Source organism: Hibiscus syriacus, unplaced genomic scaffold (assembly GCF_006381635.1).
Source record: "Hibiscus syriacus cultivar Baekdansim isolate YM2019G1 unplaced genomic scaffold, ASM638163v2 tig00110683_pilon, whole genome shotgun sequence".
NCBI lineage: Eukaryota > Viridiplantae > Streptophyta > Magnoliopsida > Malvales > Malvaceae > Hibiscus > Hibiscus syriacus.
In genome coordinates this window covers 1,165,769-1,237,857 of record NW_024062823.1, presented here as the reverse complement: position 1 = coordinate 1,237,857, position 72,089 = coordinate 1,165,769, and the positions used below count along the sequence as shown (strand labels likewise).

At 33.8% G+C, this 72,089-nt stretch overlaps 1 pseudogene; it reads left to right on the top strand.

Annotated features, from left to right (window-relative positions):
- The first annotated feature begins 24,770 nt into the window (after positions 1-24,770).
- On the top strand, positions 24,771-41,794 carry LOC120138265 (annotated as a pseudogene).
- The last annotated feature ends 30,295 nt before the right edge of the window (positions 41,795-72,089 follow it).

Here is a 72,089-nt window from a genome sequence, read left to right as displayed (position 1 = left end):
AAAAACTTCAGTCCTTTCTTTTTGTTTTTAAATCAACCTTGCCTTCGATGATAAACTGTTGACATAGTTCATCTTTTCATCAACTCCAACGCCGTTTGTCTTTTCGCCAACCACGATGTTGTTCTTCTTCTCGCCAACCCCAATGGCATTCGTCTTCTCTCCAACCCCAACGTCGTTTGCCTTTACCCAAACTAAACATCAAACATCTAGCCACTTGTTTCCATCTATTAGTAAAAAAAAAAACTGCTTTTATTAGTTAAGGAGATATTATGGCTGGTAGCTAAAAGTTTGTTAGGCTGTTAGCAAATTTGTTATGGTATTTGTTGAGGTGAAACCTTCTAGGTTATGACTCTTCTCTTCTATATATTGTCTACTATTTTCAAATGATTATGGCCTTTGAAATGAAAAGAAAAGTTAAGAAAAATTTTAAATTCAACATGGTATTGTGTTTGGGGATTCTGTGGTTTTTCTTCTGGGCGATTAGATTTCTCTTCTTCTTCTTTTGTAACTGCGGTGCCTTTTTCATGGGGACAAAATATTCACAAACAAAAAGATCAGTGTGGTATTAGATAAGTGTAATTTTCTACTTTGGAAGCAGCACATTCTTCTTGTGGTTCGGAGTCACCAATTAGAAAAGTTACTTGTCGGAGCTGTTTCACCACCCATTAAGATTATGGCTCTCGAGGATAGTAAGGAGGTTTCAAATGAGAGTATGAGACGATTTTTGCTCAAGATAGCGTTGTGGCTTTGTGGCTCTTTTCCGCCGTTAGTACTTCACTACTGTCGCAGCTTGTTGGTGCTGAAACGATGGCTGCTATATGGAAGACCATTGATAGATCTTTGATATATGCGGTTTCTCATTTGTTTGTACCACAACATATAATCATATGAAATACTGTGGTCAAAGATGGGTTCAGAAACAGGCGGCCTATCAAATCTTGTCTCCCACTAGAACACCCACATCGAATGATGATGCCCTTAATTAGCATTCTTCTTCCCCTATCGCATTAAGCAATTCAATTCGTCCAAGTCTAGTGGTGGTGGAAGAATAGCTTGGGCACATTTAAATTGTCACAACACGCGATCGATAGGCTGTCACTAGACTATCTTATAAAGTATCAATAGGATGGTTAATATCCAAATGCTTGAAGTGAGATATATTTCATCCGGAGAATACGATGTAATAACATGATCATTATACGACGTCCACAGAAACTACAAAAATTATTTAAATTACGTTAGATAAACCCGAATTAGAAATGATTTTTAAATTAAAAAACGAAATTGATTACAATTATTACCTCATATGTTATCTTATCGATCAACAATCTAAAATCATGCAGAGTTTTAGGTAGATGGGTGTGAGATATTATACTAATCCATTTATCATCCATACAATAAATTAAATTTGTCTTTTGATTGTCTTCCATTTCTCTCTCCATTGCTTCCGCTGAGTAAAACAGACAATAGAAAAGACAAAATAAGGCGCAAGAAGAGACAGAAGAACGAACCTTGTAGTATAGAATATGTTATAGGTTTTGATTCTTTCTTTTTCTTTTGGACTTTAACTCATATTTATCTCAGACTTAGTCATCAACCCCGCTTTTTTAAAACCATAAAATAATTACTAGTAGGTATTTACTGTGTTTTAGGCTGTCTCTCCTTGAAGTCCCCATATTTAAAACCATCTAAATATAAGCTAACTTCTGCCTATGTATTTGCATTGTCGAGGAGGAAGAAGAAAATACATATTTTGAAAAGGGAATTTGCGGTGTTCATGTGCGTAGTTTAAATAAGTGTTCCCAATATGAAGCTATTGTCAGTTTTTTTCTCAATGATATTAATTTTTTTTTAGAATTTTGGAGTTAATATAAAATAATATTTGTTCAAAAATCTTCAATCATTTAATAATGAATGTTCATACACAAAGTATATGCAATACTTGAATTTGAGGCTTTAAAATATGATGATAGTTTTCTTAATCATTAGGTTGTTTGATTCGTGAAATGATATTGATATTTTAGATAAAATAATTATATTAAATATTATTAAAAAATTAATATATCAAACCAAAAAAATGAATAATTTGACCACTAATATTTTATGATAATAAATGTGCGAATTGGAGGCAATCCTAATTTAAACTTAAGTAAGGGATATGGGTTTAGAAATTAGAATAAAATGTTGTTGGGTACTTGGAGGAAGGGTGTGTTCGGTAGGATGTGGGTAGTGATGGGCATGGGACACCAACCTGATTGGGTCGAGTGTTTTTTTTAAAAAAAATTAGATTCGGGTTGAGTTGAGTTTGGTTTTTAAATGTTTGTATTCGGGTCGAGTCTGGTCATGTTCGGTTTTAGGATGAAAAATAGCCGACTCGATCCATCCTAAACTTGAACTCGACCCAACCCAAAAAATATTATTTTACCTTACATATTTATGGATAATTACAATAGCATCCCTCTATATATTATTTTTTTTAATTATATTATTTTCGGGTTGGATAGCATCAAGTTTGAATTTTATTTTAAAATGTCAGATCGGGTTCGAGTCAGATGAAGGATGTAAAATTTTTAAATTAGATCAGATCAGATAGAGGAAGTAAAATTTTTCGGATCGATTCGGATCGACTCTAACCGCACCTGTGCCCATCCCTAGATGTGTGGCTAAGTTGCTGACAACTTGTTTGCCCTTGCTTTTTGGATTTCCATACTATTGGTGGGACCTGTATTCCCTTATGATCCATGTCTTAATGCAAACAAATATCGATTGCCCTGTGCATATGAATAAAGGTAGGGTTGTATTCGATTCGGTTCAGTTTTTTATTAAAAGTTAAATTGAACCGAAATAAATGGTTTTTCAATATTTAAATCAAAACCGAAATCGAATAGTTAAAAAATTGAAAAAATCGAAACCGATTTTTTCGGTTTAGTTCGGTTTTTTTAACGGTTCGAGTTTTTCGGTTCGGTTTGGTTTATCGGTTTTTCAATGAAAAAATCACTTGAAACTATAATTTTTTTTACAAAAATTGCCTATTCGGTTCAATATAGAACAAATGGGTTCCATATGGAAAACTCGAACCGAACCGAATCAAAAAAATGAAGCCTTTAAACCGAACTGAAAATCGAACCGTTTAAAATTAAACCGAATCGAACCGAACCGTTTTACTCGATTCGTATCGATTTTTCGATTTTCTCGATTTCGTTGCTCACCCCTAAAGAGAGGGAAGGAAATAAAACTTTTTTGTCTTCTAGTTTAACCATCATTTTCATCATCTCAACTCTTTCTTCAATACGTTCATTGTCCATAAACTGGTTTAACAAAACAGGAATCACGAGAATGGCAATATGCAAAGAGACTGTCCCGTGTCAGCCGCTGCAAATTGTACTGGTCTGCGGTTTCACCCTGTGAGTGAAAAAACAAACAACTGGGGGGAAGAATTAAGAAACTCTGAAGAGAAAGAGAGGAGTTGCACGTTTTAGAAGGTGCTTTGCTCATACTTGGAGGAACCCTGTCTTGTCTCTAAGCATCGGGACTTGAAAGCTGTCTTTACATGTTCTAATTACCCTAATAATGTAATATATTAAAAAGTAAATATTATTAATTATTAATCAAAGAGACTATTAGTTTATTTAAATATTTTAAATTTAAACAATTATCTTGATATGGTGTATATATTATTAATTGGTTAACAAAAATTTAAATAAATATGGTCATAATCATTTTAGATTATTAAAAATTAAAATTTATTCTAGGTTTATTTTGTTTTGAAGTAAAAATATAAAACTATAAAATAAAATTTAAAAAGGTTGATTTTCATATTTTAAAATAACTTTAGTTATTTTTCATGATTAAAATTAAAGTGATTACAAAGTAGTGCCATGTTAGTTGGTGCTTGAACCTATGATTTCTAGAAACAACAATGATTTCTTTAACCATTAACGTAAGTTGGTTAATGTAATATAACTTTAGATTTGTTATATCACTTTGTTAGTAAAAAAATATTTTAAAAAAAGTTATATGATAATAATTATGGAAGAGTCTACAATGTTATCGTGTACCGCAACGTACCACTAAAGCGATGTATCTAAATGTACTACAAGTAAAGTTTCCTTATGTAAATATTAAAAAATATAGGAATTATTTTATATTAACCATTAATTAAAATTAAATTTATTTTAATAGAATTGTAATTTAATTGTAATTTTTTTTACTAAAGTGTAAACTATAGAGTTGGTCACTCTTGTTGAATGGTCACTCGATACAAAAAGTAATTCGTAGTCACTTTTGTTTTATTTAATTAAGATGTGGTGACTTTTATTCATTTTAATTAAGATATAGTCACTATGATGTTAACTTACGTATTTTGATAATGTAGCACATTAGTGAAAGGAAGAAAAAGGGAGAAAATATGACAAATTTAAAAGTAAAAAAATAAAATTTTAAAAAGGGAGAAAATATGACAACTTTCATGTTATCTTTTAAATCATATTAATTAATTTAGTTCTAATTAAACATTAAAATATCAATAATTACCTAATGAGGCTTCTTTCCTTTGTGTATTACCATATTAAGCTTTTGTGGGCTGTAGCTTATCTTTCTGCAGATTTCATGGCCAAGAACAGCTAATATAAACACCAAAAACACCGGGAACAAAAATGGATTCAATGCCTCCATTAGAGCCAGCTTCAAGAATTCAATAGTTTTTTCAAGCTCTTCATTGCCAACTGCATTCATTTTGAGTTCCATTGAGAAAAAGCCAGATCAATACGATGGATCCATGCCTAGATATTTTATCACTTTCGTTTGGGGAAGATGAAACGGTCGAAACGACGTAAAAGATAGGTTTGGGGGAAGAAAACATCTTGGAAAAAAGAGATAAATTGATATTTTATCCCTGAATTATTCGGGCTTATGAAAAGAACCATGATTAATAATTTATCTAACTTTAAGTGTTCAAATAAAAATTAAACATTTTATTAATTTGCCACATTATCAAAATAATGAAAGTTAATGTCATATTGATCACATCTTAATTAAAACGAAATAAAAATGATTACAAATTAAGTTTTTGAATCGGTGACCATACATTTATAAAAAAGAGTGGCCAACTCTGTAGTTTACCCTTTAATAAAAAAATATAATTAAATTATAATTCTATTAAAAATAAAATTTAATTTTAATTAATGATTAATATAAAATAAATGCTTATACATTTAATATTTACATAATAAAGACAAATTTTATTTTAATAATTTATTAACACACTTAAAAATAATTAAATTTTTAATAATTTATTTTAATTATTTAAAAATAAATAAATTTATGATTTATAAAAATCAATAGTGAGTTATATAAAATATTTTTATTATAATTATTTTTTTTATTTTTTATTTTTATTATAGTTACATTGATATGATTCATATATAATATTTTAAAATTAATATAATGTATATAAAATGTAAATATAATTTAAATATTATATTTTTAATTTAAATATATTTATAACAGATATTTTAATATTTCAAACTCATTCTTAACTGTCATCCAAAAAAATTAAATTTAAATGCATTTTCTAACAATACTTTAAAATTCACTTTTAAAAGCAATATCATACCGACCTTATTTTTAATTAATTATGATAAATACAAGATAATATTTGTTTAAAGATAGCTTTTAACAATTTGATAATGAACGCTCACACCCCTGATATTCTTAATATTTGAACCGAGAATTTAGAAAATAACAATAATTTTTTACCATTGAAATCGCTCAAACTACCCTTTTAATGTAAGCTTATTTTTTTATAATTCGTGCGATTTAAAAAGAATAGATGCATGGAGGAATTGTGCTTTGGGTCGTTGTTTGGCCAAAATGTGAAAATACGTTAGCAGGGTCACATGCTAAAACTTTGTATTTACCTGCAGTCACTATTGTTTTAATTTGGTTAATTTTGAAATTGCATTGGGAAGTACGTTGAAACTCATAAATTATATGACGATAATAAATAGCTAACAGTCAAAAGATACTACGAGGGAGTAATAACTTTTGTCCTTTGCCATCCCCTAAGAATTTAATTTGCACCTAATAATTGTGGTCTTTTAATTTACCAAGGTGAATATTTGTGCAGTATATTCTTCGTTCTAATTATGCCCTGAAATTACCAACCTTTATTTAATAGTAAGAATTATTAAATTTTGAATCTTGGAAAATAATTTCTAGATGATATAATCATTAATCAGTTGAGTGCCTTCTAGAAATAATTAGTCATCGTTTTCTTTTCCTTTTTGCTTTAGAGTTTACACCTTCTCTCTGTATTATTACCTTATCACAAAATAATCCATTTCTCACACTTTTTATAACATTACTCTAATTGGGGATAGCCATGAATCAAGTTAGATTTTAATTCATTTAAATTTGATAAAAATTAATTCATTTTTTTGAATTTAAGAGAGTTTAATATAATCTAAAACTCAACTTATTTTTTAGGTTAAAATCTATTTGACTTAAATATATATAATTTATTTTTATCAAATAAAATAATAATCTAATTGAAAGTAATATAAAAAGAAATATTATTGTTGTTATTTTTAAATATATAAGAGATAAACATAATGTTATATCGGGTCAATCAGATTTTATTCTAATTCCAAAACCGAAACTAGATCCGATCTCAGCCTGTAAAAATATTTAATTTGCACCAATTTAAATCCGATTTTTTAAATAAAAATCAAATCGATCGGATCATATTGAACTAGAGTCGATAAAATTTAGGTAAAATGTGAATCATTATCTCTCAAAATACGATCCTTGTTATGTGGTTGTTACCAAGGATGAATACATAATTTATATTAAGGGACAAATTTATAAAATTTAAAATAAAATAATTTATAACATTTTCAAAAATAAAACATTTTATGAATAAAATTATAAAAAGGTCTAAAATTTTATAAGGACTACTGTACTCACCTACCTTTTATGCATCCAATATTTTCATGCAATCTTTAATAATTTTACACAATTGTAGCATATCATATACTTATTCTCTCTCTCTCACTACAAATCCCCAGTAGGTATATGTCATAACCATTTTTTGTAAAACAATTAAATATTATTTTAAAAACGATTACGACTTTTATTTTGGAAAAATTGGTGATTTTGGATTAATTTGGATTAAATTGAATAGAGTCGCCATCGACCTTTGGGTTAGGTAGGTCAAATACCTAAAACGTCTTTTAAAAACAATTTTTAAGAAAATAATTTTATAAGACAAAAATTTGATCTACGTTACCAAAGATTCATTTAAAATAGGTTCGGGAGTCGGTTACGTGTGGGGAAGGGTAAACACCCCACAACGCCCAAAATTGGTACTGTGTAGCTTACACATCGTCATAAATGGTGGAAATTACAATTGAATATGAAGTAAAAAATATGATCTATTTATTGAATATTTGTTAAAATTAAAATAATAGAAATACTGCACTTGGTAAGAAATCTCAAGATTGCAATCCTCCAACGGGAAAGCTATCTCATCTATTTCTTATCTATAAGTAATCCTATCTTTGAATTACCACTAAATAATATCGCCATGAGTAGAAAATACGATATGCTTAATTTATGCATCGTTAATATTAACATAACAACCATTGATACAATGAAAATTATGAAATAGAATAATAAATAAATTGTGATTTATTATTGAATATTAGTTAAAATAAAAAATCCTTTCTCGATAAGAAATCTCGAGATTTGCAATCCTCCGCCGGGAAAGCTACCTCGTCTATTCTTACTTGTAAAGAATATTTTCTCTTTAAATTAAAGATAACGACGAAAATTGACATAAAAACATCATATTATACTTTTCCAAAACATACATCACTCTTAAGATTCAATGAAGAAATAAATAAAGATTAAATTTAAATATTAAACAATATGACCATCAAATAAATTAATCAAAAATAAAAACAATAAAAATAATTTCTATAAGCTTGTAAAAGGAAACATTTGCTTTTTTTATTTATTCCGTTTGAACGTCGTATCGGATTGTACCACCTCGATCAGTGATACTTTCCACGCGTTCTTAAATATGTGTTCTTGAAATTATTCGAATAATATACAATAGAGAAATACAATGGAAATAAATATAAATAAAATATGCAAAGTAGAATCTTTACATTAAATGAAACAAACAACATTATTACATATACAAAATAACCATAAAATATGTAAATACATTCATACATAAATAACTAAAATAAAACTAAGTTAACACTACAAACCAAAATACAAACCAAATAGCACATATGATAATTTCAGGGACCAAAATGACGTTTAACCAAGCTTAAGGGGCTAGATAACGACAAAAAAAAAAAGAAATTTAAGGACCAAAATAAATACAGAAATTTAAAGGCTAAAATCGAAGAAACATAAGTTAAAGAACTAAACTGAAATTACCCAAAAACATGAAGGATCAACGAAATATTTAAACCAAATGCCAAAACAGTGACTAAAACAGAAGATGCATAAATCTGAGGGCCAAATTCGAACATCAACTAAAAGTACACTACACATGCAAATAAGGACTAAAACGATCATTATACGAACAACCAAAATCTAAACACTTAGAAACTATAATACTAATCATATAGGATTAAAACGGAACAAGAAATAAATAAAGAGCTCAAAATAGAAAGATGAAATTTCATTTAGGATCATATTACAACCATTACAAAGCTAAGGATTTAAAATGTAGTTATCCTAAGAAAATAACAAAACACGGAAGAAGTTATGAGGACCCATACTGTCATATCCCCTTTTAACCCAGCATCCGACCCTCCCCTGTCTCAGAACGACGTCGTTTGACGTCTGAGATATACCCTTTAAGGGTTATTATGAAACCCTAAAATCATTCCTCCCTCTCATCCCCTCAGCCGCAGACCCAAACCCGTGGGAGAGAACTCTCCCCGGCTCACCGCCATGGGAGGCGACCAAGCTCTGCCACGCTAATCAGTGGCCACTAAACCGATCAACCATCCCCCCACGAACGACCTCTCCTTTGAAACCCGACCTTAGAACCCAAACCCAAACTTTATCAACCGAAACCAACCCCCCAAAACCAGAAAAACAAAGACTTTACCTTCAGATATGGGGCTAGCTGGGATCGGGGAAGGTCACAGCGAGATTCACGGTGGTGGTTAGAGAAGGTAAAACTTTTCTTTTTCTCTCTTTTTTTTTTCTGTTTCGATTTTTCTCTCCGTACTCTCTTCTCTTTTTTTTCTGTTCTTTTCTTTGCTTCCCCGGATTTCTGGTGAGATGATGATGATATCTAGGTAGAGCCTGGCTTTTTCTGATTTGGTAGGATAGAAATCCCGAATATTAGGGATTTATTGGTATTTAAATTTGGAAATTAGATTTTGTGAGATTTGAACTGTATATGATGCATTTTCTTGATTGGCTTTGCTGTAGATGACAATAGTGGAACAGTTGGGGTCAGGCCGGAACAGTGATGGGGCGGCGTCCGGGAAGCTGAGGAGTCACACGGCGGCTGGAACTCCAACAGAAGTGGCGGCTGAGTAGGGGATTAGGGTTTGAAACCCTAATTGGGTTTAGGGTTTGAAACCCTAATCTGATTTAGGGTTTGAAACCCTAATCTGATTTAGGGTTTGAAACCCTAATTGATTAGGGTTTGAAACCCTAATCTGATGGGTTGTTGGGGGCTCCGGGATTGGGCCAATTGGGCTTTTGTAATCTGAATTGGGCTTAGGGATTAGGCCTGCAAAAATTGTAATAATAAATAATAATAAAATAATAAGATAACGATAATACTAATAATAATAAAATAACGGAAAAAAAAACCGGACAAAAACGGGTGTTTCAGCTGCCCTCTTTGCACATTCTTGTGTTAACAAGAATAGGGCAAAAGACGACAAGAAAACACGTTTTTTTTTCTGGTTCTCTCTTTTGGTTAAAAAATGGATAGTTTTGTTGTGGGGACGACACTGCTTATACGCAATGAAGAGGTCTGGTCGTCTAAGGGTGACATGGCTCCTACGTGATGAGGAGATCTGGTCATCTTTAGGGATGATAACTCGGTTCCTACGTAATGAGGACGACTGGTTATCAGGTTGACACGGCTCTTACGTGATGAAGAGATCTGGCCATCTAAAGGTGATAGCACGGTTCCTACGTGATGAGGACGGCTGGTTATCTATGGTTGACACGGCTCATACGTGATGAAGAGATCTGGTCTGGGGATGACACGGTTCATATGATGAAAACTCTGGCCACCTTAGGAAGGGTGATAACTCGGTTCCTACGTGATGAGGACGACTGGTTATCCTAATGTTGACACGCTCCTACGTGATGAGGAAGTTCGGTCAGTTGATGTGATTGATTCATTGCTTCAATAGTCTTGAGATCCTGTAAAATGGTATATGCCATGATTTCATGTTATCAATATGCTAAGAATGATCTAAATGCATTTAAAGGGTTATGCTCAGTTCGTTCCTGGCATTGAGACTCTTCTCACTCTTTGATCGAAACATGCGATATTTATGCATTTATCCATGCCTGGTTACTTTCTTGACCTCTCATTAAATATTCTTTGACTTGGTCCTTCTGATCTACCCGAGAGAGTTTATCTTGCCTCTTTGATTCTTTGGTCATTGATTGATTTTCAGAGAAAATTCATTCAGAATGGCTCCTTGTTACATGCCTTTAAATTGGGACTTCTTGCTTGGGAACAGTATGATTATGTTGAAACTGATTTCTTTGATTTAAACCCTCTTTTCTCAATGATTGTTTAATGATTGATGGGAGCGTGCCTTTGCATGTGTTCTCTGGTGAACACCTGTTTCAAAATCCCATAATCTGACACTTTTCAGAGTAAAGCATAATAACCGATGTTATGATTAGTAATTTGGTGAATATATGCGAGGATATTGAATCAATTCAAAAATTTCACTGAAGATAGGTAATGAGAAAGTACAATCTTTTGGGACAAGAAAACAAGTATATACAAAGGAAAAATAACGGACAAATATAGTGAATATCAAATGCTGAGTCCTTCTATTTCTTCACCCCAAATCTTTCTCGAAAGTTGACATGTGTTTCGAAGATTCAGATCGTACAAAAGATGTGTGAGCATGGAGTCTTTCCCTAAACTGTTAGGCTTCCGAGGGAATCCACCATTTAATTCTGATTATTCGAGCCGTCCATTACGGATTTTCAACTCGAATCTCCTTTGGTTCAAGATGCCCATTTTGGGTTTTCATTGAACCTCCTTTTTTTTTCTTCTTTTTCATTTTTTCCTTTTTTTTTTTTTTTTTTTTTAGGTGTAATATCGTTTGACCGAATTGAATTCACGGGATTAGGCAAATCTTCCCATCCATTTCTGTTAACACCAAAGCTCCTCCTGAGAATGCCTTTTTTACAACATAGGGACCTTCCCAGTTCGGCATCCACTTCCCTCGAAAGTCTTTTGCATAGGTAAGATCTTTTTTAGTACCAAATCGCCTTCACGAAATTCTCGAGGTCTGACTTTCTTGTCATATGCTCGTATCATCCTTCTCTGGTACATTTGTCCATGGCAGATAGCTCTCAGCCTTTTCTCCTCAATCAAATTTAATTGATCAAACCTACTTTGTACCCAATCAGCCTCGTCTAGTTTCAACTCCATCAATACTCTTAAAGAAGGTATTCCACCTCAATAGGTAAAACTGCTTCGTCCCATATACCAAAGAGAATGGGTTGCCCCAGTGGATGTACGAACGGACGTGCGATAAGCAAGCAATGCAAAAGGTAATTTTCATGCCAGTCCTATAGTTTCAGTTGCTTTTTGATGATCTTCTTGATGTTTTTATTCGCTGCCTCTACTGCCCCATTCATTTTTGGGCGATAAGGAGCCGAATTGTGATGTTTGATCTTTAACTTTGTGCAAACTTCCTTCATTAAATCGTTGTTCAAATTCAATGCATTATCTGTGATGATCCTTTCAGGTGTTCCAATACAAATGATTTCTCTTTTTAGAAATCTGCACACTGCTCCTTTTGTGACATTAGCATAAGAGGCAGCTTCAACCCATTTGGTGAAGTAATCTATAGCCACTAAGATAAAACGATGTCCATTGAGGCCTTCGGTGAAATTGCCCCAATGACATCGATGCCCCACATTGAAAATGGCCAAGGTGCGTTCATTACATGGAGTGGTGAAGGAGGAACATGTATTTGGTTATCATGAATCTGGCATTTATGACATCTTCGAGCAAATCTGATACAATCTCCTTCCATAGTGGACCAATAATACCCAAACCTCATGATTTTCTAACCATTGTGAATCCATTAGCATGTGTTCCACAAACTCCTTCATGGATTCCTCAAGTATTTTCTTGGCCTCGATTCTATCCACACATCTCAAAAGCACCTGATCCTTGCTTTTTTATATAATATATCTCCATCAAGGACATACCCCATTGCTAATCTTCTTAAGGTCCGTTTATCATTCTCAGTTGCCTCCGCTGGGTAAGCCCGATACTTCACATATTGGAGAATATCATAATACCATGGGAGATTATCTCTTCCCTATGTTGCAACAATGCTGGCATTTCTCATACTCATCCGAATAGGCATCATTCGAGATTGATCATCGGCCTTGAACTAGCTGCCAACGTAGCCAAGGCATCTGCCATTTGATTTTCTTCACGAGGAAGATAAGCAAAAGAAATTTCTTCAAACTCTTGATCAACCCATCACTAAGTTCTTGTACTCTATCAACTTGGAGTCTCGAGTCATCCATTCCCCACGAAGCTGATAAATAACCAGAGCAGAATCGCCGAATACTTCTAGGCTTTAACTTTGCGCTCAATTGCAGCTTGAATACCCAAGATACATGCTTCATACTCTGCATATTGTTAGTGCATTCAAAGGCGAGCCTACTAGTACAAGGATAATGATCTCCCTCAGGTGAAACTAGTATTGCCCCAATTCATGTCCCACAGCATTAGAAGCGCCATCGAAGTTCATTTTCCATGCTTCATTTTTCGGAGTATCTTCTTCAGTAACAAATATACTCATCAAGTCCTCATTCGGAAAATCAAATTTTACTGGCTCATAGTCTTCTAATGCTGCTTGCCAGGAAATCTGCAATAGCACTTCCTTAACTGATTTTGGTTCATGTAGACTATATCAAATTCGGACAACAACATTTGCCATCTGCCATCCTTCCAGTTAGAGCCGTTGATTCCATCAGGTACTTTAACGGATCCAGTCTTGATATCAACCAGGTAGTATGATACAACAAATACTGTCTCAGCCTCTAGTAGTCCATACTAAAGCACAACAGCTTTTCGATAGAGGAATCGCGTCTCACATCAGGAATTTCTTACTGAGATAGTAAATAGCTCGTTCCCTTCTTCCAGTTTCGTCATGTTGGGCCAACACAACATCCCATTGACTTCTCAAGACAGTCAAATATAAAATCAATGGTTTGTTTGGGATTGGTGGCATCAAGACAGGAGCATTAATTAAGTAACTCTTAATTCTATCGAAGCATTCTTGGCAACTATCATCCCATTTCCTGGGTTTGCTTTCTCAGTAATCGAATATTGGATCACATTTCTCGGTCAACTGAGAGATGAATCTGGCAATATAATTTAACCTTCCCAGAAAACCTCGTACTTCCTTTTGCGTCCTAGGGGGAGGTAATTCCAAATTGCTTTGACTTTATCAGGATCTATTTCTATCCCATTCTCACTGACTACAAATCCCAATAACTTCCCTGAAGTAGCTCCAAATGTGCACTTGGCCGGTTAAGCTTGAGCTGGTATTTCTTTAATCTTAAAAATAGTTTCCTTAAGATTTTACATGTTCTTCTCCAGTTGTGATTTGGCAATCATATCCACATACACTTCTATATCCCTGTGCATCATATCGTGGAACAACGTAACCATGGCTCTTTGATATGTTGCCCCGGCGTTCTTAAGTCCAAAGGGCATCACCTTGTAGCAAAACGTACCCACATTGTCACAAAAGTTGTCTTTTCCATGTCTTCTGGGTCCATCTTAATTTGATTGTAACCTGAGAAACCATCCATGAAAGAGAAAAGAGCATGACCAGCCGTATTGTCAACCAAAGTATCGATATGTGGGAGTGGAAAATTATCTTTGGGGCGCGCTCGATTGAGATCCCGGTAGTCAACACACATCCGAACTTTGCCATCTTTCTTTGGAACTGGCACTATGTTTGCTACCATTCAGGGTACTTGGCCACTTGTAAAATCCAGCATCGAATTGTTTTTCACTTCTTCCTTGATTTTTAATAGCATATCTGGTCTCATTCTTCGAAGTTTTTGCTGAACAGGCTTGCATTCCGGTTTATTGGTAGCTTGTGCATCACAATGTCAGTCTCCAACCCGGCATATCTTGATAAGACCAAGCAAACACATCCCTATATTCCCGAAGAAGGCTTATAAGACCATCTCTTACTTTTGGTGAGAGTGAAGTGCCAATTTTAACTTCCTTTATATCCTCTTCTGTTCCCAAATTATGTTTCAGTTGTCTTTGTGGGGCAATATTTGTCTATCTTCTTGCATCATTCTAACAAGCTCAGAGTTTAACTCACATTCCTCTTCATCTTATAACCCTCAGATTCTTCGAGACACATGTCATTTTCAAAATCAATTTGTGGTTCAAAATATCATTACTCGAACAGTTGATATCTGAAGACCTGCGAATCAAAAGGAGTATATTGGCTGTGGACAAAAATTTTATCTAATATTATCAAGAGAATAATATCAATAAAGAATAAAGAATACTCAAGAGATGAATAAAATACTTGCTAAGATTAGAATGAAAGAAGAACATGTTCATTAAAGCAATGACAAATAACAATTGTCCTTTTACAAAAGCCCTATTATATTTGGGTCAAAAGGAGACAGATTTGTTATTATGCATTACTTGAAAAGTGCTTATAGAACACAGGGAGTTCTTCAACAGTGTAATTGTTCAAAACATAGCCAGGAGGACACGGACGGATTGATGCCAAGGAACACTCTCCAGTAGACTCTCTGTGATAACGTTGATGCTCAGGCTACCCAATAAATCTTCAACAATTTCTGTATCTTCAATATCCCCTGACTGTTTCAGCGTGTCAATAAATCCTCCAGACAAAAGATTTGGAGAGTGGTGGAATGACCATGAGTCCCCAAAAAGGTCTTCTCCCTTTACTCTTGCCTTCCTCCTTTCCTTAAGCTTTTGTGCATCCTTGACATTATCATGGTACGTTGGTTGTATCCGAGACCAAAATAATTTCTCTTAGGAACTGAAGCCGACCCTTCAGTGATTCCTTGCAGTTCTTTCCCAAGCCTTTCCCTACCTTTGCTCCTCTAGCTAAGGTCTCCTTTAATTGCATCTTTGTATTTTTTGAAAGATGAGGAATGGGAATTCTTTTGCCTCAGAGATAAAAGTAGCATTAACAAATTCCAAGGACTGGAAGAGGACTCTAGTGCTTTTCATCTACCCCTACATATGGGTGCATCTGTAGTGATAGAGGCAATGATGTCTTCTTCCGCTTTGATGGTCACTAGAGTCCCATCAACAATGAATCGGAGCTTTTGGTGAAGGGAGGAAGGAACTGCCCCAGCCATGTGAATCCAGGGTCCCTAGCAAGCAACTATAACTCGGATGAATATCCATGACAACAAAATCTACTTCAAATGTTGTAGGGCCAATTCTGGAGGGATAATCATCTTCCCCATTATCTTGCGTTCTGTCCCATCAAATGCCCTTACAGCATTGCCACAAACCCTCATTTGTGATACATCCACAGGAAGTCTATTTAGAGTGGCGAATGGCATAACATTCAAGGCCGATCGTGTCAATTAACACCCCTGAGACGATGACTCCTTTGCAATGAGCCGTAATGTGTAAAGCCTTGCCCCTGCCTTTCCTTCTTCAGGTATTTCGTCATCATAAAAATAAATAAATTGTCTGCATTAAATGATTTACCATCCTGTCCACACGTTCCACTGGTATATCCTTCCCTACAAAAGTTTCATTCAGCACTTTGATCAGAGTATTTCGATGTACTGCCGAATGCAACAGTAGAGATAACATTGAAATCCGCGCTGGGGTCTTATGAAGCTGTTCCACAATATTATACTCGCTGTGTTTCAGAAACTTTAAAAATTCCTGAGCCTCCTCAATCTTAACAGGCTCATTCAATTTATCATCAGGATCTTTAATAACACATCCCTTGCTTATCAGCCTTTCCAGGAGCATAGCATTCTTCCACTCCTGGTGAAAAATCCAACTTCAGCAACCTCTTCCTCCTTACTCTCAGGATATTAATTTGGCATGTATAGTCCCAAGGAACACTCTTGTTACTCTTGTAGGCAAAAGGCGCAGGGGTTTTGATCACCACCTAGATGTTATACTTCCACTGCTGGCCTCGTAATTTGGCTTCGATATGACCAGGACATGCTTTTTTAAATTCTTTTCAGCTTCCCTTGAATTTTCTTCAGAAGCGCAGATATATTTCATTCTCACTCATTCTTTCTTCATAGAACTGCAACTCCTGCTTGTTCATTAATTCTTGGACTATCTGCCTGAATTCTGACAATCCTGAATCTGACCATTTTCACCATGGTATTCACAAAAGTTCTGTCTTTCCCGTTGAGCCTTCATTTCTAGGGCTTAACAACCCTCTCCTTTATTTGAGCATAACCCATTTCAGTGGTGTTCTTATTCTTCAATTCTCCTCTTAATTCTCTGATTTTCCTCAATAGCGTTCACTCCTGATTCTGATGATTTGGGAGCGGGTTTGCAGCAACACAGGGTGCTTCAGAATCATTAAAGGACACCACCTTTCTCTTGATCAGATCTTCAAACCACTCTTTTAAAAGCGAGACACTTTCAATGTTATGTCCTCTGAGATTTGCATGATACTCGCATGTCTCATTTTCGTTGAACCATTTTGGATAAGGTGGTTTAATTGGATCAATGAATTTTGGTGATACTACGTGAGCTTGGACTAATCCATGGAAGAGCTCACTGTAAGTCATTGGTATGGGAGTGAACGTCATCCTTTCATTGTTATGCTCGCGCTTAGTCTCTCCTTGGGATGAAGAAGTTTCCCATCTTCGGCTTACTCACAGAGAAATTTACATTATTCACCTCTCCTTCTTTCCTTTTCACATAGGGTTTCTTTGCAGGAGTTTGGCTACGACAATGCCCCTCTTTAATGCTCTCTCAATCATCTCTCCACACATCACGATATCAGAGAAGCTCTTAGTTGCCACTCCTAACATATGATCAATATAAGGAGATTTTAACGTATCTATAAACATGGTTATAAACTCCCTCTCAATAAGTGGTGGGTGCACTTGAGCAGCAATATCCCTCCAGCGCTGAGCGTACTGTCGGAAGGTCTCATATGCTTCATCTCCATATTTTGGAGAGTAACGCGATCAGGCATCATATCGGTAACGTGTTGATATTGTTCTTTAAACGCATTGGCCAAATCCTTCCAAGAACCTATTTTATCTCGGGTTAGTTGGTTATACCATCTGACAGCTGACCCCGTCAAGCTGGCCTGGAAACAGTGAATTAATAGCCATCATCCCTCACAAATCCTGTCATTCTTCGACAAAACATGGTCAAGTGAGCAACAGGACAAGTTTTTCCATCATACTTTTCAAATTCCGGCATCTTGAACTTTGGTGGTAATACTAGGTCTGGCACAAGACTCAATTCCTCTGCATTCATTCGTCTTGAGAACCCTGCTTTCCCATTTCTTTAAAAAAACCCTTTGCACCAGTCCTTTAAATGCTCTGGTACTTCCGTTTTAGGTTCTCATTTCCTCAGGATCTACATCAATATACTCATGAGGACTGTTTTGAGGGTTAGTCGTGGCCATTTGAACCTTTACAGCTGAAGACCTGCAGGATGTTCAACTAGCTTTCAGGTGAGATAACTAGTCTCGGGGGTAGACTCCTGTCTAGAAACTTCAACAGGGGCCGTGCTTGGTCTTTAATGTTTCAGTACGTAACCCAGACATCTTGGTCATCATCTCATTCATCATATTAGCCGGGCTTTGTAGGATTTGATCTAGGACTTTTGTGACTGATCCATCTTTGCCTGCCATTCTTGTTGTATTAGTAAATCTTCTTGCATTTCTCTCTTTAATTGATCCAGCTTGGCCTCCATGGCTTACTTCGCGTGTGATAAGGATTGGAGTTCTTACTTGCCAGAATCGTGTCACATAACCCTTCGGAAATTAATTTTATTGTTCTTTTAAATTCGAATGCATATTATTGGTAATGTGCTATAAATGGTTCATTTTATTGGTGATGCATTATAAATGATGAATATACTTATGCATAATGAATGATGCAAGTATGAAATGCAAATAAAAGGCGTTGACCCAAGCAGTAACCATTCGGAAATACTTTCATTGGATAAAAAGTTTCACTCATTACAAAGGAGTTCTATTACATAAGGCCTAGCCCTCAGACTCAGCTCTACAATTTCATTCATAATGGCGATGATCTCCTTGTATATTCAGAAACCGGATTTGTGCGCAGTTGGATGATCTCCGCTCTATTGGCTAATTCGTTCATGTACCGAGCCACTTCACCCATTTGAGCAATAGCTTCCCCATCATGCGCTCGCGTTCATCTACCAAGGATCGATAGTGCTCTATGTATTTTCCCATCCCTTATTGATGCGTTTGATTTCTTTTCTAGACTGGTAATATGAATTCGGCATTTCTGGAGTTCACCTTTCAATTCTCTGATTTCCTTCTGGAAGGATTGTTTTCTTCGAGAGCAACTCTTAGGTCCACTGAAGCGGGGGAACTTGCACTTGCAGAAGGGATTGCTCAAGGTTCGATACATGACTTTTGAGCTCATCATTCATAGCTCGAGATTGGTTCATCTCATGTTCGAATCATCTGTAATTCTCCATTTCTCCCGTGAGCTCATCTACTTGCTGACTTTTTGTCGAGAATCTCTGCATCCACGATCCAATCTCTGCCGCTTTCTATCGAGGAATCGATTCCATCCCTGTCTCTCAGACCACTCTCTTTCTTTCTTTTGCTTTCTTTCTTCTTCGAGCTCTAAAATTCTTCGATCTTTGTCCTCAAAGTCCTCAATTACTGTTCATCTCAGTTTTTAACCCTGGACTTGATTCTTTTCTTCTTCTAATTCTTTCAGGCTGACTTCTTTCTTCATGGAGTTTTTGAGCTCTACGAGCCTCAGCTTTATACTGCTTGATCAATTCCTTTTATCGGCCTCTAGCTCGCATACTTTTGCTTTTCCAGCTTCTATCTTCTTGATCTTACACTTGTTCTCAATTTCCAGACTTTTGATTCGCGTCTTGAGCTGTAATTCTCTGGATCCAGTTTCTTTCTCATTGCTGCACCCTTTGATAATCTTTTTTTAAGTCTTCTAAATCGGCTTCCACCTCCTCTTCCGTTCTCTCATCATTATAAACTGTCTGGCATGAAATTCAGCTCAATAGTCAACATGAAGTTTTCTCTCTCCATCTTCTATTTTCTTGGAATCTTTAGCCTTTTCCATTTCAAACTCAATTCTTTGGATTTCCAAATTCGAAGGGATATTTCTGATTTGTTCTTCTATCGACCTTGATCCTCTCCAGATGTTAAAGGTATCTTATCATTTACCCTCCTGATTCTCCAGGCTTCATAATCAGGCGTCAAGATAACATCCGCTCCAACCACTTTAGTCCTAAAAGTCATCCTCCAAGAATCAGCCACATCTTTGATTTTCTTTCTATAATTGCCTTCTTTAAAATCAATTCAGCACCAGTCAACCCATGAGTCACGGGAACAACTGTCGGGCACCGTACTGTCTCAATATCAACAAAGGAGCGTATCCCACTCCTCCCCATAGTCCCAGTAATATGATCCAGTCCAAATCTCCGCACTTGAACAAGATTTGTGTAGCATCACGGTGTTCGCCATGCTATGTTTTGACTTTGTAGATTCCGGAAGAAATCAATCCATTGATCTTTCTGAGATACTCAGGCCACTCCTTCGTAAGGTACTCAGCGACAGGAGAATAATCTTTCAAAAACGGTTATAGTTGACTTTTCTTCCTTCCAGAAATGGCTTCTGATCACACAGTAAGCAATTGAGCACATCCCATAAAACGACCTCCCCCCAACCTTCTACATATATTCAAAGATCGGAAAGTTTCAGCAAGAATTGCATGGACTGGATTCACCTCTCTTCCTAACTTCTCAACCAAATCGACTACTGCTAGCTCGATCAATCCCAAACATTTTGGAAAGATTACCAAACCATATATACCCAAAGCAAATACATCTCTACGCACGTTTTCATCTACATGTGCTTCAGCTATCTTTTGTAAGTGACCATGGCACTCCCTCACTTTCTCCCTTGCGTTGCAAACGATCATTCACCCATTTGTCGCTTGTGCCCGATCTTTGCAAGCTTGACTTAAAGGAAGGCCCTTTTATCGACCGGGAGTAAACTTTGTCCACTTTAACGGTTGTCAAATTCAACAGAAATTGGTATTCCTCGAGGGTTGGAGTCATGTCCTCTCGGTTGAATGTGAAACAACTATAGGCCGGATTCCAAAACTGTATTATGCTTCGTATGAGAACCGGGTCTACCTTCACGTATATCAGATGAAATATATCCCCATAAGTCTACTGAAAAGCTTGCCTCTCAATAAGATTCCAACTTTCCCAAATGGTTTTCAATCCCTGAAGCTCATTCTGTTTTAAAGAAGCTGGTGTATAATCAGACAGATCCGACACGTAGTTCCCTAGACTATCCCTGCTCTTTCTGCTTGGCCTCGGACGTTCCTTACATCTGCTGGATTCACTTCTCTGTTTAGGAAACTCCTTTCCATCGTGAAAGTCTTTCCACTTTATCGCTACTCACAGATCAATCGCCTTTTCTAATGATATGTCTATGCAGTATGAAAAGAATAAACAAAACAAACAAAACAGTTAGTCACAACAATTGTATAAATTTAACATAAAAAGATATGTAAACGGGAAATAAATCTATTCTATTTATGTATTATCTACCCGAATAATATTCCTAAAAAAGGGTCCTATCCGAACATGCTCTCTACCCTTCTAAATTAATTAAATTCTAACTGCACCTAAATTCTATTCATATGCTTTAACAGAATAAATCTATTCTACACACTCAAAAATAAATAAATAAAATAAAATAAAAAGGTTAGAGAGTTTCTCCATTGTGTACGCCTATTTTGGGTACCTATTGACGGACAGAGGTTCAGTATGACTCTACCTAGTGTGACCGTGCTATGGTTCACTATATGCATGGTTTCAGCTCTAACAGGAAAAAAGGAACTCGAATTGTCCTTGATGTCGGTGCCCCTTGGGCTACCAAACCCTCAATCCTCACCCATTACAGGTTTCAAACGGACCGAGTTCAATTCGAGGGGATTCACTGCCTTATACCCATACGAGGATAAATTCCTACGAAGGTATAAGGTATGTATCCCATGGGTTATTTGCTAAAACTCATACGAAGAATAAATTCTTACGAGAGTAAAGCAATCACCCTAATTAATTTGGATCGAAACTCATGTCTAGAGCTCATGTTATGCTAATGAAAGTGATGTGTGTGAGGAGAACAAACAAACCTTTGACTCAAAAACAGGGAAAATAAAAAATAAAAAAAACACCCAACGAGAACTAAGAAATATCTGAAAAAAAAATGAAAACAATTAAAATGTTAGTATAAAAATAAAGAGATAAAATAATACATAAAAATTCAATAAATAGATCATAGCTTTACTAAAGATTCGAACTTATAATTTCACCATAACGACCATATATAAGCGACCGACAGCCTGACTCTCTAGAGGTCCCCAGCAGAGTCGCCAAGCTGTCATAACCATTTTTTGTAAAACAATTAAATATTATTTAAAAACGATTACGACTTTTATTTTGGAAAAATTGGTGATTTTGGATTAATTTGGATTAAATTGAATAGAGTCGCCATCGACCTTTGGGTTAGGTAGGTCAAATACCTAAAACGTCTTTTAAAAACAATTTTTAAGAAAAAATTTTATAAGACAAAAATTTGATCTACGTTACCAAAGATTCATTTAAAATAGGTTCGGGAGTCGGTTACGTGTGGGGAAGGGTAAACACCCCACAACGCCCAAAATTGGTACTGTGTAGCTTACACATCGTCATAAATGGTGGAAATTACAATTTGAATGAAAAAAAATATGATCTATTATGAATATTTGTTAAAATTAAATAATAGAAATACTTCACTTGGTAAGAAATCTCAAGATTTGCAATCCTCCAACGGGAAAGCTATCTCATCTATTTCTTATCTATAAAGTATATCCTATCTTTGAATTACCACTAATAATATCGCCATGAGTAGAAAATACGATATGCTTAATTTATGCATCGTTAATATTAACATAACAACCATTGATACAATGAAAATTATGAAAATAGAATAATAAATAAATTGTGATTTATTTATTGAATATTAGTTAAAATAAAAAATCCTTTCTCGATAAGAAATCTCGAGATTTGCAATCCTCCGCCGGGAAAGCTACCTCGTCTATTTCTTACTTGTAAAGAATATTTTCTCTTTAAATTAAAAGATAACGACGAAAATTGACATAAAAACATCATATTATACTTTTCCAAAACATACATCACTCATATTAAGATTCAATGAAGAAATAATAATAAAGATTAAATTTAAATATAAACAATATGACCATCAAATAAATTAATCAAAAAATAAAAACAATAAAAATAATTTCTATAATCTTGTAAAAGGAAACATTTGCATTTTTATTTATTCAGTTTGAACGTCGTATCGGATTGTACCACCTCGATCCAGTGATACTTTCCACGCCCGTTCTATAAATGTTCTTGAAATTATTCGAATAATACAATAGAGAAATACAATGGAAATAAATAAATAAAATATGCAAAGTAGAATCTTTACATTAAATGAAACAAACAACATTATTACATAATACAAATAACCATAAATATGTAAAATACATTCATACATAAATAACTAAAATAAAACTAAGTAACACTACAAACCAAAATACAACCAAATAAGCACATATGATAATTTCAGGGACCAAATGACGTTTAACCAAGCTTAAGGGGCTAGAATAACAAAAAAAAAAAAAAAAAAGAATTTAAGGACCAAAATACAAATACAGAAATTTAAAGGGCTAAAATCGAAGAAACATAAGTTAAAGAACTAAACTGAAATTACCCAAAAACATGAAGGATCAACGAAATATTTAAACCAAATGCCAAAACAGTGACTAAACAGAAGATGCATAAATCTGAGGGCCAAATTCGAACATCAGCTAAAATTACACTACACATGCAATAAGGACTAAAACGATCATTATACGAAACAAGCAACCAAAATCTAAACACTTAGAAACTATAATACTAATATATAGGATTAAAACGGAACAAGAAATAATAAAGAGCTCAAAATAGAAAGATGAAATTTCATTTAGGATCATATTACAACCATTACAAAGCTAAAGGGATTTAAAATGTAGTTATCCTAAGAAAATAACAAAACACGGAAGAAGTTATGAGGACCCATACTGTCATTATCCCCTTTTAACCCAGCATCCGACCCTCCCCTGTCTCAGAACGACGTCGTTTGACGTCTGAGATATACCCTTTAAGGGTTATTATGAAACCCTAAATCATTTCCTCTCCCCTCTCTCCCCCTCAGCCGCAGACCCAACCCGTGGGAGAGAACTCTCCCTCGGCTCACCGCCATGGGAGGCGACCAAGCCTCCTGCCACGCTAATCAGTGGCCACTAAACCGATCAACCATCCCCCCCGAACGACCTCTCCTTTGAAACCCGACCTCTAGAACCCAAACCCACAACTTATATCAACCGAAACCAACCCCCAAACCAGAAAAAACAAAGACTTTACCTTCAGATATGGGGCTAGCTGGGATCGGGGAAGGTCACAGCGAGATTCACGGTGGTGGTTAGAGAAGGTAAAACTTTTCTTTTTTCTCTTTTTTTTTTTTCTGTTTCGATTTTTCTCTCCGTATCCTCTCTTCTCTTTTTTTTTCTGTTCTTTATCTTTGCTTCCCGGATTTCTGGTGAGATGATGATATCTAGGTAGAGCCTGGCTTTTTTCTGATTTGGTAGGATAGAAATCCCGAATATTAGGGATTTATTGGTATTTAAATTTGGAAATTAGATTTTGTGAGATTGAACTGTATATGATGCATTTTCTTGATTGGCTTTGCTGTAGATGACAATAGTGGAACAGTTGGGGTCAGGCCGGAACAGTGATGGTGGCGGCGTCCGGGAAGCTGAGGAGTCACACGGCGGCTGGAACTCCAAACAGAAGTGGCGGCTGAGTAGGGGATTAGGGTTTGAAACCCTAATTGGTTTTAGGGTTTGAAACCCTAATCTGATTTAGGGTTTGAAACCCTAATCTGATGGGTTGTTGGGCTCCGGGATTGGGCCAATTGGCTTTTGTAATCTGAATTGGGCTTAGGGATTAGGCCTGCAAAAATTGTAATAATAAATATAATAAATAATAGACGATAATAATAATAATAAAATAACGGAAAAAAAAACCCGGACAAAAAGGGTGTTTACAGTATACATATTGTAATACCCCAAAATAAAAACACTAATCCAATATTGCAAACTCATTTTCTCACACCCCCTCCATTTTCTTTCTTCACTATCTCCTGCTCTATTTTCCCTTCTTGCTTCATCTTTTAATGGCTCTCATGCTTGACAATTGTGAAGGGATATTACTATCACTAGACTCTCACAAATCAGTGCTGGCACCATTCCTTTCTAAGACCTACCAACTCGTAGAAGATCCCGCCACCGACCATATAGTTTCATGGGGTGAAGACGACACCACTTTCGTCGTTTGGAGACCTCCTGAGTTCGCTCGTGATCTTCTTCCTAATTACTTCAAGCACAACAATTTCTCCAGCTTTGTCAGACAACTCAACACATATGTACTCAAAGCTCAACCTTTTAGGCTTTTTCCTCTACTACTTGATCTTTTACCTTTAATGTCTCTTAACTGATCTGGGTGTTTGGTTTTTATTTTTATTAATGGCGTTAGGGTTTAGGAAGATTGTACCAGATAGGTGGGAGTTCGCGAATGAGTTCTTCAAGAAAGGAGAGAAACACTTGCTTTGTGAGATCCATAGAAGAAAAACTGCGCAGCCACAAGTGGTAAACCACCACCACCATCTTCATTCTCCTTTGGTTAATGCCCCTGGTTTCTTTCCATTTCCTAGCCGAGTCAGCATCTCTCCGGCTAACTCAGATGAGCAAGCCAACTGGTATGACTCGCCACCACTTTCTTCACCGGCTGGTGTCTCGTTTGTTGTTGGCGGTGGCGGCTTTGGTGGAGGTTATAACAGCTCGGTCACAGCTTTATCAGAGGACAATGAGAGGCTAAGAAGAAGCAACGATTTGCTGACGTCTGAACTTGCACATATGAAAAAGCTGTACAATGATATTATCTACTTCGTTCAAACCATGTTAAGCGGTCAATCCCAGCAATTCATACTTTCCTTTACTTCATTGTGGCCCTCCATCCGCAACTCCTTTTAACCAGCATCTTGGGTATTATCCGAATAGTCCAAACCAACAGGCTCAGGCTTTGAACTCTCCAAGTGCTACCTCTCTGAGCGCTTTGACAATTCTTGAAGAACCAAGCAGCAATAGTTGCAGAACAAAGCTCTTTGGTGTGCCTCTACAATCCAAGAAGAGATTGCACCCTGAGTATGGTGCAGCTAACATGGAGACTAACAAGGCACGTCTGGTCTTGAAAAAAGATGATATAGGGTTGAATCTTATGCCTCCTTATACATGTTAGTTCCCATTCATATCCATTCAAGAATATTTCATCTTCCTTTTTGAACTTTTTCTTTTTTTTAGTTTTTGCTCGTGACTCGTGTACATAATTTAAGTGTCTCCCCCACTAGCTTAGCCATATCAATGCAGGTGAGTTTTGGTAACAGTGAAGAAGATGCAAACAAGTTCAAAATCCTTTTTCTTTGATGTTTCTTCTTCAGTTTCTCATTGGTGCATTATTGCTCATACTCTTTCTTTTTCCCTTTATTCACGATTCTCTTGTCTGTGTGTTCCAGTTTCGTATATATACTTGAATTAATACAGGAGAGAGAAGAAGCACAGACTGAACACTGATTACTTTCCTTTCAGTTTCAAAATGAGGAAAGTGGGAAAGGGAAAGCTGAGCAAGTCTCCTGCTATATAGCTACCTCTTTGAAAATTTCTCTAGGGCTTTCTCTGATTACTTCATTAAAGGATGATACGTATACCCATGCTTTGTATTTCCATCCCTGCTCAAAACCCAATACAAAAAGAGATTTACTCATAATCTCCATTATCATGAATCAGGCAAACAAAAAGAGAACTAAAGGAGATATAATCCAAAAGAGAGAGGTAATCGATGAAAGCGAAATAAAGGGAATCTGACTAAAATTGTTGTTTCTGAAATGTTGATCAAAGGGTTCTATACTTGGTCTGAGGTACAGAAAACCTTCGTCTTTTCCTACTTTAAGTATCTGATTAGTGTCTTCAACACCCATCTTTGGATCCCTCTCTTTTTCCACTAATGGACGCTTACGAGTTACATGTTGGTAATGTTCAATCCCACATTGAGTGGGAAATACATTAGGATTGAGTATTTAAGGTTTACATTCTCCACTTTCATGTTGAGTGATAGAGAATAAGGGGATTTTTAGCCGTCCGTCTCGTCTCTTGGTTGTGGAATGAAAGAATATGTCTGATATTTATAGGCTATTTTAATTTTTAGAGAAAATTCGTAAAGAATTTTCTCTGAAAGATCAAATGAAAAAATGTAAAAGAATATGTCCGATATTTATAGGCTCAAATACTCTGTTCAAATTTTAGGAATATCCCTTATCGAGTGATAGAGAACAAGAGCGTTTTTTGCACGCCGCCGCAGTCCGTCTCGTCTCATAGTCGTGTAATGAAAAATGTGAAAGAATATGTCTGATATTTATAGGCTATTTTATTTTTTTAGAGAAAATTCATAAAGAATTTTTCTCTGAAAGATCAAATGAAAAAAATGTGAAAGAATATGTATAATATTTATAAGCTCAAATGGTCTGTTAAAATTTTAAATTTGCAGAGAGTAACATCTATTTTTAGTTGTATTAGTTTCTGAAATTAAAATTCAAACAGTGAGTTTTTGAAATTCAAGTCTGTAAAACGTTGGATGAACCTAGACAATATTCAAACTATGTTCAGGACTTTTATTGAGCTGTTACAGGTTTAATGCAAGAGTTCTGTTACAGGTTTAATGCAAGAGTTACAAAACTTTATTGCAAGAGTCACATAGATTTATTGCATGAGTTACAAAGTGCTGGATTTATATCCATGAACCTGGACATAATTGAGGCCAGGTTCATTCGTTTGTATAACAACTTCATACAATGAATTAATGTAGAAATAAAATCAGATTTATATATCATCTACGTTGGATGAAAATACCCCTGCATACAACCTATAATAGAGAGTTCATTTTCACTCTAACTCACTCAATTCACTCTCAAACAGTTCTCTTAAAACCTCTCACGGCTACTAAGAGATTTTGGCGAGCTAAGGAGCAATCCACTCCGATTATGGGTGTACAAAATTGGAGCGACCATGTTAACCTCGAGGGACTATCGCCTATTGGGCGATTACACATATCGGGGCGAATTCGTTTCTAAGGCAGTGGTTCCACCACGACACAGTTAAGGATTTCAATTTTTTCCTTTAAATTTATTAGTCCCATTTAGTGCTAACGGTGTGATTTTCCAGTCCATATTTCTAACAATTTAGAAACGAAATTCTCTCGATATATTGCAAAATGTCAACACCACTTAGCAAGTTGATTCTAGATTTATCAAAGCTAGATGCGCTCGACGGAAACAATTATCGAAGGTGGTCCCACTGCATTCTTATATTCTTCAAGCATCTTGACCTTGATTACGTGCTGCTCAAGCCTCCACCAACCTCGTTGGTGATCCCGACAGCCACTGATACTGCTGCTACTAGAGATGACGTATTGCCTTATGTCGATCCGATGCAACTGTCATTGCCATTGGAAAGTGTAACACACATTCCCTATATACGTTTCCGTATGCAAGTTACAGGTGTCACCTGACTTTTAAAAACCATTTTTTAATTGTAACCCTTTAAATTTTGTTCCATTAATAAAACATTTTTGATGTGATCCTGTCTAGCACCAACTTTTTGCATGACATACTCACATCATTGAAGATCCATCAAAATCAATCTAAGGGAGTTCTTCCTTACTTTATATTATATTTACTCATTTATATACTATATATATTATTATGAGCATACATTTGCATTTTAAACTATGCTTGAATAATCATATGTTATCATTCACTTGCATATTATATGATTTTCACGTATAACATATGTTTTCACATTTTTACTTAGCTTTATATTATGTCTTACGTATGTTTTAGATTCATTTATTATGTTTGTATATCATTTACATATCATGGCAGCATGTATTCATTCATTCATTAACTCATGTCATGTTATTCTAGCTCATGTTATGTTTACATTAGCTCACTAGCTTTAAATCCATGATTCTTTAGCTCATTTGCATGCATGCATCTATTTTCTAGCTCATATATGTTTTCTTAAAGCTCATGAACGTCCTATGCCTTTTATCTAGCTTATATACATGTTATCTTAGCTTCTAGATGATCATTCATAGCTTATATCACTCAAACACCTCACGACAGCATGCATTTTACCTTAAATAAGCTCACACATTGCTTACTTGGTTTGTTTGTTAATTCCTATAGGTGAAACACAAAGCAGGGCATATTATGGTAGTTGGGTTAGCTAAAAGGATAAGCATAGCAGCTCACACTAGCTCTTGAATATTATGGCAGCTCATTTCATCACTTAAGGAGCTTCAACTTAGTTGGAGGAGCTAGCATGTAGCTGAACTTAGTTGGAAGAGATCTTTGGACCAAATTGTTGAAAAGTGGACTAAAAGTAGCTGGAAGTAGCTGGGAGAGTAGCTGAGAAGAGCAAAGCTAACTAGCTTGAGTTCATCAAGCTATAACTTACCTAGTTAGTTACCAAGACACTCACCTAGCTTACCTTGAAGCTAGTTCATCTCTAGGCTGCCCATGGACTTCAAGACATCATCCTATGGTTGCAACCTCACCAAAGCCTTGCAAGAAGACCCATGTGCGTTCAAGTAGGCTGCCATGTGCATCATTCAAGCATGTGCACTCCATGTGACATCAAATAGGTGCAAAACACCAAGGGATGCTTCCTATTCGGCCAAAGACTCATTCCTCTCCATTTTGGCACCCAAATAACTTCCAAATACATTCAAATCATCCTTAGGGCCGAAACAACACATAACCATTCGGCAAAGAGCATGTATTTTCATAAAAAATCATGTATTTTCATCAAAAATCATGTATTTTCAAAGGGGTTTCAACCTTGGCCGAACCATCATGTGTCTATTCGGCCTAAACCCTTTGAAAAACTATAAATAGGCTAGTTCATTTCATTTGTAAGCATCTCATCTCTTATATAAAATATACTCTTGTGAGTTATTTCTCTTCAAAGTTCTTTGTGAACTTTATCGATTAAACAAGTATAGTTTCTATACTTGTGGCGTCATTCCTTCCATCTTGATTCCTAAATTCCTAGATTAATATCTAGTGGGTTGAATACACTATCACACACCTCAAGCAAGTTTGTGAAGACCGGGATTGTGCTTCATAGCATAGTTTCCTCTTTGGCGTGTTTGAGATACAACATCACCACCATTGCCATTTCATCATCACCATCATCCATCTCTTCCATCATTCCGTAGCCATCTCTATCCATTCTTTATTTCATTTCATTCTTATTATTTATTTTCATTACTTATATTATTATCCCCTTTATTAATTCCATTATTAATCATTCTTTTCTTATCTTATTTTGCAGCCCAAACTTATAAATTCAAGGACATCAGTACTTGTCAATCCTAGATCGGGACACAATAAGGCTATCTACTCTCTTCCATCAAAGCGTCTAGATTCGCCTTACATCAAGCGGTAATCAGACCATAGTTGGATTGACAACATAAGTGTCATTGGCGTGCAAAGCAAAAGAAAACAGAAGAAAGACTCCTTCAACAAACTGGAGTGCAAAAAGAAAAGAAAAAGACAAAAAGAAGAATCAGAAAAAAAGAAAAGAAAAAGAAATTCAAAAGAGAAACAAGGCTTCATACGGAGCCATCTTAATACTCGATTGATAACTATTATTGTAAGCAAATTCTGCTAAAGGAAAATACCTTCCCCATGATCCTTTGAACTCAATCACACATTCCCTTAGCATATCCTCCAATACCTGAATAGTTCGTTCTGACTGCCCATCTGTCTATGGATGAAAGGTTGTGTTGAAATTCAATCGATTACCCAATGCCTCATGCAAAGACTTCCAGAATTTTGAAGTAAACCGTGGGTCTCGATCAGACACTATCGATATAGGCACTCCATATAGCCGAACTATCTATTTTATATACAATTCCGCATATTTATCCTAAAGTAATTTACCTAAACTAGAATAAAGTAAGTTGTCTTGGTCAATCTATCTATAATTACCCCATATTGAGTCCTTTTTACTGGGTAACAAATGTAACCCCAAAATAAAATCCATTGTAACTCGTTCCAACTTCCACTCGGGAATGGATATCAGTTGTAGGAATCCGGAAGGTACTTGATGTTCAGCTTTCACTTGCTGACATGTCAGACATCTTGCAACAAACTCTGATATAACTCTTTTCATGCCAGACCACCAATAACGACTCTTTATATCTTAATACATCTTATTCTAGCCTGGGTGCATCGTCAAAGGATTATAATGTGCCTCAGAGAAATATATTTCCTCAATTCTTCATTATCTAGAATGAAAAGTCTTCCAAGATAATATAAACATACATCGATCCTCATTTCAAAGCCTTTAGCCTTACATTTTTCTATTTGCGCTATTCTTGCCAAGCATTTTATATCTTGTCCTTGTAACTCTTTTATCCAATCCAAGAGCATCGGCTTTAACTTAAGCTCAACAATTAAGGCATCATATTCCTTTAGAGACATATGTATATCCAAAGCCCGTAGAGCTGCAAAAGTATTTTGACTAAGTGTATTAGCTACCATATTAGCCTTACCTGGATGATAATCGATGATCACATCATAATCTTTTAAAAGTTTGATCCATCTAATCTGCCTTAAGTTCAGTTCTTTTTTATTCAACAAATACTTTAGATTCTTGTGATCTATATAAATATGACAACGCTCACCGTTCAGATAATGACGCCAAATTTTTAAAGCAAACATAACTGTTACTAATTCCAACTCATGTGTCGGGTAATTTCTTTCGTGATTCTTCAATTGTCTTGAGGCATAAGCCACAACTTTTCCATCTTGCATAAGCACACATCCCAACCCATTATAAGATGTATCACTAAAGATTATATAGTCTTTACCCGACTTAGGTTGTACAAACATTGAGGCCTCTGTTATGATTCTCTTTAATATTTCAAAACTTTTTTGGCATTTCTCCGACCAAACAAAAGGCACATCTTTCTGTAACAACTTAGTTAGCGGTGAAGCTAACATTGAGATGTTCTTCACAGACTATCTATAATAACCAACAAGCCCCAAGAAACTTCAAACTTTATGAATATTCTTTGGGGGGTTGCCAATCCACTATAGCTTGAATCTTTTTGGGATCTACTCTGATATCTTCTGCGGAGACTACATGACCAAGGAAAGCAATCTCAGCTAACCAAAATTCACACTTGGATAATTTGGCATACAACTTCTTCTCTTGAAGTGTCTGGAGAACAACACGAAGATGAACATCATGCTCATCTCTTGACTTGGAATAAACCAAAATAACATCGATAAATACCACCACGAATTGATCCAATAAGGCTGGAATACTCAGTTCATCAAGTCCATAAATATTGCAGGAGCATTAGTCAAACCGAATGGCATTACCACAAATTCATAATGTCCATACCGAGTTTGAAAAGTTGTTTTTGAAATATCATCCTCTTTAATCTTTAATTGGTGGTACCCAGACCTCATGTATATCTTATAGAACATTATTGCTCATTTCAATTGATTGAATAGATCATTAATCCTCAGAAAATGATACTTATTCTTTATCATTACTTTATTTAGCTGATGGTAGTCGATGCATAATCTCATAGACCCGTCATTTTTTAAAAAAAAAGCAAAGGTGCTCCCCAAGGAGAAACACTAGGTATGATAAATCCCTTATCGAGTAGCTCTTGAAATTGGGCTTATAATTCTCTTAACTCCGTTGGATCCATTCTATATGGAGCCATAGAAACATGTTCGATACATGGGTAAACCTCAATCTAGAATTCCACCTTGTGATCTGGAGGGGTAATCCTGGTAACTCTTTTAGAAAAACACCCAGAAACTCCCTAATTGTTGGAACATCAACTAGTCTCGCTTCTGAAATTCGAGTGTCTACTACGTTAGCTAGGAAAGATATACACCCTTTTGACATCTTCTTTGCAGTCATGGATGATATAACATTGGATGGTGATTTCGCTTTTTCATCAATCACTACGATTTCTGAGCCTTCCGCATCCTTAAAAAATAATCGATTCTTACGACAATCAACCCATCCATGATGTGGAGACAACTAATTCATGCCCAAAATTATTTCAAACTCATCGAAGGGCAACTCCATCAAGTTTTTCGGGAGCACAAACCCTTGAATCTTTATCGGGCATTTTCTATATACCCGCGTTGCTATTGTAATATGACCCATAGGCTTTACCGCTATCATCTCACTAAAAATTGGTTTTAAAAGGAATTCCTCTATCTCTAACCAACTTTGTACTAATGTATGAATGTGTAGAACAGGGTCAACCAAAATAAATATAGGTTCATCAAAAAGATGGAATGTACCTGTTAAGATTTTCTGATCATCATAGTCCTAATTAGTCTTAATATTGTAAATTCTGGCTACTCCCCGAGTCTCTTATCGCGACAATGACTCTGATTGTCCTCTGGATCTACCTTTATCTCTTATTTTATTAGAAGTTACCACCGATCTCTCAAATTACGCTAAATTATCCCTAGATTTCTTAGGACAATTTTGGCATAGTAACCAGTTTCACCACACTAGAAACAAGCTCCATTGAAAAATCTACATACTCCAAGGTGAAATTTACCACATGTTTGATATGGAGTAGTTCTTTCTCTAATTGCTTTACTCGAGCTAGTAGTAAAAGACTATGATTGTTTAATTTTCTGTGAAGCTGTAGCAGAACCATCTCTATCAATATATCGGGAACTCAAGCCCTTGCCTCTCTTAGCATGATGGAAAGTTGAAGATGGTTTAACTCTTTTTCCCGTCTGCATACTCTGCTCCGCTGCTTGAGTCTCCTCTTGAGCTATTTTAATAGCCTTAGCTCGGTTTATAACTTCTTGCAGGCTAGGCATGTTCAAAGCCTACATCATCTCTTTCAATTTTGGCCTCAAACCTTTGATGAACCAATCATGTCGAGCCTTGTCATTGGGAACTACCTCAATAGAAAAATGGCTCAGCTTGTTGTACTCAGCCTTGTACTCATGCACTACTCAATCACCTTATTTCAAATTAAGGAACTTCAATAACATCGCCCGCCTAAACTTCTCACCAATATACTTGTTCTTAAATTCCTCCTGAAAGAACTGCCAAGTCATTTGCTCTAGTGGTTCATACATCGTAGTATTTGACCACCACACTCGAGCTGATCCTTGAAGTAAAGATACAACTCTACCCAACTTTTCAGAATCCAGAAAGTGAAGACTTTCAAGCAGTACCATAACATCATTTAACCATAAATAATATTCCATAGGACCTTCATCCTCTTCTCCCCTGAACTCAGGAGCTCCCAAACTTTTCAGCTCTTTTGGAATCAACATGCGCGGTGTTGGAGGAGCAGGGGGAGATAGAGGAGGTTATAATCGAGTCAAAATGGCATTGACAGCTTGCATAAAAGCTCTAAACTCAAGCACGTCATCCCTGATATGTAGGTACACTAGCGTTTCAGATGGAATCGGATGCTCACTATTAGCCTCATAACTTTCGCTACCCAATCCTTCTCTAATTTCTTGTTCAGCCTCTCTTCGTGAGTTCGAAGATTCTGACATATAATAGGACATACATAATAATAACACTCAAGTTAGTAAGGAGTGACATCAATTACACTCTAACGACACCATATCAGTAACCTTGAAAATCTTAGTGGTATGCAACCTTTTTAAGTTAATTAAACTCGGTTTCAGTCGAGAATCGGCTAAACCTGTAACTATGATACCAATAAATGTAACACCCATTCCCCATATACGTTTCCGTATACAAGTTACAGGTGTCACCTGACTTTTAAAAACTATTTCTTTATTTGTAACCCATAAAATTGTGTTCCATTAATAAAACATTTTAGTGTAATAAAAATAAAAGCTTGTTAACTTCCAGTAGATAAAATTATCTTAAGGTTATAACATATTAAAATAATCGTAAGACAAATACATTCCAGAGCATTTTTATAAGTCCAATACATGCCATCTAATTATCAAAAGTAGACATAATTGTCCTACAGTTACTGATGAGTCAAGCTTGGATTGATGATCTCTGTTGCACTCCTTACTCGTCTAGTCTTTACTAATACCTACGTGTAAAATCAACACACGCTAAGTATTTACTTAGTGAGGCATAAAAATATAAATGAAGTGAAATTCATACACAAGGGTATCTTGACTATCAAAATATAAACTAAATCATATAAATTAATAAGAATAATTAAAACAATTATAGTAACCCAAGTTTCCTTCACATACTCATTGAAACCATTTTAGTATGCCCAACATACCTATTTATCAGTATTTTTCCAATTATCCTTTATTTTACCCAATGTATGTCAAATGACAATACAAGGTACATTCATTGCACCGAAGTGCCCAAATGGAAATTCACAAACTTATTATGAATGACAACACGTCGTTTTCACTGTCAAATAAATTTATCCTTAATCTCATTAAAAATAAATAAAATAGTATAGAGAGAAAAAGGGTCGATCCACAAGGACTAAAGAATATGCTGAAACGATTGTTCTTGATCTTTGATCTAGGCCAAAAAAATATAGGTAAAGTAAAAAGGGGGTTTATTGAGAAATTGAATAAGAAAAAATGATTCAAATGAAGATAAAGAATCAAAAAAAGTAAAATTAAAAACCATACGACGAAATTAGCCTTAGGCTTTCGCATGCCTCAAATTCCAATCGATCATTGAATAGGATTTTTCCTCCAGTTAAATGCCGATTTGAGTCCGCAAGGTTCAATCCTTGTAGCTCATTTTCCTCTTTGGTGATTTACTTTCCCAAATCTATTTTAGGAATCGTAATCCTTGTTCGTATTAACTCGACTATCGTTATTAACTTAAAACAGTTTAAAAGTGCTTGGAAAACCTGACTCGAATTATGCTTTCTCTATGAAAGTCGAACTCGATCCCAATTTCACTTAGCGTACCATTCGCTAAGTGTGTTCAAGGGAATTTGAATCAATTGATTCTATAATCCCAATGGTAGACCATAACATCATCCAATCCAAAATCTATTTTTGAGGTAAAAGTGTTGGGACTTTCAGAACATCGAATCGATAATCGAATGGGTTTGCCAAGAGGGGTCGAGTTGGTTTTTGTGTTTAGTGAGTAAGGAGATTGAAAGATAGAAAATTGCACAGTGATTTATAATGGTTTGAATTCTCAACCAAGTCTACATCCACTACCTTAGCTCCTCACGAAGGATTTTCCAACAAATTCACTAATTTGTTCTTTCTTATTATAGGACAAAGAGATAACCTTTTCAAACTCCCTAGTTTTTCACGGGTTAAACTAGAACCTTTTCCTAGCTTTTAGCAGGCTTAGCTAGAACCAAAACCCCTTCAAAATAAAAGAAAATGTAAACAAGAAAACCTCTCTAAGGTAGATGTTTACAAGAATTAAGCTCACAAGAACAAAATATTTACAAGAGAAAGGAAAATAAGAATGAAAAACTTCTTCTCTTGTGTTTGATTGCTTGGATAGTTGTTCTCTCTTTTCTTCAAGTGTCTTTATCTTGTTTTTATAGCTTAAAATGAGTTTGAAGTCGTATCTAGCCTTTGAGGATATTTTGTAGCCGTTGGGAATTAATTTTCTGCAAAATAAGGTTATCCAGAACAAGAAGTATAAGTATTCCTTTATAGGATATCGATACTACCTTTGTTAATTTCAAATTTAACTAGTCGTTGGAGCCTTGTAGTATCGATACTGCCTAAGGGGTATCGGTACTACTTGTACTATGGTATTGATACCCTTGCATGGTATCGGTACCCATTTTGCATTCGATGTTTTGAACCTTCATGGTAGTATTGGTATTACCTTGATGGTATCGGTACTACCTTTGCCTAAGGTATCGATACTACATGTAGGGTATCGAAACCCATTCATGTGGTATCGATACTGAAAAGAATAGTATCAATACTTCTTGTAATGTTTGCTCAATTCATCTTGTAAATGGACTTTCAATTATATTTGAAAACTTTGAATAAATTTAATTCAAGTCCAAAAACATTTTGCCATAATTGTTATATCAAAACTTAGTTCAACAATCTCCCCCTTTTTGATATAACAAAACATTTGAAAATTGTTTTTAGCAAAACCCCCCTTAATAAAATGTTTAATGAAAAAGACACCAACTGTTACCAATTGTTGGAAAATATATGAAAATGTTCAGCTCCCCCTTTTTCATTAAGAAATTGAATTTTTCAAAGGAGTTTTTCACTGAGTTTGAGGATGAGAGCAATAGTAAAAGTGTGTACATGGGGAACTCTAACAACTCTGAAGTGCTAGGAAAATGTAAGATTTTACTCAAGTCGACATTTGGTAAAACTTTAGTGCTTAATAATGTCCTGTATGTACCTTCCATGTGTAGAAATTTAATAAGTGACAAACTTTTGAATAAGGCATACATTAAGTTAGTTTTTGAGGCAAATGAACTTGTACTCTTTCGTAATGGTGATAATGTTGAAAAAGGTTTTCTGAACGGGGGTTAATTTGTCATAGATACTCAACTTAATGAAAATAAAGCTACCACTTCTGCTTATATGATTGAATCTGTTGATATGTGGCATGCTAGATTAGGACACGTTAACATTCACGCTTTAAAGAAATTAATGAAAAATGAATTTTATGTCTAAACTAAACTTAACTAGCATTAAAAAATGTGAAATTTTTGTAGAAGACAAGCATGTTAAACCTCACTTTAACATTGTTTCTAAGCATACAGATCTAACAGACTTTAGAAACACTGAAAGTAAATGAGGAAAACCTATTATATGCATTCGTAGATGATTACTCAAGATACACAAAGGTTTATCTCCTTAGAACTAAAAACGAGGCTAAAAACTTCTTTCTTATTTTAAGGTAAAAGTTGAGAATCTGTTAGATAGGAGAATCAAAGGACTTAGATCTAATGGAGGTAGTGAATACAAATTGAATTTATTAAAAGAGGTGTGTGTAGAGGAATGACATAATTCACAAAACTTCCGCTCATTATTTTCCTCAAAAGAACGATATAATCGGAAGGAAAAATAGAACTTTAAAAGAAATTATGAACTCATTTTTGATAGGTTCTAGGTTGTCTGACAACATGTGGGGGGAAGCCAATCTATATGCAAATCACATTTTGAACCAAGTTCCTCGTAATAAATTAGATTCCACTCCATATGAACTGTGGAAAGTATATGCACCAAATTTGTAATACCTTAAAGTGTAAGGGTGTCTGGCTAAAGTAGGATTTTCAGAATTCAAGAAGTTCACAATTGGACCTAAGACCATTGATGTTGTCTTTTTAAGGGGTATGCAACAAACAGTGCCACATATAAATTCATGTTCATGCATGACCATTCTATTTGTGAGTCGAGAGATGTCATTTTCTTTGAAGATTATTTTCCTTTAAAGAAATCTAAACTAAATGAAGAAACACAATAGAAAACCTTACATCCACTTCTTCTAGTGTACCTGCTATGTCTATTCAATAAAGAAAATCCATTAAGTGACAAACTTTTGAATAAGGCAGACATTAAGTTAGTTTTTGAGGCAAATGAACTTGTACTCTTCCGTAATGGTGATAATGTTGAAAAGGTTTTCTGAACGGGGGTTAATTTGTCATAGATACTCAACTTAATGAAAATAAAGCTACCACTTCTGCTTATATGATTGAATCTGTTGATATGTGGCATGCTAGATTAGGACACGTTAACATTCACGCTTTAAAGAAATTAATGAAAAATGAATTTTATGTATAAACTAAACTTAACTAGCGTTAAAAAATGTGAAATTTGTGTAGAAGACAAGCATGTTAAACCTCACTTTAACATTGTTTCTAAGCATACAGATCTAACAGACTTTAGAAACACTGAAAGTAAATGAGGAAACCTATTATATGCATTCGTAGATGATTACTCAAGATACACAAAGGTTTATCTCCTTAGAACTAAAAACGAGGCTAAAAACTTCTTTCTTATTTTAAGGTAGAAGTTGAGAATCTGTTAGATAGGAGAATCAAAGGACTTAGATCTAATGGAGGTAGTGAATACAAATTGAATTTATTAAAAGAGGTGTGTGTAGAGGAATGACATAATTCACAAAACTTCCGCTCATTATTTTCCTCAAAAGAACGGTATAACCGGAAGGAAAAATAGAACTTTAAAAGAAATTATGAACTCATTTTTGATAGGTTCTAGGTTGTCTGACAACATGTGGGGGGAAGCCAATCTATATGCAAATCACATTTTGAACCAAGTTCCTCGTAATAAATTAGATTCCACTCCATATGAACTGTGGAAAGTATATGCACCAAATTTGTAATACCTTAAAGTGTAAGGGTGTCTGGATAAAGTAGGATTTTCAGAATTCAAGAAGTTCACCATTGGACCTAAGACCATTGATGTTGTGTTTTTAAGGGGTATGCAACAAACAGTGCCACATATAAATTCATGTTCATGCATGACCATTCTATTTGTGAGTCGAGAGATGTCATTTTCTTTGAAGATTATTTTCCTTTAAAGAAATCTAAACTAAATGAAGAAACACAAATAGAAAACCTTACATCCACTTCTTCTAGTGTACCTGCTATGTCTATTCAATAAATTAAATTCGAACTTAGAAGAAGCTAAACATATAACTGAAACCTCTTTTGGACCAGATTTCATAACTTCCTGTATTTATGAGATAAATGGTTTAGAAACCTTGTCCGATCCGATAGCTCAAGTCTTTCTAATTAATGATGATCCGAAGACTGAGGAGGATACTATGAGGTCGATCGACGCTAGTTTCTGGAAAGATGCGATTAAGGATACACTAGATTCGATAATGTCTAATCATACTTGGGAATTGGTGGACTTGACTAGAGGATTCAAATTGATCAGCAAAAAGTGGGTCTTTCAGAAAAAAATCAGACCAAATGGTTCGATCCAACGATAAAATACAAGGCTAGTTGTCAAAGGGTTCACTCAAAAGTTTGGTTTAGTCTTCTTCGATACTTATTATCCCGTGACAAAAATCTCAACGGTCCGTGCATTGTTTGCACTAGCCTCCATTTAGAAATTGTAAGTACATCAAATGGATGTAAATGATGCTTTTTTAATTAGAGATATAGACGAGGAGATCTATATGGAGAAACTTCCTGGTTTTGAGACATCTAGTATGGAAGGCAAAGTGTGCATGCTCAAAAAGTCTCTTTACGGCCTTAAACAAGCTTCTAAACAGTGGTATGAGAAATGTCATATAATTATTCTTAGTTATCGTTTTGTTGTGAATGGTTCGGATGCATCAATGTATTCGAGGATGTTTAATATTGATTGTGTCATCATAAGTTTGCATGTCGATGATATGTCGAGATGATTGATCTGGAGAAGTTGATGTGATATTGGGAGTCAAAGTCACCAAAACTGAAAATGGATTTTCTTTAAATCAAACACACTACATTGAGAAAGTGTTAAAGATAGCTTTGATGTCCTCCATGTTCAAACACCTTATGACTCTAGCATACATATTTTCAAGAATAAAGGGAGTAGCGTTTCCCAAATTGAATATTCTAAGTTAATCGAGAGTCTTATGTTCTTAATGAACTATACTCAGCCTGATATTGCCTACCCTGTGAGCAGACTTATTAGATATACCCAATCCGAGTGGTGAGCATTGGTTTGCTCTCATATGCTTACTCAATTATCTTAATGGTACAATGGATTAGAGACTTGAGCTTGTTGGCTATCCGACCATGTTAGAGGGATATTGTGACTCCAATTGGGTTTCTAATAATGATAAGATAAGCTCTATGAGTGGATATATTTTTACTTTGGGAGGAGAAGCAATCTCATGAAATTAGCAAAGCATACGTACATTGCTCGCTCTATTATGGAGTCAGAGTTTATTATGTCGGCACTAATTTTTCATCCCTTTTTTTTATATATTATTATTATTATATTATTATTATTATTATTAATTAAGTTTTTATTTATATTTTTCAGGCCAAATTAAAACCTAAATTGGGCCCAATTACAAAGGGGCATATGGCCTAAACCCCAATCTCAATTTATAACCCAAACCCAAAGCCCAAAAGTAGGCCCAATAGTAGCTAGGGTGTTTCCAAACCCTAGCCCCCTTTAGTAACTGCCGTCGCACATTAAAGATCTTTCGCCGCCACAGAAACCAATCCCAGGCCACCTTCGTTTCGTCCACTCCTTGGCCACCAAAAGCTGTAGCCAATCGGAGCCCTACAAGTGTCAGAAAATCCAGAGCATATCAGCAAGCAACCCAGATCAACATCACACACAAAAATCATTTTTTTTGAAATGATTCCATTTCAAAAAAGAAAAAATATGCAAGCATCGGGGTTCTATATAAACTCGAACTTATATTGTAAAAAGGGTTCAGACATTGACTTCAAAACAGAAAAGAAATAAAATCCAGATTTGTAAGGTATTTTTTATTTCACGATTACATTTCGAAATATGTGATAAAAAAATAAGTACAACTTTTTCATGCAAAAATAAGAAACCTGAGAGAGAGAGTAGAGGTTACCTGGGGATGTTCGAACCGAAGGTGGTTAGTTTTATCTTTGCGACGGCCAGACCTCGCGAAGTGGTTGAAATCCGATTGGTGGGGGCTAGTTTTAGGTTCAGTTATGACCGTTTTATGTAGCTTAGCCCTATATATAGGTTTACGGGTCTAGATATGAGATTTTAGCTGGTTTTGGGAGAGTTTGGGGGTTTCAATCACCGTGTGCGTTGGCCGGTGCGGCAATCGGTGGTGGTCCAAGGCGGCCAGCAGTAGGCCGGCTGAGGCTATCGAGAGAAAAAAAGGATTTTTTTAAGAACTCGGCTGAAAATGAAAAAATAAACGTTTAAAGTAGTATATATATGGGTAAGTTAAGGGAAATTGCACATAAGTCCCCCTAACTTATGCGCACTTTTGCAGAGTAGTCACTAGGGGGATCGTTTATGTTATTTTCCCATCTTATATTCATGCCTTAAAATATTTGGTTTAATCACAATTTAGTCCCTTAATGTTTAGTGTGTTTTTTTTCATGTTATTCATTGTAGGGATTGTTTCTATAATTTCCCTTTTTTATGCATGATATTTATTTTTATGGATATTCTCTTTGTAGCCCCATGTATTTTTGCATGTTTGTATTTCAAACTTGAATATATGTTTTATTTATTTTAATTCTACCGCGTAGTTTTAATTTATTTCGATTTACCCCCTTGCATTATTTATTTTTCATTATTTATAACTTTTAGCATGTAATATTGAAAATGTTTATTTAGTCACTTGCATGTTTTATTTTATTTTAATTGTGGCATGCTAGTTTGATTATTTATGATTTAGTGCTATTTTTATTTTTTTTTATTTTCGCATGTTGGTTGCATTTTAATTCATTTTAGTCCTAATTAATCTCGCATGATATCCTCATAAGCATTGCTTGACTCGAATCGAAATAAATTGACTAAGGGTAATATTCGATCATTTTATTATAGTCGTAAAGTGATTATCTTAACGTATTAGAAAGTTACTTTTGATAATTTTAAAATGAAAGTCTATCTCATTTAGTGACACGAATTGAATCAATTTCATTTTTAAAATTTGGAAATTGAAAAAAAGACAATGTTCTTTTAATTAAATTTATCAAGAAAAGACTTTTAGAACGAATCTAAGGCCTCGTCTTTATATATTTAAATAATTGAACATCCTTATTCTCATTAAATATCGGTAAAATAATTAATTAATTGTGTTTGTTGGATGTATGCTTTTTATTTGTTTTATTTTTGCATGTATTTTCTGATAGATTTTCAAAATAATAACATTTGAATCGACAATGAAAATAGTAATATCCTTTTATTTTGATCAGAGTAATAAATGACTGCTTTCAGGCATAAGAGGTCATTTATTCTCGATTAGAAATAATTTGATATTGTCATTTTCTCTCGAATTAATATCGATTTTTTAGACGGAATATTTATCTCTTTATTTCAATTGGGGTAACAAATAATTGTTTTAATGCACGAAAGGTCATTTATTCTCGATTGGAAATCATTAGATGTTATTATTTTCACTTGAATTGATATTGAATTTTAAGATGAAATAGTAACATCTCTTTATTTCAATTGGAGTAATAAATGAATGTTTTAATGCACAAAAGGTCATTTATTCTCGATTGGAAATAATTAGATATTATCGTTTTCACTCTTAAAATTATTTTGGGTGTTATTATTTTGAATTAATAATGAACTTTAGAATGGAATTCTAATATTTCTTTATTTCTATTGGAGTAAAACTCAATTTCTTCAAAGTATGAGAGATCGATTCTTCTCGATAGGAAATAATTAAATATTATCATGTTTCATCCGAAAATTCAAAGAATATTACTTAGGAGATCTTAAATTAAATTAGACTCGAACTTGTAAGATTTATTGCAAAGACAATTAATTAATCGACTAGGTATCGATTTAGGGCGTTGTGGGGGTGCTAATCCTTCCCCACATGTAACTGACTCCCGAACTCAAATTTTGGTAACGCAGACCCCAAGTTTGTCATTTTAATTAAAATTAATATTTTATTAAAATGGAAAATTTATTTTTGGGTGCCCAATCACACCCTAATCAAAGATTGATGGCGACTCCTAGAACCATGTTTTTATCACTAATCGGTCGTTAAAAAAAATTATTTTCGAAATGGGACCTTCTTTTTTGTAATCCAAGAAAAGACCGTTTCGACAGCTTGGTGACTCTGCTAGGGTCATTTTTAGAGATTGAGATCATTAGTCGATTAAGTAATCATCTTTGTAAATAAAAATTACAAGTTCGCTCTAATTTGGTTTTTGACCCCTTGTTTGGCTTAATAAGTGTTTGTAATTTAATTATCCACTAAATAGTTGTATTGATCTGTTTGCTAATATTTTCAGAGTAAATAATTGTTTAGGGTTTTAAGTTTTCTGTTTGGTGTTGTTTGTTTTATTTTTGCTTTTCATCATACACTGCACAACTTAATTTGCATAACATGAGCTAAAACCCCGCTATGCCCAATTTAAGTAGGAGTGAGAAACTACTCCCTCGTGTTGTTTTCACCTCCACATGGGATAGTGAATCGCTCCTGGGGCTCACGCCTTATGGTCCTTGTAATGATTTTCACCTCCGTGTGGACATAAGGAGGTTTGTCCCCTCGAATTGAACTTGATCTTAAAACCTGTGATGGGCTAGGATTGAGGGTTTGGTAGCCTAAGGGGAGACCGAAAAGGATAATTCGATGACCTCTGACTTTAGAACCGAACCCGACATGTAGTAAACTTTGAACCCAGATAGAGCCTTACCCAGATCATAAGAATCCCATGAGGAGAGTACACAAGGAAAATCTTTTCGAGTCATTTAATTTTGTTTTCCTGAATAAATGTATGCGAACTAGAGATCATGCAGTTAGGTTTAATTTTTCGAATAAGCATGCGAACTAGATGGCATGAGGTTAGGATAAACAAAGCATGTGGGTAGAAATCATGTTTGGGTAGGATCTACTAAAGCATGATTGGGTAGTCAGCATGTGGGGTAAGTTTTACTGACAAATTATATTCGATTAATTCATTTATGATTACTAACCAATTTTCTCTTATCCTTTTGTTTAATTTTGTTAACTATTTTGCATTGCATAATTTATCCCATGGTGTTGATCCTTGAACGATGTCCATATAGAAGGTTAGTAATATAGAACGAATGATTCAAAAGAGGTAGAAAATGATGCAGATGTTTTGACATGGTCTGAGCGGTCCCAGTTAACAAATTGAGGCAGTTTGCAGACTAGCTTAGGTCTGACGGGCACACACATCAATGACCGTCAAAATGATATGTTCACTAGCTACCTTCAACATGATCAAGGAGCGACTTAGTACTTGTTGACTTATCACATGAAGCGGATGTTGTAAGCAAAGGATTGGAGCCTAAGACTGAAGAAGCTCGGAAGATTCTAGATTTACTGGGTGCATCCAACAATTAGGAGAGATAGCTCAAATTTATCTTTTATATGTTTAAACCTTGTAATCGAACTTCGTTTCTAATATAAAAAAGTTGTTCTAAGGAATCATTCCAGAGTCAACTCCTTGCATTGAATTTTCATTGCATCCACATCGTATTTACTTTTTCACATTTTAATCATTTTTTCTTCACATTCATTAACCAAGAACCAATATTAATAAAGAGATTACACAAAATAATATATATTACATCTTAGCATACATTAATCACAAATCCTGGTGGTAACTCGCGGAGAATCTTGTGACAGAAATATTGAAGGTAAATTGAGGCCACCTCATTCATTCCTAGAGAAGAGAACTATATGTGAAGTTCGGGGCATGCTACTAAGAATTGTTGGTACGAGAGAGAAACTTACAAAATTTGATCGGTTCAGAGACATTGTCTTTTAATGAGCCAGTGGGGCATTAGATTATAATAACTCTGAAGATCTAGTCAAACACCCATATGTCTGATTAGTAATGGGGCATCCAAATTAGGAATAGATCATTTCATCTATAATGGAGCTTTACGTCATTTGCTACATTTTGTTTGAACTTGTTTTTGTCCTTATTCTCAACTTTTTTTGTTAGGGTTTTTAAAGGAACTTGTGTCATTTTCCAAAGTCATGAACAAATAATCAAGTTTTAATCTTGTAATTCTTCGAATATCAAATGAATTAATTTTTTTTACTACTTCATTAATTATGGATCTTTGATAAATGGAAAGATTAGACCTGTCATACCCCATCCAAAGCAGAAAGAACCATTGCCTGTTTCTTTACCTAAAATAACATATACTCACTATCAAATGATTAACATGTACTTTACATTCCCAAACAGAAATAACCTTTCCATAACTTTACCTTTTTTAGAATTATGACTTCAAAGTCATACATTTCCCTTCCTAGACATATAACCAACATTCATTTCCCAACCTCAATAAATCTGGGGTGCATATCGAGGACCTTTCCTACAAGAAAGATAGAAGGAAGTGTTGCGGATCAAGTTTTTGCAAGAGAATTTGAATAATTAGGGCATACTATGAGAAAATGGAAGAAGAAAAATAAAGGGAATGATTGAAATAATTCTATCATGCATTAATTACATTTTTCAAGTAAATAAGGTTAATCTTGAATACTCGTCCCCCTGGGGATACCTCTTTTACAATGACTTCCATGTATAAGATGATGAACGGTTTTGTTTCATTTATCCCTTCAAATATATGTATATATATATATATATATCCCTTGTTATCCCCTTTTGAGCCTATAGTATTTTTTTTTCTGATTCAACCCTAACAAGGATCACCCTCCACACTGGGGGCAAAGGTGAAGGATGTATGCTCACATGAGTGAAGATTATCAATCCAGATGTTATAGAAACAAGTCATGATGAAATAAAGTAAGAGATAAGAAGATATTGCAAGATGGACCAAACACGAAGCGCTCAAAGATCAAATCGAGTTGACAACACAGAGAGGAAAAATAAAGAAAATATATAGCAAAAACACACAAAAAATTAAAGAAAAAATTAAAGGAAAAATAGAAAAAAGAAAAATAAGAAAGAAAAAAAGAAAGAAGAAAGGAAACAAATCCAACATTTCAAGACGAATGACTCAAATCAATTCACTCGAATATCATGAAACACCAAAGGAAAATAAAAAGAGAATGAAAGACACTCGAGCAGATTGAAGACAGCAGAACGAATCGATCCTTGGTTCAATAACCCTTCAACACTTATTTGGACATATTTATCCTTTCTTTCATAACCGTGAGCCCTACCCTACGTTACGTGCCTGAAAATTCCCTTCTAATCATACAAGGATTTCTAATTGGAAAGACTATCTTTAGATTTCATTCTGCCCCTCAGGGTTAATTTTATTTGCAAAAAATTGTTTTCTAAAATTTTTAATGCATGATAGGGAAAAACAATAAAAGGACGGTTCAAGACGTAACATTTTAGATGACGTTTTGAAACCAAAGGAGAATTCGAGTTGAAAACCTAAAAAGGCACCTCGAACACGAAGATTGTCAACCACTACATAGAAGAACGATCTTATACATGTCTTGATAAAGCACTATACAACCAAAAGGCACTCGCGAGGGCTGGGAACCGGTGAACATTTCCAGAAGAGAAACATGACGGCTGCTACATCAGATCAATAAACACCATAATTAAGGATACATGATTTCAACCAAAGAAGCCAACTCTGAAACACATTACCTTCCTAAGTCAGCCTAAGCTTTATATCAACATTAATCTTTACTGTAACACCCACAACCCGTATAATTATACCTATACAAATTATAGATGTTATCTGAATTTCTAAAACCATTTTACGGTTCAAAAGCGATTTAAAATTTATTTTCTTAAAATAGTAAATGATATTATAAAAATATCATATCATATAAAATTTTATTTCGTTATAACAATTTAATTCAAAATATTTTTTATTTATGAATAGTGAATAGTACCCAAACAGTAAACAGTGGGGGAATCGATTCCCTGTAGCAGGGAAACGGCACCCCTTTAACAATCTGGAAATTTGGTTTAAAACGTGGTTATTGTTCATGCTACAGTAACTGCTACAGTAATTTCCGAAAATTACATATAAAACTCATAAAAATTAAACTTTCATCACTATAAAAATTCCCAAAAATTTACTCAACAATTAAATTAAACATTTCCAAATTACATGCCACTATCTAAAATCAAATTTCACAATAGGATGTCTTACTGATATTGAAATATACCTCTCGATGCTTGATGTCGTTCTGAACTCTTTATTCTTATTCTTTGCTTTTTACCTACGCGTGAAAATCATCACACGCTAAGTATAAACTTAGTTAGGCAATTAAAACATTTAACAGTGCAACACAATTCATGCATGATTTTCAATATCAAAAATCAAATTTCCATAAAATCATTTTGCTAACATATCCAATATTTTACCATGATCAAAATAATATAAAATCTCTTACCATTTATCCCATAAGCTCGTAAGCTTATTTTTCCTATATACTTGTCATTATTCTGTAAGCTCATAAGCTTATTTTCATGGTTACCATTTATTAACCAATAAAACATAATCCATAGCCAATAGCCCAATATTAAACCTTAAGGACCCTGGGTATTCGAGTAATATTTGCACCATAGTGCTACACATAAGGTCGTGCCCACCATATACACCGAAGTGTATTACACATAAGGTTGCGCCCACCATATACACCGAAGTGTATTACACATAAGGTCGTGCCCACCATATATACCGAAGTGTATTACACATAAGGTCGTGCCCACCATATGCACCGAAGTGTATTATAAACATGCAGCTGCTATACTCCATGGCATTTCAACTATACCCTGTCCCTCAATGACTTATTTGGGCATATAGTCTACTTTATTCGATCCATTCATGGCAAAGTATATTATCAAATTTAACATTGGGCAGTTCATACCCGAAAACATTCATGGTAAAATATCACATTTTTTTTCATGATCAATGCATTTTAATTCCATACTCTGACATCTCAATGTTAATTTATAAAAAATGATATAAAATCATGCCGATATAAACAAGGTCGACTTATCGCAAGTCTTCCTTATGATGTATAAAACATCCATGTATAATTTCATGCATGTATTGCACTCACCTTGAAGTTTTATATCTTTCAAAATATTTGTGCCTCACTATTGTCCACAATATACCCTTTTATACTTGACTTGCTTCAATTGCAAATCAACCATGATCTGTATAAATCACAAATTTATAACAATACATATGTAGTATTTTACTAACATAAATACATTCCACCATATCTCCATACTATATTTGAAATTCATCATCTATCAAAATATTCAACTCTTAATAATTCCTTATAACATTGGAACCAACATTTCCAATTTACCCAAAATGGTCTTCACCATTTTACCACTTAAATTCTTAATGCCAATAATTCCAACATTGAAATTATTTCCATTCAAATGCTTTTACAAAAGCATAAATACATTTAAGTACCCCAACTATGCAATTGTTGTACTTAAATCACCAATCATTTCAATCTTCCCAAAATAATCAATTTCACATCTAACACTCATTTCAATTCTCAAACAACAATTTCCAGCATAGTACATAAATTATACAACACTTACACAACAACCCATTAATTTCCAGAATTCAGACAACTCGTACTACCCTTAAAGAATCATTATTCTGTATTGATATAGACACTGGAATTCAATTACGTTTCTTCCGTTAAAAACTAGACTCGAATAAGAATCTATCCATATAAAGAACTCATTCTAATTCATTATGTACGATTTATGGTGAATTTTCAAAGTTCACCAACAGAATCTGTTTTGTACAGAATTCTGCTGTCCGACTTTTCTGACCTTTCCTCAGTTAAAAATTCATATATATTTGTATACAACTTGAAATTGATCCCCGTTTGTTTTAAACAAAACTAGATCCATATATGAACACAATATATAAAAATTACCTCCAAATTAATTTTATATATTTTCTTGTGAATTTTCGAACCTACTGACAGAATCAAAATCCAAACTGTTTTCTTTAACTTCATCCTTAGGTTCTTCATCATTTCTTACAACCAATTCTTTAAAATCACTTAACTCTTCAAAACCTATAAAACACAAGAATCAAAATCCCCTTCATCAACTCAAGATAGATTTGAACATGAAACCCTAGTAATATTCATGTCAAAATGTAGAGAATTGAAAGTAGAATATTTTTCCTAACCACACTTAGTCAAATTCGCAAGAAATAGCTTCAAAATTGAAACTAAAAATGCTTACCTTTCTTCCTTGAATGTGCCGGCCCTTGGAGGAAGAAGATGAGCTGAAATGTTCTCCCATTATAGATATTCTAATGTTAATTCATCTAGCACATGGCTTAATATAAATTATAATGGAATTGTTTATTCAACACCATAGGAAATCCCATTTTTGCCCTTAATGAATCTCCATAATCACCATAAAACCAAGACATCTGATTATTATCATATTACAAAGTCAAACATAAATTATTTTGTCTTTGACTTCCGAAATTCACCTTGAATTTTCAAATCTTGCGTTTTAGTCACTAAATTATTCTCGAACAATTGAAACATTTTCAATTTTTTTTTGAGAATCAATCTCGATCCATACAATAATTCATTGTAGCTTGGAATGATTAAACAATTCATTTTCACATATTTACCTTCACAAGGTAACTCTATCAAGTTTTATGGACTTGATATCTATTCTCAATCCGACTCATAATCATTTGATGCACTAATAACTCAACTTTCTTTAAACTTTTTAGCGGACAACTTATTACCGCTTATTCATTTTCTCTTACTCCATCAAAAATGATTTAAACAATTTAATGTTTAGCTTAAATATTTCTCACTTATTTAAGCTTACCTGGAGAACCTCATAATCATCACTAGATTCAAAAATCTCCTCTGAATCCTTATCCAATTCAACTTTTCTTGTTAGTCCATTTAAACTTTTTAATCGATTCTTTCCATTTAAAAACTTCGTTGAAACTGAAACATTTCTTCCACCAAATGGAGAAAAATCCTTTATAACATCCACCCTTCTAAGGTGTTTTACATAAATCATAGCGAGTCCCTTTTTTATCGATTTCAATCTCGACCTTCTTTAAAACAATTTTGACTTTCTTACTTTATCTTTCATTTCCAACATCTGAACATAGTCAGAATCATCATACATTAGTAAAGAATAACTTTACTCCCAATAAGCATTATCACAGTATATATACAACTATCAGTAACTTTTGACATCCTAGTGGCATGTATACACTTTTTAACTCAAAAACAACCTCGGTTTAGTCCTAGAATCGGCTAAACCTGTAGCTCTGATACCAATAAATGTAACACCCATAACCCGTATAATTATACCTATACAAATTATAGATGTTATCCGAATTTCTAAAACCATTTTACGGTTCAAAAGTGATTTAAAATTTATTTTCTTAAAATAGTAAATGATATTATAAAAATATCATATCATATAAAATTTTGTTTCGTTATAACAATTTAATTCAAAATATTTTTATTTATGAATAGTGAATAGTACCCGAACAGTGAACAGTGGGGAAATCAATTCCCTGTAGCAGGGGAATCGGTACCCCTTTAACAATATGGAAATTTGGTTTAAAACGTGGTTATTGTTCATGCTACAGTAACTACTACAGTAATTTCCAAAAATTACATATAAAACTCAAAAAATTAACCTTTCATCACTATAAAAATTCCCAAAAATTTACTCAACAATTAAATTAAACATTTCCAAATTACATTGCACTATCTAAAATCAAATTTCAGAATAGGATGTCTTACTGATATTGAAATATACCTCTCGATGCTTGATGTCGTTCTGAACTCTTTATTCTTATTCTTTGCTTTTTACCTACGCGTGAAAATCATCACACACTAAGTATAAACTTAGTGAGGCAATTAAAACATTTAACAGTGCAATACAATTAATGCATGATTTTCAATATCAAAAATCAAATTTCCATAAAATCATTTTGCTAACATATCCAATATTTTACCATGTTCAAAATAATATAAAATCTCTTACCATTTATCCCATAAGCTCGTAAGCTTATTTTACCAAAATACTTACCATTTAAATTCCATAAGCTCGTAAGCTTATTTTTTCTATATACTTGCCATTATTCCGTAAGCTCATAAGCTTATTTGCATGGTTACCATTTATTAACCAATAAAACATAATCTATAGCCAATAGCCCACCATATACACCGAAGTGTATTACACATAAGGTCGTGCCCACCATATACACCGAAGTGTATTACACATAAGGTCGTGCCCACCATATGCACCGAAGTGTATTATAAACCTGCAGCTGCTATACTCTATGGCATGCCAACTATACCCTGTCCCTCAATGAATTATTTGGGCGTATAGTCTACTTTATTCGATCCATTCATGACAAAGTATATTATCAAATTTAACATTGGGATGTTCATACCCGAAAACATTCATGGTAAAATATCACATTTTTTTTCATGATCAATGCATTTTAATTCCATACTCTAACATCTCAATGTCAATTTATAAAAAATGATATAAAATCATGCCGATATAAACAAGGTCGACTTATCGCAAGTCTTCCTTATGATGTATAAAACATCCATGTATAATTTCATGCATATATTGCACTCACCTTGACATTTTATATCTTTCAAAATATTTGTGCCTCACTATTGTCCACAATATACCATTTTTATACTTGACTTGCTTCAATTGAAAATCAACCATGATCTGTATAAATCACAAATTTATAACAATACATATGTTAGTATTTTACTAACATAAATACATTCCACCATATCTCCATACTATATTTGAAATTCATCATCTATCAAAATATTCAACTCTTAATAATTCCTTATAACATTGGAACCAACTTTTCCAATTTACCCAAAATGGTCTTCACCATTTTACCACTTAAATTCTTAATACCAATAATTCCAACATTGAAATTATTTCCATTCAAATGCTTTTACAAAAGCATAAATACATTTAAGTACCCCAACTATGCAATTGCTGTACTTAAATCACCAATCATTTCAATCTTCCCAAAATAATCAGTTTCACATCTAACACTCATTTCAATTCTCAAACAACAATTTCCAGCATAGTACATCAATTATACAACACTTACACAACAACCCATTAATTTCCAGAATTCAGACAACTCGCACTACCCTTAAAGAATCATTATTCTGTATTGATATAGACACTGGAATTCAATTCCATTTATTTCGTTAAAAACTAGACTCGAATAAGAATCTATCCATATAAAGAACTCATTCTAATTCATTATGTACGATTTATGGTGAATTTTCAAAGTTCACCAACAGAATCTGTTTTGTACAGAATTCTGCTGTCCGACTTTTCTGACCTTTCCTCAGTTAAAAATTCATATATTTGTATACAACTTGAAATTGATCCCCGTTTGTTTTAAACAAAACTAGATCCATATATGAACACAATATATAAAAATGACCTCCAAATTATTTTATATATTTTCTGGTGAATTTTCGAACCTACTGACAGAATCAAAATCCAAACTGTTTTCTTTAACTTCATCTTTAGGTTCTTCATCATTTCTTACAACCAATTCTTTAAAATCACTTAACTCTTCAAAACCCATAAAACACAAGAATCAAAATCCCCTTCATCAACTCAAGATAGATTTGAACATGAAACCCTAGAAATATTCATGTCAAAATGTAGAGAATTGAAAGTAGAATATTTTTCCTAACCACACTTAGTCAAATTCTCAAGAAATAGCTTCAAAATTGAAACTAAAAATGCTTACCTTTCTTGCTTGAATGTGCCGGCCCTTGGAGGAAGAAGATGAGCTGAAATGTTCTCCCATTATAGATATTCTAATGTTAATTCATCTAGCACATGGCTTAATATAAATTATAATGGAATTGTTTATTCAACACCATAGGAAATCCCATTTTTGCCCTTAATGAATCTCCATAATCACCATAAAACCAAGCCATCTAATTATTTTCATATTACAAAGTCAAACATAAATTATTTTGTCTTTGACTTTCGTAATTCACCTTGAATTTTCAAATCTTGCGTTTTAATCACTAAATTCCACTGTTTTCGGTTAAATCTGAAAATTTGCACCTTTCCAGACCAAATTTATCTGATCCAAAATATTAAAATAATATTTCCAACCATCTTATAACATCCTTCAAATTTTCATAAAATTCAAACTCGATCCGAATTACCGATTCCTTATCGGCTTTAACCCTTTCTAGTTTTTCTTTACTAAAACTCCAAATCCAAAAATATGATTTCTATAAAACTCCACTCTCAAAAGTAGACCATCTATTTATGGAATAAAATTCTTTTTAGGAAATCTTAATTCCCTAAATTTTTTCCCAAATTTCTACTTTGACCATCAAACTTTCAAAATTTACATTTTGGTCATCATCTAGATTTTGGGGTATTACATTTACACTTTGCAAATGTATATAATTTTTGAAGGATTAAAAGAAAAGTTGACTGATTTGATATTCAATGAACTCTTATTTTACAATTTGTTTTGATTGTGAGCCGGAAGAAAATGACAACACTTTTGAATTAAATTCAACATTTTTTTCACATTTCTAAAATAAAATAAAAGAAAAAAACATTTTCAAACAGGACAATCTCAAGTGAAAAAGGTCCTTGAGGCTATTGAGGCTCATTCTGCCTATATCGAAGAAAAAGAATAAATGATGACAGAACTTCTAACATTTTCTTGTGACGTCGTTAGAAACCCGTCAAGAAGCAGATGATCGCCTTATTTTAAAGGGACACATATCCCAGCTCATGGAAGAATGTAAGAGTGAGACCAGTCAAGGATGAATTTTGGCACCCAAGTGGGGGAGAAGCCATGAAAATGCCCGTTTTGGGCATGACTAGAATCCCATATCATGTTGAGATTACAAGATTCAGACTAAAAAGACACTAATAGTGAGTTTCACAACTTGAAGTGTCAGGGGTAAACCCTGAATATGAGCAAAGCTTACCTTGTAAAGCAAATCAGTCAAGTATCAATTAATGGCAGAGCCCCAAAAAATAACTCTGATAGTGCAATTAAGCCAAAAGTAGAAGGGGGCATCAATATCATATTACTCATCGCAGTAAGAAATAAAGCACCTCTTCTGAGACTTTAATTTAGATGAGGGGTAAAGAAAACATAAAGACAAGATAAATGGGTAGATCTTCAGAAGTTGGAAGTTGTTACATCGATATCTGAGTAAACCCTAGAAAAGAATGATCAAGAGGAAGAAGACTTGGTTCTCCATTTTGGAGTTAAAGAAAAATTGAATCAACATTTGAGCATGTATGAGAACATCATTTGCATGAAAGAAAATGTATTACATTGCATTTGCATTTTACACACAAACATATGGTTTTTACAGATCTTCCAAAGAAAAGAGAAGATTCATGATATCAAAATCCCAACAAGTGGAAGTTAGAATTCAAACCTCAAATGCATATAATCACATTCAGAGAGACATACTCCCATATTCGATGGATACGAAACAAATTTGCACAAGAAAAATCGATCTTCGAAGGTTATCTTGAAATCCAAATTTTCAAGTATGATCTTTCAAATTTTTGAACGAATACTAACAATTGGTGATGTTTAATTTGCAGATATAATATTCTCTTCAGAAGAAGAAGAACAAATCCCTCTCTTCCAATATTTGATATTCCCTGAGTGACAGCGGAACACGTTTGCCTCGATTCAATGGATCAACTCCCCCAGATCTGATATTCCCTTTAGAAGAAGTGGAACATATCTCTCTCTTTCAATATTTGATATTCTTTGAGTGACAGCGGAACAAGTCTGCCCCGATTCAATGGATCAACTCTCCTAGATCTAATATTCCCTTATAAAGAAGTGGAACAGATCCCTCTCTTCCAAGATTTGATATTCCCTGAGTGACAGCAGAACAAGTCGGCCCCGATTCAATGGATCAACTCCTCCAGATCTAATATTCCCTTTTAAAGAAGTGGAACATATCTATCTCTTCTAAGATTTGATATTCCCTGAGTGACAGCGGAATAAGTCTGTATCGATACCATAGACAAAGGTAGTACCGATACAATCAAGGTAGTACCGATACTACCATGAAGGCTCATATTCTTGAATGCAAAATTGGTACCAATACCATGCAAGGGTATCGATACCATAGTGAAAAGTAATATTGATACCCCTTAGGCAATATCGATACTACAAGGCTCCAACAGCTAGCAACAGCTAGTTAAATTTGAATTTAACAAAGGTAGGACCGATACTACCATGAAGGCTCATATTCTAGAATGCAAAATTGGTATCGATACCATAGTGCAAAGTAGTATTGATACCCCTTAGGCAATATCGATACTACAAGGCTCCAATAGCTAGCAACAACTAGTTAAATTTGAATTTAACAAAGGTAGTACCGATACCCCATAGTGGAGTACCAATACTTCTAGTTATGGTCAGCCTTATTTTACAAAAAATTAATCCCCAACAGCTCCAAAACATCCCCAACTGCTAGATACGACTTCAAACTCATTTCAAGCTATAAAAACAAGATAAGGACACTTGAAGAATATATAGAACAACTATCCAAGCAATCAAACACAAAAGAAGAGTTTTTCAATCTTATTTCATCTTTCTCTTGTAAACAATTTGTTCTTGTGAGCTTAATTCTTGTAAACACCTACCTTAGAGAGTTTTTCTTGTTTATATTTCCTTTCATTGTAAAGGGGTTTTGGTTCTAGCTGAGCGTATTAAAAGCTAGGGATTGGTTCTAGTTTAGCCTGTGAAAAATTAGGTAGCTGTAAAGGTTATCCCTTTGTCCTTAAAAAAGAAATAACAAATTAGTGAAGTTGTTAGAAAATCCTTGGTGATGAGCTAATGTAGTGGATATAAACTTGGTTGAGAAGTTGAACCACTATAAATCGTTGTGCAATTTTTTTATCATTCAATCTCTTTACTCCCTAAACATAAAAACCGACCCAATCCCTCTTGGCAAACCCCTTCGGTTGTCGATTCGAGCTTCCGTAAATCCCAATAATTAGTATCAGAGATTGAATCGTTAGAAGGCTTAACATCCTTGAGATGATCCTCAAAGAAGGTCTATCAATTACAGACGCAACCTACAAAGAAATGACTTCAACCTCCGGTGCCTATTATATTGAAGATTCACACATTCAAGATTCACACCCTTCTTCAATGGAGAAAAATATGCCTATTGGAAGAATAAGATGAGATTCTTTATTCAAGCCTATGATCTAGGAGCTTGGAACTCAATCATGAAAGGTTACTCCACTCCACCCAGTGATGGGATGATTGGAGTAATGAAGAGAAGAAAAAATTCCAGCTTAATGCTAAGGCTATGCACATTCTCTTTTGTGCTTTAGGTCCATATGAATATGGAAGAATATCATCTTGTTCCAGTGCCAAGGAGATTTGGGATAAGCTCCAAGTCACTCATTAAGGAACCGACGATGTGAGGTAAACAAAGATAAGTCTTCTCAACCATAGCTCCAAGAATTTCAAGATGAAACCCGATGAAGACATCAAAGCTATGACGGATATATTTTCTGTGATTTTCAACAGTCTCAAGGGATTTGAAGAAGTAATCCCTAATGAGAAGCTTATGAGAAAGATGATCTACTCTCTTCCTAAGTCGTGGCAATCGAAGATGATGACCATTATCGAAGCTAGAGACCTAAGGTCTCTCACTCTTGATGAGCTATTTGGTTCCCTTCTCACTCATGAGTTGATGGTGAAGGAAGAGGAAGAAGGTGAAGATAAGAAAAACAAGAAGAAGAAGGAAGTAGGCATTGCCTTTAAATCCACCAATGAAAGCCATCAAGATTCGAGTGATGAGGTGGATAAAGACGATGATGAACAAGAAGATGAGATGGCCAAGCTCTTTAAAGAGTTAAAAAGATTCATGACTTCCAATGAAGTAAAGCATGAATCAACCAAGAAGAAGAGTCTCTCGGTGTGCTTCAATTGTCAAAGAACAGGGCATGTCAAGTATGATTATCATTTTCTAATAAAGAATGGATCATCTAAGAAGAATGCATTTATTGCATCTTGGAGTGATGAAGATGACTTCAATGATGGTGATGAATATGACTTCAAAGATGATGATGAAGTAGTCAACCTTTGCCTTATGGCCAACGGAGAAGAATCTGAGGTATCTTCTAACTCAAATGAATTAAATTCATTTTCTTTTGATGAGTTACAAGATGCTTATAATGTGTTGTATTTGGGATATGAGACCATGAATTCCAAATATAAGAAATTAATTTGGTTTTGAAAGCAAAAGTTGATTTTGAAAATCAAAATAAAATTTTTCAAAAATGATTTAGAGCTTTCAAAAGTCAAAATCAATGATTTAGAAAAAGCAAATTTTGATTTAAAAAATAAGATTGAAAGCTTAACAAAAGAAAAAGAATAAATTTCTAAAAATAACTCATTATGTTCAAAAATGGCAAAATGCTCACATTGTCATTTTCATGGTCATTTGGAACATACTTGTCCTATAAAGAAAAGAAAATCTTTTACAATTAGACAAGTATGGGTTCCTCATGGAACAAATGGCATTGAAACTAACGTCCAAGGATCCAAAGCAATTTGGAAACCAAAATTTACTTAAATGTCTCTTGTAGGTGTGTGGGAACAATGGTGATGAAAGTGATGATATTCAAATGCTCTAACCACACGATGAAAAAGGAATAGGTAACCTCTAAGGTTAATGCTTCTAATTTTGGTTATTTGGTTGCTCATTTGGATTTATGCATGCAAGAGTTTTGATTTTAAATAGTTATGTTTTGTTTTTAATCTCATGTATGTTAAGAGGAAATTATGATGAACATTTTAAAGTTTTAATGATTTTTCATAAATTTTAGTTCATCATAATGAATTTTGGTCAAAATTGATTTTAAATGCAAATGATATCTCTCTAACAATTGATTTCAAATTTTCAAATGTTTGATTTTATAACTTTTAATTTTTGACCGAAATTTGAATGTTTATGCATGAGGTTTAAATGAAAATGATATCTCTCTAACAATTGATGTTAAAGTTTTCAAATGCATAACATTTTTTGAAAGCTTTATGCATATGCACTTAATTTCAATAATTGATACTGCATAATGTATTTTAGACTTGGATATATTTAATTTCATGTGCTACTAACATGTTTGTTATTCTTTGTTGGAATTCAATTTTGTTTAAATGACAAGATTTTAAAGCTAAATTTTGCTTGGAATGCACTTTTTGAGGGGAAGCTTTAATTTTTCAAATGATTTTTAAATGTCAAATTTACCACTTACTCTCCAATGTTATTTTAGAACTTTAAAGATTGAATTATTTTTTATATAACAAAAAGGGGGAGAAGTATGGTTTAAAAAATTCAATTTCTTAATGAAAAAGGGGGAGCTAAACATTTTCATATATTTTCCACTAATTGGTAACAATTGGTGTCTTTTTAATTAAACATTTTATTAAGGGGTTGTTTTGCCAAAAATAATTTTTCAAATGTTTTGTTATATCAAAAAGGGGAGATTGTAGAACTATGTTTCGATATAACAAATTACGGCAAAATATTTTTGGACTTGAATTGAATTTATTCAAAGATTTCAAAAATAATTCAAAGTCCAATTTAAGTGGAATTGAGCAAAAATTAAAAGTAGTACCAATATTGTTCTTTGTAGTACAGATACCATATGAACGGTACCGATACTGTTCTTAGAGTATCGATACCATAGGCAAAGGTAGTACTGATACTATCAAGGAAGTACCGATGCTATCATGAAGGCTCAGATTCCAGAATGCAAAATTCATACCGATACCATTCAAGGGTATAGATACTATAGTGCAAAGTAGTACTGATACCCATTAGGCAGTATCGATACTACAAGGCTCCAACGGCTAGCAACAACTAGTTAAATTTGAATTTAACATAGGTAGTACCGATAACCCATAGTGGAGTATCAATATTTCTAGTTCTGAACATCCTTATTTTGCAGAAAATTAATCCCCAACTGCTAGATATGACTTCGAACTCATTTCAAGCTATAAAAATAAGCTAAGGACACTTGAAGAATATATAGAACAATTATCCAAGAAATCAAACACAAGAGAAGAGTTTTTCAATCTTATTTCATCTTTCTCTTGTATATATTTGTTCTTGTGAGCTTAATTATTATAAACACCTACCTTAGAGAGGTTTTCTTGTTTATATTTCCTTTAATTGTAAAGGGGTTTTGGTTCTAGCTGAGCCTTTAAAAGCTAGGGATTGGTTCTAGTTTAGCCTATCAAAAACTAGGGAGTTATAAAGGTTATCTCTTTGTCCTTGAAAAAGAAATAACAAATTAGTGAATTTGTTAGAAACTCTTTGGTGTGGAGCTAAGGCATTGGATGTAGACTTGGTTGAGAAGTCGAACCACTATAAATCGTTGTGCAATTTTCTATCTTTCAATCTCCTTACTTCCTAAACACAAAAACTGACCCGACCTCTCTTGGCAAACCCCTTTGGTTTTCGATTCGAGTTTCCACAAATCCCAACACTTGCATACGCTTTACTCACCCGATCGAGTGTCTTAGGTACTCAAAACTGGAAATTGACCACTTGTCGAATGAAACTAGCAACACATGGCTCTCCTAGAGAGCACACCTCACAAAGTGGAGATCTGTCACTCTGCTTCTGACACCTATTATCGCTTACCCCTATTGAGTTATTCGATGACGGCTGACACAAGTCATATGAAGCTTAATGAAATTGATTTTCTTTAATATGAAGCACTGAAATCCTCGTTACTACCTAGCACTGACTACTGCTATGTGTTTGATATAACTCGCGTTCATATACTAACATGAAGACACCACTGATGAGGCTTGGCTCACTTAGCTGATTCACTAACTGTTCATATAAGAAGTCATCCTGGTGACGTCTAAGGGTTCACTGCAGCTCGAGACGCACAAGTCACTATAAAACCTATAGTACTTTTAGAATCTGGGGTGAAATTTTGGAACTGCTGCATCAGAATATACACCGAGCTAACTTACTCCTTCCGAGTACTTGGGCCTCTATGCCCAACTAGCAACTTAACCACATTGGCATTTACAGAGACATACTCTGAAATTTCTGATAATAGGGAGATCTCTCAACCACGACTGAACTTGGGATTTCTAGTTCTCTGTGGGTTGATTGTATGAACCCTCTACTGACAATAAAAAGACGTACTTATAATCTCGTATATGACGAGACCATAAGTAAGGATAATCCCTTAGAAAATATGCAAGGGTGAGATTATGCGGCTAAACATTTCTTAGAATTGATATTCAACTAAACAAGGGATAACCACCTATCCTCTTGACTTTGAATTCCGAAATCCTAAGGTCAAGCAACACTTGTGCTAAAAACTCCCTTTAGATCGATTATTAGGTTTGATCTAAGCCCTCAACAACTTTCTAGGGTAACTTGTTTAATCCACTAAGGTATACCTGTTAGCCACTTGGATCCGCACATTTGGATTCTCTATCTGACATATCATATGCGACATTAACGTCGTGACCTATCTCTCCATGATCTGCCAAGTTGAATCGAGAACTGATCGATCTACTCCACTAATCTCATGTCTAAATGTAGAACTGACATCTTCCTATGACGGTTCTCAGTCATGCTGAACTACTGAGATGCTTCTCTTGACTGAACTGAAACATCTCTCTTTAACTATGGTAACTTTTTATCGCTTGCATCAATGATCCACATCCATAACACTTCCTTGGAAGTTTGAAGCACCTTTTCGTTGATTTTTACCACAACACTTGCACTCTAGATAATAAAAAATTCCATTGAAGCTTCTAGAGCTCGCCACTGATGGTAGACTTGATGATCTCCTATGAGACCTTACAACTGACCTCTGATTTGACTAGAATGACTAAGCTGACATCTCTCTTCTCTGATCACACGGACCTCAAGTCCACTCTACCACTAACTGAGATAGACCTACAGATACACAAATCCTTGTACTCGGGGTGCCTGACATACCCAATAATCTCATCCTCATGCTCTACACTAAAACACTCTAAACGGATCTATTGCTAACTGCACGTCGATATCTAAATAAATTCTCCAAAGGAACCTCTTGTACCTCAAGACTCGGTCATAATATGCTTTGGGGCATAATGGCTCACTCAAAGAAGGTCTCTTTCTACTATTTGAACATTGGACAATCTCTCTGAACTAGCTGAGAGACCTGAAACCCCTCAAATTAACAATATGCACCTCATTAAAATACTTGCTCTGAACTTGTCAAGGAACTAATTCCATAAGCGTAACTCCGCCTGTAGGGTTATTCCCCTGAACTAGCTGACTGAACTGAAACCCCTCAGACGTTCGCCAATTGATAATATCACTCTAAGCAAAGCGGTGATCGTAACACCCATAACCCGTATACGTAGACCAATATGAGTTATATATGTCACATCAAAAATTTAAAACAATTCTTTAATTGAACAGAGTAAAATTTTTTTTCATTCAAACATCATCAGTTTTATAACTTGAACAATTATTATAAAATAATTATTCAGAGAAAAATCAAAATATAATATTTTTGGTTACCAATTTCAAGCATTGATAGAGAGTTCTTTTATATTTTCATAAAATAAATAAGATTGTCTAATATGTTTGATTTAAAACCCAAATTAATATTTTTGCTAAGCATAGTTTAATATCATAATATTATTCATACTATTAATTATATTTAATACTAATTATATTAAGAAATTGCAGACATTTCATTCTCGTATATATGTCAGTTAAGACTTTTAGAACACAGTAGGATGTCATCACTGTTACCTGTAAACATTTCATTGGTGATTGATGCCAAGCTGAGCTCCTTACTCCTTTTCTTATTTTTTCCTATACCTGAAAATCATCACACGATAAGTATACACTTAGTGAGGCAATCATATAAATATTCAAAGCAATGCAACATATAAATATAAATGAGTAATAATATTCAATGCAGTGTGATCACTTTACCTTCATTCCAATCATGTTACCATAAATTAACATGATATAACCGGATATAAAGTTTCTTACCAATATACTTGCCATTTATCCCATAAACTTGTAAGCTTATTTGTATGTTTATCATTTATTAACCAATAAACCATAGCCCAATTTAAACCTTCAGGACTCTGGGTATTCGAGTCAAATATTTGCACCGTAGTGCTAAACCTACACTAAGCTTACGCTCTAGTGCTAATCTGAATATGATACATAATGTTATTCCCCGCTGCCTACACTAGGTTTACACTCTAGTTCTAATCTGGATATGACACATAAGGTTGTGCCCTCCACCTGCACTTAGTGTCCTTACACACTAGTGCTAATATAAAACTAAAGCTTCTATACTCTATGACATGCCAACTATACCCCGTTTCTCAATGACATACTTGGGAATATAGTCTATTTTTTATTCTATCCATGGAAATGTATATTAATATAATTTTAACATTGGCTAGTTCATACCCGAAGTAACATACATAATCAACATCATATATATTCATGATAATATTCAACCTTTGACATATTTAGAATATGTCAATCATATGAAAAATGACATAAATATCACACCAATACTAACAAGGTAGACTCATCATGAGTCTTCCTAATGTTGTATAAAACATCCATGTATAATGTCATGCCTGCATTGCACTCACTTTGAAACTTTATATACAAATCAAAATATAAGTCTCACTAAGCTTTAACTTGATCATTTGCTTCTAATTCAGTTAAATCCCAAAATTGGTAATAATTTCATATTCTGGTAATTTGCACTACCTTTAAATAAATATTATTCTATATTAATATACACCTTTAAAAATTATTATGTTTAGACCAATAGAAACTAGACTCAAATACAAATCTATATATATAAGACACTCCTTCTAGTTCAATTTTTAAAATTTATGGTAAATTTTCAAAGTTGACCGTTAGAATCTATTTTTAGCATAATCTACTGCCCATTTTTTTTATCGATCCTCGGTTAAAAATTCATATCTTTTTGTATATACCTCAAAATCAGTTTTTGTTTGTTATAAACAGAATTAGACTGGTATAGTAATCAAACGGTATATAAATCTTCATCTTATTATTTTTTAAGAATTTATAGTGATTTTCTAAACTTACTGCCTATAACATAAATTCTAAGCAGATTTCACCAATTTCAATTTTCAACTTGTTCACTAATTCTATTAGCTCACAAAATGCACATATATGAATTAATCACAAATCACATAAAATTTTAGGAGTCACTTCTTACCATAGTAACTCTGTCACTAGCTCATCACAAGCCAATGTTCATTCGATAACATAAGTACAAATTAAATTTGGACTCACCTGGTGTCCTTAGCTTGCAACCATCCTTAGAATTTCCCATTCCATCCTTAAGCTTCTCCTTAGCTTTAATAGTATTTTATATTGATTTCAAGCACTCAATATCTAAATGAACATAATTACCAAACATATACAAATTCAAGCCAAATGTTAGAATCTTACTAACATAGGCATACTTTGGAAAATAAATTTCTAACTAATTTTCTGATGCTTTTTCGATATAATTTCCATGTCACAACATAAATGTTGACCTTAATACTTCTAATTGACCTCTCAAGTTCCTTTTATCTCAACTTCACATAATATTTTCACTTAAGCTCCCAACCTTTCCATATTTTTATTTAAACCTAAACTTTTACAAGCTTTCCAAAATAATCCAGATTCATATCCTAACTTCAATTTCAACACTCAAACATTCTTTTCTAGCATAATACATCAACTATTGAACAATTACACAACAATCCAAACCTTTCCAAAATTGAAAATTTATTCCCCAAGCTTTTCAAAAATTACAAAATGGTCCCCAAATTTTTCTAAGGCTTGTAGGATACTTCCTACATCATTTCCAGCCCCTACATAATTTTTCTCATCCTCTATAGCAAGGTCGAATGCTTTGTATGTTCAATATTAGGGTTTTCATGATATTACTATATTTTGATTTGATTAAAGCATGAAATCAACTTCGATTCAACCTTATAAAATCTCTAAAATAAAAACCCTAACTTAATTTCATTAAAACGCATCTTTCTCCCAAGATTAAGGTTAGGCCGAAACTTCATATGTTCATATGATCATGTACAAGTGATTTTAATCATCAATCATGCTTGGAAATGATTCTACAACCTCAATAACATCAAAAATCTTCATCAATTTCATAAACCCTAATATGAACATAAACCCTAGAATTTGGGATATTTGAACACAAACCAAATTAGAAAACAATAATGGTACCAAATGATAGCGTTTTTCGAATATAATAATTTTCTATTTCATAGCATGGTCCAAAATCCAAAGGAGTTTGCTCAACAAACAAAAAATAAAAATTATCTTACCTTTTTCATGGGGAGAACGAAATGTTAGCTGAAAATGGCTAAGTTTTTATGAAATTTCTAATGAATTTCATGTTAATTTACCTTACATTAAGCTTAAATGAATTAAAAATTCATTTAATGTAAAATGTTCATTTAACCATTAACGAAACTTGGTATTTACCATAATACTAAGCCACATAAACCTTATCTTCTTCCAAAGTCAAACATGAACAAAATATTTTATCCTTTTCCAATTTTACCAAGCAACTTTCCAAAAATTTCAATATTACCGCTTTAATCCAACGGTCCAAGTTAAACATGGAAATAAATCTTCAAATCCAATGATCCATATTATTTTCCGTCATTTTAAAATATGTAAATAATATTTCTAAGCTTAATTTATCTTCCTTCAAATTTTCCCAAAATTTTTATTCGATCCGATTTAACGAATTTTTTACCAGACTTTAAAACTTTCTAGTTTTTATCACAATTTCCATATTAAGAATTTAATTTCAATAAAACCCCACTCTTAAGAGTAAACTATCCATTTATGGAATAAAAATTCTTTTGGGAAAATTACCACTTAGGTCACTGAACTTTTGCCAATTTCTACTTTAGCCACCAAACTTTTAAATTTTACATTTTGGTCATTTACAAAAAATTTTGGGGCATTACAATTCTTCCCCCCTTAAGAAAATTCGTCCTCGAAATTTCAATATGTACCTGATGTAAAGAAATAAGGATATTGTTTTTTCATATCTTGTTTGTTTTTTCTTTCAAAATTTAACTTTTTTCAACCTTTGATTTCTCTATAGAACTATAATAAGTACTGGTTCTTTTTTTATAAGTCAAATCTGGATGAATCTCTATTTCCTCTTGGGTGATCATATGCAAAGGATCTGATTGATACTTCCTGAGCATCGACACATGAAAAACATTATGAATATTGTCCATTTCCGAAGGCAATTCTAGCTGATAAGTCAGTGATCCAACTTTCTTTTTTTATAATCTTATAAGGTCCAATAAATCTCAGACTCAACTTCCCTTTACGTCCGAACTTCAATACTTTTTTCCAAGGTGAAAATTTAAGAAATACTTGTTTATCACCTTCATGGTATTCAATCTCTTTTTCTTTCAAGTTTGCGCGAGACTTTTGTCGATCAGTAACTATCTTGAGATTATCTTCGATCACAATTCAACCACGATCTGTATAAATCACAAATTTAATAACGATACATATGTTAGTATTGTACTAACATAAACATATCCCAAAATAACTCCATAATATACTTGAAACTCATTTTCTATCAAAATACTCTATACTTAATAATTCCTTTTAACATTGGAACCAATTTTTCCAATTTATATAAAATGGTCCTTCACCATTTTACCACTTAAAATTTCAATACAAAAATTTCAGTATTGAAAGTATTATCAACCAATTACCCATACAAAGACATAATTACAATAAACACTCCCAATAATTCAAAATTTGCATTATAATCACCAACTTTCTAAACTTCCCAAAATAATCAAATTTCACATTCTAACACTCATTTTAATTCTCAAACAACAATTTCCAGCATAGTACATCAATTATATAACACTTACACAACAACCCATCAATTTTCCAAAATTACCGAATTGATCTCCCAACTTTTCAAAATTTATGAAATGGTCCCCAATTTTTCTAAGGCTTGTAGAATACTTCCTTCATCATTTCCAACCCATATATAATTTTTCCATAATTTTTCTCACTCAAACAATCCATGGCCGAAACTTAAAGAACAAGTTCTAGAAAGATTAAACATGTTTTCATCATCATTCATGCTTGAATATGAATCAACTATCTCACAAACATCAAGATCCATCATTAATTTCATGATCCCTTATATGAACACAAACTGTAAAAGACGAGATCTTTGAACACCAACAAGATTACCATGCAATATTGGTACCAAATGATAGCGTTTTTCACATATAACATTTTCTCTTTTACGACATACTCAAAATCCAAAGGAATTTGCTTAAAAATTGAATTGAAGATTTCTCTCACCTTTGGAGAAAACCCACGCAGCTTGGAGAAGAAGATGAGCAATTTGGATGAAATGTTGGGTGCATTTCATCTTAGTTTACAATAAATTCCACTATAAATGAATAAAATATTCATTTAATTGAGATAAGACCAAATCACCCTTAATGAATCTTCCTATTCACCATAAAATCATGAAAACTTATCCATATCATCTTCCAAAGTCAAATATGAATTAATTTGACTTTAATGTTTGAAATTTCCCTTGAATTTTTCAAATATTGTGTTTTAGTCACTAAATTCCACTGTTTCGGTTACATTTGAAAAATTGCACATTTGTAAACCAAATTTCTCTGATATAAAATATTAGAATAATATTTCCAACCATTTTATAACATCCTTCTAATTTTTGTAAAATTCCAAATCGATCTGAATTAGCGATTCCTTACCGACTTTACCCCTTTTGTAATTTTTCTTTACCAAAATTCCAAATCCAAAAATATAATTTCTATAAAACTCCACTCTCAAAAGTAAACTATCTATTAATGGAATAAAATTCCTTTTAGGAAATTATCACTTAATTCCTCAAACATTTCCTAATTTTCTACTTTGACCATCAAACTTTCAAAATTTTCATTTTGGTCATTATCTGAATTTTTGGAGTATTACAATTCCAACCATGTTACCATAAATTAACATGATATCATCCGAATATAAAGTTTTTTACCAATATACTTACCATTTATCCCATAAGCTCGTAAGCTTATTTGACTGTTTATCATTTATTAACCAATAAACCATAGCCCAATTTAAACCATGAGGAACCTGGGTATTCGAGACAAATATATGCATCGTAGTGCTAAACCTGCACTAAGCTTACGCTCTAGTGCTAATTCAGATATGACACATAAGGTCGTGCCCCCCACCTAAAGTAGGTTTATACTCTAGTGCTAATCCGGATATGACACATAAGGTTGTGCCCTTCGCCTGCACTTATTGTCCTTAAACACTAGTTCTAATATAAACCTACAACTACTATACTCTATCGCATGCCAACTATACCACGTTCCTAAATTACTTACTTGGGCATATAGTCTATTTTTTTATTCCATCCATGGCAATGTATATTAATATAATTTTAACATTGGGCAGTTCATACCCGAAGTAACATTCATAACAAACATCATATATATTCATAATAAAAATCATATATATATATATATATATATATATATATTCAACCTTTTACATATTTAGAATATGTCAATCATATGATAAATGACATAAATATCATGCCAACACGAACAAGGTAGACTCATCACGAGTCTTCCTAATGATGTATAAAACATCCATGTATAATGCCATACCTGCATTGCACTCACTTTGAAACTTTATATATAAATCAAAATATAAGCCTCACTAAGTTTTAACTTGATCCTTTGCTTTTAATTCTGTTAAATCCCAAAATTGGTCATAATTTCATATTCTGACAATTTGGACTATCTTTAAAGAAATATTATTTTGTATTAATCTAAACATTTAAAAATTATTCCGTTTATACCAATGGAAACTAGACTCAAATATGAATCTATCCATATAAGGAACTTTTTCTAGTTTAATTTTCACAATTTATGGTAAATTTTCAAATTTGACCATCAGAATATGTTTTGAGCAGAATGTGATGCCCCATTTTCTGACCTATCATCGGTTAAAAATACATATCATTCTGTATATACCTTGAAATCAGTTTTAGTTTGTTATAAAAAGAACTAGACTGGTATACTAATCCAACGGTATAAAAATCATCCTCTAATCATTTGTTTAGAATTTTTAGTGATTTTCTAAACTTACTGTCCAGAACATAAATTCTAAGCAGATTTCACCAATTTGCATTTTCAACTTGTTCACTAATTCTATTAGATCACCAAATGCACATATATTCATACATCACAAATCACATGACATTTTAGGAGTCAATTCTTACCATATTAACTCTGTCACTGGCTCATCGCAAGCCAATGTTTGTTCGATAACAAAAGTATAAATTAAATTTGCACTCACCTGGTGCCCTTAACTTGCAACATTCCTTAGAATTTTCCATTTCATCCTTAAGCTTCTCCTTAGCTTTAATAATATTTGATCTTGATTTCAAGCACTCAATCTCTAAATGAACATAATTACCAAACATATACAAATTCAAACCAAATGATAGAATCTTACTAACATATAGGCATACTTTGGAAAATAAATTGCTAACAAATTTTCTAATGCTTATTCGATATAATTTACATGTCACAACATAAATGTTGACCTTAATACTTCTAATTGACCACTAAAGTTCCTTTTATCCAATCTTTACATAACATTTTCACTTAAGCTCCCAACATTTCCATATTTTTTATTTAAACCTCAACTTTTACAAGTTTTCTAAAATAATCCAAATTCATATCCTAACTTCAATTTCAACACTCAAACATTTGTTTCCAGCATAGTACATAAACTATTGAACAATTACTCAACAATCCACAATATTCCAAAATTGTCAATTTTCCCCCCAACATTTTAAAAATTATAAAATGGTCTACAAATTTTTATAAAGGCTTGTAGAATACTTCCTACATCATTTCCAATCCCTATATAATTTTTCCATAGTTTTTCTCATCATCTATAGTCAAGTCTGAATGCTTTGTATGTTCAAGATTAGGATTTTCATGATTTTACTCTATTTTGATTTGATTCAAGCATGAAATCAACTTCGATTCAACCTTATAAAATCTCTACAATAAAAACCCTAACTTAATTTCATCAAAACACATCTTTCTCCTAAGATTAAGGTTAGGCCGAAACTTCATATGTTTATATAATCATGTACAAGTAATTTTAATCATCAATCATGCTTGGAAATGATTCTACAACCTCATTAACATCAAAATTCTTCATCAATTCCATAAACCATAATATGAACATAAACCCTAGAATTTGGGATCTTTGAACACAAACCAAATTGACAAACAATAATTTACCAAATGATAGTGTTTTTTGAATATAATAATTTTCTATTTCACGGCATGGTACAAAATCCAAAGGAATATGCTCAAAAATGAAAAATAAGAATTCTCTTACCTTGTTCATGGGGAACACGAAAAGTTGGCTGAAAATGGCTAAGCTTTAATGAAATTTCTAATGAATTTATTGTTAATTTACATTACATTAAGGTTAAATTAATTAAAAATTTCATTTAATGTAAAATGTCCATTTTACCATTAATGAACTATATTTACCATAATACCAAGCCACATAATACTTATAATCTTCCAAAGTCAAACATGAAAAAAATGTTTTACCCTTTTCCAATTTTACCAAGCAACTTTCCAAAAATTACAGTATTGCCACTTTAATCCAACGGTCCAAATTAAACATGGAAATAAATCTTGAAATCCAATGATCCATATTATTTTCTAACATTTTAAAATGTGGAAATAATATTTCTAAGCTTAATTTATCATCCTTCAAATTTTCCCAAATTTTTTATTTAATACGATTTACAAAATTTTTTACCTGACTTTAACACGTTCTAGTTTTTAACACAATTTCCAGATTAAGAATCTGATTTGAATAAAACCCCACTCTCAAGAGTAAACTATCCATTTATGGAATAAAAATTCTTTTTTGCAAGATTACCACTTAGGTCACTGAACTTTTCCCAATTTTCTAATTTGCCAACCAAACTTTCAAAATTTATGTTTTGGTAACTAACCAAAATTTTGGGGTATTACAGTGACACACTCTAACTTACCTATGAGTTAAGGTGAAGCTTCCTGAAAGTCCAATGGTCTATCATAACCACTGATCGATTGAAATCAGATCATTATCGTCTGAACCAAAGAAGTCGATTGTCTAATGCCTCCTTAGGCTTTCTACTAGGAATTAGTTGGCACTAACGCACCCTAGGTGGTTGATTAAACTATTTTCACTCTAGGAATAGCGTCCACTATCTCTTTGAGAATTAAATTATACCTCTGAAAAGGTCTCTTTTGTAACACTCACGCCTTATGGGACTCCAATAACCTCTACCTTGGCAGTACTCCCTTACTAATTTTATCGAGGTAAGAGGCTCGTCTCTCTATCTAATTCTCTGAATTACGTTACAAACTATCTGTTATCGTAATTTCTATAAAATAGGTTAAGAAAGAAAGCACTATAAAGATTTCAAACTTATACAAGTACTTTTCAGTACCTAGGGGTATGTATATATTGAAACCTTACTAATACTGACCACTGGGTCCTAGGACTGACTCAACCTAATGCTCTGATACCACTAAATGTAACACCTTAAACTCGATTGGGCCTAAAGTGCCACATTGGGTTACCGAGGCAACCCATAATTTTTAAAACTTGTTTATTTTCTTTTCAAATTTGTTGAATGGTATCATAATTAAAATGATAGATAATTATTATAAAAAACAATTTATAAAATCAAAGCTCTATGACATATAATTTGAAATCAAAATAATACAAAATTTGAGTTCAATAAACTCAATACATAAGTAAGGTTCTATGAATACATATGCCCACTAAGCTACGGTATAGTACTCTGAATGAGATGCTGGAAGTTCTGTTGCGACGATGCTGCTACTAATCTACCAACAGAAAACATCCAAAAGTTGGGCTTACAAAGCCGAACATTATAATCGCTAATCTATAGCAGCATAAGAATTTCATAAGCACAGGCATACTAAATATATGGTACTAAATAGTAGGTACATGCATGATCTGGATCAAGTGCTACCTACTTAAGGCTTAGTTATTCTATCACTGAAATAGGGGTCTCATGCTTCTCCTAAATTCTCTGCTAAGGGTTGGGCTATGAGTACACCTCTAAAGGGTTTCTAACCCTATTGTCTGTATCCTATACGCATTATCTAAATGTAATAATGACTATGCTATGAATTATATAAATGGCATACTGATTATACTATAGATTATCTGAATGCAATACTGATTCTATTGTGCATTATTTGACTATAATATTGATTCTACTATGAAAAATCTGATTGCAATACTGATTCTACTATGCATTATCTGAATGCAATACCGATTCTACTGTTCATTATATGAATGCAATACTGAATCTGTTATGACTTATACACTAACCGAGGTAGGCATCATGGTGCGGCTAAGGGCCTGCATTTAGATGCTTACACACTCCTCTATCCTACTAGATACTAAAATATGATATACAACAACAACATAAAGTTATAGCAGGTGTCATGGTGTGGCTGAGGGGCTGCATCTCAATG